Here is a 62065-nt window from a genome sequence, read left to right on the forward strand (position 1 = left end):
TATACACACACACACACACACACACACACATATATACACATATATATATATATATATATATATATATATATATATATATATACACACACACATATATATATATATATATATATATATTTACATGAGACCTGTTGCCACACAAACTCCCTCTCTCAGCTCTCCCTCTTCTTCTCCATTTTTCCAATTCTCACTCGCTGACATTTTTAATATCCCTCCATCACTCACTCCATTTCAGCTTCATTCCTTTTAGTGTCTCCACTCCCTCTTTATAGCAATTTTCCTTTATAGCTTCTGAATGCCATTGACCCCTCTTGACCTCCGAAGAGCTCTTTTGATTTTGTGCAGTGATATTATTGACCAATGAGCTGGGGGAATTACAGCATCTATAAAACCATTCCAAACTCAAGTGGACATTCACATGCTTTGAAAAATGTTATAATGGTAGCAATAGAGGCTCATTGACAAGGCAACAAATTACTAACACACACCTGGCCTTAAGCAAATCACATAATCCAGTGGCACTGGAGGAGAGGAGAGCAGGGATAACTGTATTACTGTAACACTTCATTAAGGTAACATCAGAGTGCATGTTTTTTTTTTACTTTTTCTTAAAATAAGACAGTTTCAGTAACTACAGAAATTATTTTTTATATATACATACCGCCAATCCATCATGTTAATTAGTGTGTCATTTTCTGTCCAGCACAGATAAATAAAAAAAAAATAATAATAATATATATATGTATATATTATATATGTATAGCAATAAATGTATTTTACATAAATATGTAAGATTTTATATATTTAATTCATTTAAAGTCATCCTGTGGGCCCCCTAGAATTTTTCTGAGGCCCCCTAGTTAGCCCTGGCCCCCAATTGAAAACCATTGTTATATAAATGCTTAAATCTATATCTGGTTTATAACACACTGCTCTGGGTTCTGTTATATCTTTATATTTATAGAAAAAAATCTATTGACTGCTATACATCTAAATTTATCAGCACAACTGTATGAATAAAGCATAACATCTATAACTGATTAATTTACACCTACGGAGGGCTAAGATGTCTATAGGTTAGGAGGCTAACTTTTAAAAAATGCCAGACTAGGCAATTAGCATTCTTCTGGCTCCAGTGTGGATGCGGTTTAAGAGTCAGAGAGCCAATAGAAGAAATGTGGTGGAGATCTATGCAGCTGGAGGTTACAGTGTCTCAGTGAGAGCTGAAGGAAATGGACTCATTTAGAAGAAACTTTGTGTGCTGTAAAACCACTGGGCCTTGAGAACATTCAACCTCCCAATATGGGGGGCCACACACACACAACAACAGATGTATTTTCACATGAATGTTAGCCACACTCCAAACATCTCTCACACACAGGAATTACTAAAAGCAACTAAATCCCAACTAAATATTTCAACTTTGTTGTTAATGGAGGCTAAAGTGTTCTGCCTGTAAACAGTGGTTTGTCTTTCCAGCAAAACAGATATTCATAGTGGTCGAAATGTAATTACGGCTAGGGTTGCTAAAAGCAATTGTCTGATGTTAAAAGTGACATTATATGAAGAGATACCTATGTGGAAATCCTTACACAACCGCTCAGGACCACAATTCTCTGATTTAGCATTGGTTACTTAGAATATATATCTTTTCCAATTACAAGCTACAAATGTTGTCATATATTATGGAGTCTTTATTTGTATACACAGACTAACCCAGTCCTCACACACACACACACACACACACACACACACACACACACACACACACACACACACACAGTTAAGTCAAGTCAGGTTTGTGGATCATTTAGAATTGAATTGAGAATGTGTTTTTAATTTCAGTTTGAATTGAGGACAGGATGTAGACTATAAAGCAGCTGAAATTAAATTAACTGTAATTCGAAGACATATACTTCATTTACCAGAATGCATTAACTAGGTTTTTTTTTTTTTTCAGTAAACTGCAGTAAATTCAGCTTCCTGTAAATTTCTATTTAAATTCAATTTTAACTTCCTGTACAGAATTGTCCTGTACTGCATTTTCAAGCTACAAAGTGCAAACAGATCTCCACAAAGCCTGTTATGTCTCTCATTCTGTCTATGTCCTTCATTCTTCCTCCCATACATGGACAGGAATACACATTAAATACTCTAATGCGCTCGCGCTAGGGGTGTAACGGTACGTGTATTCGTACCGGACCGTTTCGGTACAGGGCTTTCGGTATGGTGCACGTGTGTACCGAATGCAATATTTTGTATGCGGAACATAAGTACATTTTCATGTTTCCAAACAAACATATTAAGTGGCGTAAGCTGATTATAAGGCCGGTGACACACTGGGTGCGTGGCGTGAGCGTGTCGTTTCTGCTGCATGTCAGTTGTGTGACGGCTGCTTCGCGTTTTCTGTGTCTTTACACAACAGAATCGTGCCTGACACGGCGCTGGCGCGCTGCTGCTACTGTAGGTGACATAGAGGGAGACCGCCGACAGACCAGGATCTTGTCTTCACGACAACAATATCTATACTTCATGTTGAGCATAAATATAAAGCCTGCTGATAAAGGACACCGTCAACAGTATTGACGGCAAAACAGACTATGTGTGACAGGTGCAATATGCCAGTGTGTCACCGGCCTAAGGTTTTCAAAAGGCATCACGCGAGTGTGAACATCACTACAACTAGGAAAAAAACGATTGTAGTTCCCGTCGGCATTTAAACAGACCTTTGCTCTTAATTACGATCGGTCCAACGCAATAAACAATTTTTTTTAAAATATGAGCAGGCCTACAAGCAGTGATTGGTAATGCTGCACTGTAATCATAGTTATTTATTTATATTTTTCATTATATTTTATTATATGATATTGGTTTGAGACTGAGAGTATTTTATTTGATGTAGAACTTTGCAGCAGTATTTTATTTCTTATTCTTTATTTTATATATATATATATATATATATATATATATATATATATATATATATATATATATATATATATATATATATATATTATTAAAAAGTAAACAAATTGTTAAAAAAAAGTTTATAGTAATAAACAACCTGCAGTTTAATGTTTGCATTTATTTCCCTTACTGTACCGAAAATGAACAGAACCGTGACTTTAAAACCGAGGTATGTACCGAACCGTGATTTTTGCGTACCGTTACACCCCTAGCTCGTGCACACACACACACACACATCACAGTCTATATTTGGTTCCGTCTTTAGTTCCGCTTGAGGTAGTGAAGGTCTTTCAAGCAGGCTGGTGGATTAAATGACCCTTTTCAGTCCCAGTAGGAGGTAAAGATGTCTAGCGAGCACACCTTATGTGGAAAAACTTCATTCAGTGCAAGAGTGTTTAGTTAAACACCTGGACTAAATTCAAATGACAAGGCTTTGGAAACTTGTCTAAATGAGCACTCTAGACTATAAAACTACATGCCATACTGCCAATTTAGGGTTGGGTACCAGTACCACTTAAATGCCTGAGCGATCAATTTAAATATTTGTCCTGGTTCTCTGAAATGGACGAAGCATGGGTATCACTAGGCTATTTTTAGCTGGACTATAGCGATTAGCTCCATAAACTGTACACAAATTTGTGATCGCCTCAGAGTCAATCCCCTTTAAATTTAATATAAATGGAAAATGGCGGCAGACTTAGTCTCCTCCCCGTCTAACGATCATTACCTTCATTAAGTATGAAAACAGGAAACCAATGCCAAACCCTGGATGTTTTGGGGCAACTGTATATCAACGTGCAAAGAATTTATCATCTGACACCATCAATCTGCTACAGAGCTCTTCAACTCCAGTCCTGCAGGATCATTGTCCTGGTGAGTTTAGATCCAACCCTAACCAAACACACCCCAAACAAAGTTAATCAAGATGTTTAGTATTACTTGTACATTACAGACAGGTGGTTTAAATTGCTGCAGGGCACTGGTCTTCAAGAACTGAAGCTGACATTTTTAGTAAGCAAAGGGTCGTGGACTGACCTTAAAACACCCTGGATCAGGGCTCAGCAACTCTGGCCTTCAAAATCCACTTTCCTGCAGAACTTTAAATCAAACCTAATCAAACACACCTGACAAAGCTAATCATGTCTTCAGGATTATTAGAAAGCTATAGACTGGAAAGTTTGATCAGGTTTGGAGGTGAACTATGCACAAAAGTGAATCTCAAGGGGTCAGAGTAGTCTCAGCCTCAGACATCATGCCCATTGACCATTGGCTGAATGTCTGATGCATATGGCACACAAAATTAGAAAGACTTCAGGAGTTTTGAAGTCATAATCTGATTGGCGAATTCTACAGGATTTCTGGGTGATTTAGTGTTCTGTAATGTTGCGCCTGGAAACAAAGATGCTGTGATGCCAATCTCCCTCATGGAAGAATAAACCTGTTGTGTTTACAACTATAACAATGAGCGCTTATCAGGATCAACAAAATGCTGGATTTTGTATGTGAAATATATAAAGTTTGTGGCATTAACTCTAAGTCCAAGAGTTTTACACACTGGTCTGTTATTGTTGGGACATTTCCACGCCCCTAAACATGACATAGCACAAAACGAAACAATATTAGTTGCTTTACCTATCAGTCATATGGACTCTTGAGTGGTCCTTGGCCATTCAAAGCGGCCATGGTTCACAGACCTTCTGCCGTCTGGCAACATGAGACTAGGCCCAGAGTTGCCAAGCCCTGCCATGTATGGATGGCCAGTCCATCACAGAGATGACACACACTTGTGCATTCATATTCATTCACACACCTACAGGCAAATAACCTGTGGCCTTAACCTCAACATTTTCCAATTCACCTATCCTGTCTGTATTTGGATTATGGAGGAAAACGGGAAGCACATGCAAACTCCACACAGAAAGGCCTCCTGGGAAAGTATTTGCTGTGATTTGAAAGTAAGACACCCACTGAACCACCATGCTGCCCCCCATCATATAACAAACCAAGCCAAACCCTGCTCAGCTTCCGAGATCTTGGTTAGATTCAAAGCTCATATCTTTCAAGCAAAATATTCTCTCTTTTCTACCTAGACTATTCACAGACCTTAACATTCAACCTTAGCCACCACACTTTCCATCCACTTTTCAAACTTCTATGTTGCACACCTCTCTCATGCTTTGCCTCCCTTTTACCCATCTCCTTAACCTTTACATTAAATCACACCTCTCAAAACAGGCCTGAAGGATACTACCTGCCCCATTGGCTCCAATTCAAGTGTCACAGTAGGCTTGAATGAGTGCCAGGCACTTGATATGATTGTGGGGCCTTGTTTATGGATGGACACCACCTGAAAGCAGGGTTTGGTATTGGAAAGGTCAATTCAAACAGACTCTGGATAACCAATTGCAGCCACTGAACCTCACTGACTGACTATCATGGAAAGAAATCTTTATCAATACACATTTCTCAGCAATAGACCTCAGTTTCCGAAGAACCCAGGCTATATTTACTGTTTAGATGCAGTGGAGCCAACAAGGCCTGGAAACACAGAAAACAGCACATTTGACCAAATGTTTGAACATTGTCTGATGCTTTACCACATAGTAGGCTTGATGGGAGTGACTGGATTCATATTATGTAGCAAAATGGTCCGGAATTTACTGAGGAGCTTGTATAACAGAGGAATTTTGACTCAGTTTTTGGTCAACAGTGTAGTAAAGAGTGAAGTTTTCACATAGCATTCTAGTGCCATATGTCCACAAGAATGTAAAAACTGTAGATATTTCTATGGCTGCAGGGCAAAGCACATGTTCCCTCAGGCAGTGAAATCATGCATTATTGCACAACACTCTATAGTATTAATGTTGGAAGTGACATCAGACTGTTGAGACCATCAGAAACAGATGATCAAAATGGAACAGTAGGATCTCAATGGGAGCGGTGGCGTTCTGAGATGATTCAGAACCTAAACTACACTATTAAGTTAACACATTTCTTACAATTCCCAAACACAGAGCTACTGATGAACATATGGACACCACTTGCTTCACCACAGAAAAACAAAGGGAGATGAAGAGCTAGAGCGCGTTCTTCTTACACATAGATTTATGACAGCTGTGAAGAAGACAGTAAAGCATTCTCTGTCTTTCATCCTCCATATCCCCCTGTAACCTGGGGTCTTTCGACCTCCACCCCGAATCCTGACTTTTGCCATCACACAACCATGTCTAAACTCTGAAGCCTGCCATATGGAGTGTCTGGAACAAATACGGCCTCTCTGACTCAGAGAGTAAGTGAGAGAGAAAAGAAAAAGAAGCTAGAGGGAGAGATTGGAGACCAATGTGTAGACTTAAATTGTCAATTAAATGACAGACCAGTAAAGTATAATAATAAATTCATGTGACTTAGCCTATGTCTTCTTCTGAAGCATTCAAGGACTTTGTGTAAGGATCCAAACCAAAAATCTAAGCCATTATGCCTGATTTATGAATAATAAATCATTCTAAGTCAGGTCTCACAATGATTCAATTCATCTGGTTAAAACCAGTCTAAATGTTTTGTTTCCAATCAAGACAATATAATTCTCTGTTCAGTTTATTTAGTGATCACAGAAAACTGGAGGGGGAGACTATAGTGAATAAATTACCATTCACCCTGTTGCTCACAAGTTGTTATATGGCATCAGAAGATTTCCAGGTGATTAATACTGTTTACAAAAATATGATGAGGAAAAAAAGCAACCATGCAAGATATTAGCAATGCGCTAACAATGTTTTATCAAAGCACTGAGCTACTTGAGCTGAAAGAACTGAATTAATGTAATCAAGCCGCTTTGCTAACAGGTAATTAACTCATTCAAACACATATACATGAGAGACTAATAAGCTATATCCACAAAGTAAATGTATTATAGCAACTTAAATCTCCAGACTGACTTAACCTCAAGACATTTTCTGTAAAAAACTATGACTAAAACACTTTGTAAAAGCACTGATAATGGGACATGGCTTTCTTATGAATCACAAGGAATGAGGCAAACAAACATAGAGCTGCGTATGAGAGCAGCGAGGTTTGGAGAAGGACCGGACTCTTGTGTTTGCGTGAGTGAGATGACAATGAGATGAGAAGCAGATGTTTGTAGACGCAAGTTGGGGAAACGTGGCGCCCATAGCCACCAGACTTCAAAAATCGCACTCTGACGTACAGAATATCCTGCAGACAACATCATAAAGCCGTTGGATGATTTTCTCCTCTGTTGATGAGTGCAGCTGTTAACAGTGACAAATGCCGTAAAGGTCAAGTTCACAATTAAAGTTCCAAGTCCGTTGTTTACTGGAAACGATTCTGATCATGAACTTTCAAGATCAGGGTCTGCAATGCATCTAAATGTTCAAGCAAATATTTTACTTGTGTGGTCTTAAGCTTTTGCAACCATTGTCATATATTATGATAATCTATTTAATAGCATGAGATCCAATAATGTGATTCTGAGCCTCGCCCAAGAGACTGAGGCACCACACTGATGGCACTACCACAATATCAAGTAAAATAAACCAATTTATCTGAACTGAAATCTGAACCTGACCTTTAATTTCTACTAACTAACTTTGAGAAGCTACTAAACAAGACTGGAAAGGTTTAGCAGTGTTTAATAGTATTACGCACACCCAAAGTGCCAATCAACCCTCATTTCAGTTGAATGAGTTCATTTTGGACAAAATATTACAAAGTTGAAATCAAAATGCAATATCATCAGGACTGAGAATAGAATTGAGATTGCTTTCAAAATTCAAACTCAATTCCTGAATTTGAATTAAATGTAAATGGAGGTAGCACAATGAAACCAATGTTATTAACATTAATTAAAACTAAAACTTACTTGGGTAATTGAAATATAAATATATTAGATGAAAAACAGCCTTTAAGTAGTTTAAGTACTACAATGAATAAAAATAAAAGCAAAATAAAAATATTAAAAAAATAATAAAAGTGACAGAAGCACATAAATTTACATTTTATTAAAAATATTCAAGTAAAGGATCATTCAAACGAATAATAAAAACAATAATAGTATATTAAAACTACTAAAATAGCACTGCTAGGAGCTACCATTTAAATTGAATTTAAGGAAGTAAATTTAAAATTAATTGAAATTCAAAGGTGTTAATTATTCAGAAATAACCACTGAATGCTGCAACTGACAGTCAGGATCAAGTATTTAAGACAAATAATCACAAAAATCAACCAAAAAAGTATCCATTTGGCATCTGCAGTGGCTATTTTCTACTTCCTATATAATTTGGGATGCACTCTTCCCAGTATTAACACTGATAGCATTACTCATACTTCACTAGTAGTACTCATTTAAATGCTTGTAGTATTTAGGATGTATAATTGAATTAGGATTCGGTCAGTGATTTACACCTTTGTGCACATCTGGTAATTGGTCAACAAACTTCAGAGTTGAATAGTGAACAATGCCGGATGACTCAGCAATTTTCATTGCTTTGTGAACAATACCATTTGCAGCAATCTGTAATGGATCTGCACTACACATGAACACACACACTCATAAGCTTTCAAATATTCACCAGGAATGATGGGATGGTTTTGGTCTAGTGGGACTACAGTTCTTGTAAACTGAAACTATTGTATCCAGCAAATCTTCCTTGCTGAAAATGGTTTGACAGAGAATTTAGCTGTTCTGCAGCTATTTCCGTTCAAAATGCCATGTGTTTGATTTATTCATGTCGAAATCCAGCCAGAACAATGAGATCAACTTTGGCCAGCTTGAACCATACAGAGAAAGAGAGAGAAATGGAGATTAATCTGTAAAACATCAGTGAGTCACTTGCTGAATTTCAGATTGATAGCTCTTCACTGAACCATTACATCAGTTGGATGGTGTTGTATAGAGACAACAGGGATTCACAGGAAACAAAACATGCATTGGCTCTGACAGTGTCCTAACTAGACATGACAAGATAACATGACGTGTGCTAAAAGCTCTCATATAATTTTTCCCCTAACCAACAACAGAACAATGCTTGCATGCTAAAACCTTTACATATTTGGCAGTTCATTTTGAGAAAGTAAACACATTAAGACACAATCTGATGCCAGTGTGGGAGAGTGAGCTTGTAAATCACAGGTTTTAGCTTTATCTAAGTGAGAAACTAAACCTAATCAGACATTTTAGATAAAAAGTGCACAGAAAATTACTTATAATAGATCCTAAGGGTATCAATCATCAGTCTTTTTGGCCAAAAGGCAATTTAAACACTTGGGGTAATGAATACAGTCTATATGTGGAAAGACTCTGTATATGACGAATTACCAGCAGTGTAATGATGAGAAGCAGTTATCTGTATTTACATAAGAGCACAATAAATCATGAGAATGGAAATTTTGTTATGAAGACAGAAAAGCTTTTAAATAATATAAATTAAATAATAAAAAAATAGAAAAGATTTGTTACAGGTTCACAATTTTTTTTTTTTTTTTTTTTTTTTTTTTTTATGTGAAAGAGAGTGTATGGTAATGAAAAATGTGACAGACAGATAAATCTGGGTGGTAACTTCACAAGAGATAATGTGAGAGAGAGGCCAGGAGAGCAATACAGCAGGTCTCAGAGGGCGAGAGTAAGAGCAAACAAGGAGTGATAGAATAACAGCAGATGAGGAAGGAGGAAAGATCGTAATGTGACTGTCAGTGAGGAGTTCAGATCATCTGACCTGCAATACCATCAACATGTGTTCATTCTGATAAATCCAGAACTCTGTTTTCTGTGGAAACTTCTCATGCTAATGCGTAGATCGTCCACACAGCAGTCACTCGCCAATCTGTCTTACATGTTCATATTCTGAAATTCATAATGTAAATTAAATAAACATTTTTTAATTAAATTATTGAATTGCAATTACATACTTTAAGTCATTTAAGTAATTACATTTAAATTAAATGTTCATTTAAATAAGAGGACACATCAGTAGGACACACATAAATAAGACAAACGGATAAATACATCAATTAAAATACACTACTAATAATGTATTACATTAGTAAATTATTGATCTGATGTATAATTACTAAATAAATTTGTGAAAATTAAACTATAATTGCCCTATTAGTTAGTTTGTCTATATAATTATTTATTTATTTATATTTAATTAATTTATATGTTTCTTTTGTGCAGTGTATATAATTTTCAAATTTACTCAATGTAAAATAAATTTCAATTTAATATTAAAATACATTTTCATCACATTGAAATTAATTGTAATATATATATATATATATATATATATATATATATATATATATATATATATATAATCTATACATAAATACATACGCACACACACACACACACATACATACATATATATATATATATATATATATATATATATATATATATATATTTATTTATTTATTTATTTATTTATTTACAATTGTGGTTATTGTCACACAATGTTACCTATTTTAATCACTCACACTCAAAACTCACAATATTCACAAGAGGGGAAAAAAGGAATTATTATTATTATGAATAATAAAAAATTATGTATTTGTTTATTTTACAAATGTGCTTGATAAATATATATGTACTGTATACTATACATTAATCTTTTACATTGTTTATTTTTAGGTGAACTATCCCTTTAACTCTCCAAAGCTCTGAAAGAGAAGCCTGTGAGCAGTAACATTTTACTTTAGGTCTAACTCTAAACTAAGCCTAAAGTCTGGATGGATGATAGGAATAATCTTTAACAAGGATGTTAATCCAGGAGCAAAATTAAGGTAAGCATCAGGATTTAATGTTATGATACATTCAAGACACGAGACACGACAAACAACATCAGTGCTGGATGTTGCTAAAGCTAACAATCAATGAATCCACACACAACCTTCTCTGCAACTGGAATAGATGTAAGTTAAGCATCCTACGTATGTACTCATTGCAACATGAAATAATGTCTCATTACTGTTCAGTTTATTTTAGCTGTTTTTCATATTTGAGCCTTGAAAGCCATAAGTAAAAATGAGTCTAAACTGAGCCAAGCACATATGGTTTGTTTTAGCCTGGAACTTTTTTTTTTTTTTATATTTCGGAGTTTGTTTATATGTTGCCTTACATTTTTCCCGGTGCTCAGCTGTTTTTCAATATTTCTTCAGCTTTGTTTGTTGCAAAATGTCAGTCAGGAGATGTTGCTTCCTTGTGGGGAATGACATGACTTTTATCCAGCTGGTCAGAGTCCTCATTCATGCTACATTAGTGGTAATTGTGAGGAGGTTCAAATTTATCTCTTTACTGTGTCGGTTACTGTCATGGACAGAACAAGTCCCAGTTTCCAGTAATGAGATGAAGCACGTTGGGAATCTGTGAATAATGATGGTGTAAGGATGGTGTGTTTCAATTTAACACACATAGCCTACACACTGGCGGACACCTGTGTCCTGTCTCATGTAGTCAGAATCACACAGAAATGATCTGGAACACATCATCGGCGCACGATTAGGGAGGTTTTCTCTCCCATTTGCATTTTGCCTGAAACAGCATATTTTAATGTCAAAAGAGACAGATGGTCTGTTTGGGTATGTAGATGTCACTAGTTAAATTACATCAAGGTGAGGTCATACATAATCGTTTGCCAGATATGTACATTTTGAAATCTTGTGTCCCTGTTCACTATGAGATTCAGAAAATGTATTAAAATTGTATTTGGTCGTTATTGAAAAGCTATTTTATTTTTATTTATTTTTTATGCAAAATGCGAGATTCGCAGAGTTTTTAGGTCATGTTTTCTCCCTTTTTTTCCAAGCCATGACTAACTGCAATTATGATTATGATTATTATTTTTTATATTATTTAAAAAAGGTGCTATGAGCAATAAATTCAGTTACGTACAGCTGAAAAATGATAAGTTTTGAGATGTAAAAAAAAAAAAAAAAAAGCAAAATATTATTGTGATTATGAAATTATAAAATTGCAATTATCAAAATAAAGTCAGAATTGTAACACCGGGTACCTTGCTTCACAACACCTGCCTGTTATTTTTCAAGTAACCCTGAACACCTTGATTATCTGGTTCAGTTGTGTTTGATTAGGGTTATAGCTGAATGGTAGCTCTCCATGAGCAGGGCTGCCTTCCCCTGTCATAAGATATTCCGGGTGCTCTGATGAACAGACTGACATTTAAATCAGATGAACATTCCTATCCATTCTTATAATTTCTGTGTGTTTTCAAACAGAGAAGGACTTCAGCTGAGAGGTTCTTTCCCTATATTGGCCTCAGGTATGTAAGAGCGTCTTTCAGCTTGCTGTATCCATCTGATGATCAGATAAACCCCAGACCCAAATAGATCAGGCAGAACAGGAAAACCTGCCTTCAAAGCCTCCGACTGTTCTCCTCATGTGGAGACAGAACCATGGGAGACATGAAAACACAACAACTGCAACTAATTGAACTCAGTTTACATTTATTGGAGGAGAACTAACGTCACTGTTATGCCATTGGAAAAAAAACATCCAGAGAGTTATAGTCAATCTTGTCATCTCTAATGGTGTGGTGTAAACAGCGAGACCACTAAAAGCCAGTCGATCGAAGACTGTCATCAAACTGAAGTCGGTTTTGGGTTTAAATATGTATCGTTGATTTGCCATACTTGTCAAGTATAAATTGAAGGTATATTAAAACCTGTCTTTCAGAATCTAAGGATACGTCTGTTTTTTTGAGAAGGAAAATATGATCCCAGCTCTCCCATATTTCTTTGTGGTTTTTTCAGACTCCAGCATTTAGACCTCCAGTGTCTGCTCTTGCATAGTAATGACCCATGTGCAGATGTTCTACAGCAATATGCAATATGTTCTACCGAACACCCCCCACCCACCCTCAAGTCCAACCACCACACATCTGTTCTTCAGAAACAGTAGTCAAAATACAGCCTAAACGTGCAGTCACATTAACAAATTTTGAATCACTGTATGAATCGTATGAAAAGTATGAATCACTAATTACACAGAAGTTGGCTTTCTGTCGGTCAGCGCTGCAAATTATTTTGACCAACTTGACAAAACTTCCAACTGTGTGGATTCCTATTGAAATGATTGGAGTTCACCCTTGCATTTTGCCAAGCAATAGTAGCCGTGCCCGTGACTGCATTTTATGAAGCAGTTCACACCCAAGGCATTTTTGCATTTAAAAACATTAGACAGAGGGAAGTGGAATGAAAAAAGAACGGTCCAGAGCGGCATTATTTGAACACTATAAACTTATTTTACATTTATTTTTTATAATTCATGTTGTGTAAGATACTACAAAAGACTCAAGATGCCGTGTGCAACAGATAAACACATCCATCTAGTGGGTATTACATAGAAAAACGATGGAAAAGCAGGACAGTGGAATACAATAATAATATAACACGACCAAACTTAGAGATAAAGGATCCAATTTCAGATGCCCCTCGCGGATGACTGTCCTGGTCCTTTCTCGTCATTCACTGTCGTCGCTCCTCTTTTGTATCCTTCCGATCTCCTCCGTGGGACGCGAGACCGGTGAATGGAGCAGGTGTCGCTCATTTCCCAATCACTTCACTGGCCTCGCTCCGTTTCCATGGCTCTCGGCCCCACCCCACTTGTCACAGCCTTATTCAAGTGATTTAACATTTTTAGTTTTTCACTAACCATGCATAACACTTTTTTTTTCTCAAAAACACAATCATGTACATACATGCTGCTCACATATTATTATAGCCCAGTTTGTGCTGATTACAGTGAGATTAGACTTTAGACATTTAGATGTTTATAAGAAACTGAAAAAAGCACAAATGTCAGGGCTTGACAAAACTTCTCCAGGCCCCAAAAATACCCTTAGACCTCAGAGGGTTAAATGGAATAGGGTCTAACATACCTGTTGTTGGTTTAGATGATTTAACAAGTTTATACAACTCTTCCTATCCTATAGTAAAGAATGAGTGGAACTGTTTCACAGGCGATCAATAGCACGCTATCTGATGCAATACTGTTAATCTGTGATGTGTGTCAAACACTGATAACTCATTCTTTCACCATAAATAACCCTTTCATCTCTTTTGGATGGACTGAGGCTTGTCACACTTTTTACTTTTGATTTTTTTCACTTTTTGAATGTTTTACAGGGCAGGTTTATTTCTGAAAGTTAGTTTCTGTATATATGCATACCTTAAAATCATGGTTATATATATAAAACTGTTGTCTTAAAAATCAGCTCAAGCTTTGTTAAAACGTGCCTTTTTTTACACTTAACACTTGTCTGAATGTGTAGTCTCTGTATACCATCACTTTTGACACTTGCATTCAACTTTGGGATTTGTGATTGGTTGAGCATATGTTGTCCACCTCCCTTTCTCTCTTCCTTTCCTCTTTGTGATTATTTCTTTGCATTTCTAGGTGGATTCAGGAATGTGCTTCATTTCCCTAAAGGAAGTGGAGAGCGGAGCCCAGCCCTGTCACCCCTCCTCACAGTGGGCCAAAGAGTGAAAAGACCCTCTAAGCCCCTGGACGTCCTTCCTGCTGTGCCCAGCCTCGACACGGCCTGATTCCCATCCACAGCTCATCTGTGGGTCACAGTGCTCTCCTTGTACCTGGAGTAAATCTTTAAGTATACAGTACATGTGGCCGTATGCCTGAGAACTCATAAACCTCCCTGAACAAACCAATAAAGTCATGAACTCAAGCAAAGAAAGCGGATGCCATTTCGGATTTTATCTGCTAAGCATTGTGGCTGATTTTATGACGTCTGCATGAGTGTTTGTCTGTGTCTGAATGTTGGGGATGTTGTTGTATTGAGGCTAAATGTAAAAACAGGTTGATTTCCAGGTCATAGGTGATCATACACTGATGGCTTGCAAGTGTACAGCTTGAAAATCCCCAGGAGAAACCCATTCACTTAGTGTAAAGTAGTATATCTATCTATCTATTGGATAATCAAATAAATTATATTAATATTTACATAATAAAATAATGAATTGCTGCCTTTGACTAAAGAATTAGTCTTGATTATTTGCACTGATTTAAGCTCAATTAACAAAAACATGACCTATTCATGCATTTGAAGACTTAGTGTCCTCATTTGTAAGTCGCTTTGGATAAAAGCGTCTGCTAAATGACTAAATGTAATGCAATATGAAGAGTGTTCAGATTAGCTGCGGTGTGCATGACGGGCATGGTAATCATCTGCAGGAGAATTGTGGCAAGTTGATTGCTTTCAGCATTTAGTATAATCTGCATTATACAAACGCATGCACATACAAATTAAGGTTAATGTAGGTGAAAAGATCCAACCTGATGATCGTTTAAGAGGCAGGACTAGTTTTGGTGTCTTACTCTAGATGTCAGTCCAAAACCACAGCCATGCCGAGGCTCACGGCAGTAAGAGTAACTTCACTGATTTTCTTCAAAACTGGCATCAGTCCTGTCTATAGGCCTCCCCAACTCTCATCCCACAGCCAAACATGACCACAGAACCAAAACTGCTTTCTAAATGCCTTCGCCGCGATCCATCAGACCTCATAAACCTGGCCTGAACCCAACCCACTGATGTAACGTACCCAAAATTCAATGCACCAGCCTTTCCTGCAATCATTTACCCTTATTAAACTGTTCAATTTGATTGGTCAGCTGCATTTCACAGTAATTTGTAGAGATGTTTCAGCCATACGCTGATGTTTCAAGGCTAAATGGTGGAGAATATGACACCACGCCACCATCAACCGTAGAAATTGTGACCCACACACAGCCAAAATATGAAGTCACAGTTTTACTCATAGGAAAACAAGAGGACCTAGTCCTCATTGAAAAATTGTGATGGTATTAAAATGTATTATTCCATTCAAGACAATTCATTTTGCAGCTTCTTCAAACTTTTTTATGACGGGTACTTAAGTAACACGTAAAATGCCACATAATGTTCTATTTGCAGTTTACTCATCTAACACTAGGACAATTTCACATTTACGGTAACACAGTGTACCCATAATAACAAACATACATTAAAACACTTAACACACAAGATTGGTGTCAATAGTTTTTTTTTTTTTTTTTTTTTAATTTTACAAAAATGTATATTTTAAATAAATTCAGCACAACTTTTAACATTGAAAATAATATATGTTTCTTTAGCAGCAAATCATCGTATTAGAATGATTTCTGAAGGATCATGTGACACTGAAGACTGGAGTAATGGTGCTAAAAATTCAGGTTTAATTTGCATTTTAAAATAGAAATCCTACATACCATGCAAAACGGCACATACAATTCATATGTTTGAAATTTTCTCACATCTTTACTCATTGAACACAATTTCAATTTCAATCAATAATAACAAACTTTTATTAAGAAACCAGACACTTTTTTGTTGTTTATAATGAGCTTTTATTTAAAAGCACATGTATTAGATCAAAGTACATTTAGCAGAAAATAAAACAAAAAAACATTTTGCTATTATTTCTTTTGTACAAAATGAGACCATACAAAAATACTAATAGTGAGTTTGATACAATTGTATGTGTTTTATTCAACGCTTATTAAAAACACAAATCTAAAATACTTTAGTTACCTAAATACAAAAATCTGTCAATCAATGCTCATAAAAGCAGCACTTTGTAAATGACACAGGTCATGACACATTGCTTTTTAGATTCATAGTGGATATATCTAAACATGTTTAGAAATAATATTTTACATAGTTAATTTTAGTGATCTATACATTATTTATATACTTCTGAGAGAGAAATAAAACGGTTTGTTGAAATGATAGGACGGACTATACAATGGGAGGGATGTGCAACACATTTAGAGCTTGAGTTGTGTTGTATGGATGTGTTCTCTGTAATAGTCAGGCATACTGTACAGTTATTAGTGGGGACAGTAGACATCATCACGGTAGGAAAAGGCAATTGGAAAAAGAAAAAACAAAAAAAGTCCACAGTTTTCTTAAGTTTCTTCACATGTTATTGGTCCACTGCATCAGGGCCGAGTGCGGAAACACACTTACAAACACACACAAACGGGACACAGCTTCCTGCCGAGGGACCCCACATCCCTTTTCGGGGCAGTTTGACTGGTGCAAGGACAGACATTGGGCACAGGTGGCATTCTGGGTAAAAACACACAACTAGAGTTGAGTGATTATGCAGTGGGACGGGAAAGAGGTCAAACCAGCCAGCGGAAGAAGCTCGTTCCCGGTTCCCCAAAAAATAAAAAATAGGCCAGTGCGGTCAGTGGGAGTCAATCCCGGTAACCATGGTGACGAGACACACAAACACTCCTCGACGTCTAACCCTGCCCCCTGCATTCGCTCTGACCAATCAGAAGATAGCCAGATGGCACGGCTCAGCCACGCCCCCATAATTCGGGCAGGGATGGGCGTTGGCCATCGTGAAATCATTATCTAAAATAAAAATCTATTTATCGAAGAAAAAAAGTTGTGTAAACCCACCCACCCGCTATTTAAAACCCTTTAAAATGCATTCTCCAAAAGTTAGGCCACTGTTCAGGTAGCTAAGATCAGCTTTGATGGCTCTTCTGGGTAAATATAATCTTGTCTACAGACCTTCTTCAAGCTTCTCAAAGCTACACTTTTCAGATAGCGAGTGGTGACGTTTAATGAACTTTGATATAGTGCTATAAGTTATTCTTATATCGTTTATATATCTGTGCTGATTACATCGCAGGTAAAACTAATCATTCCTATTAATAAGGAATTTGTTGATCTATAAAAGGCCATAGAGACAAGAGAAAGAGATGGCCGGAAGGAGAAAAGCGCTGGTCACGTGACCAGCCTCACATTCACTTTCTTCTTCCTTTCGTTGGTGTTCATTAATGCATTCTGTGTATTACTTTCGTCAATGGAGCGGAATTCATTCTCAAAAAAATTCTAAGTGAGAAATCGCTTTTTTGTTAGCTGTTTGTCTGATTGGCCTTTCGAATCGGGCTCTAGGATAGTGAGGTCATTATAATGAGAGTCAATAGGATTGTCTCTGTCCTGTCCCTACATTCTACTGTCAGATGAGAGAGAGGAGACGTCAGCTAGGCCGAAGCTCCTCTGTCACAGGTGGCTGTTCTGGTTTCTTCAGGGGATTGTGAAGGATGGGGAGATTGCAAACGGATCCTCCCGTTCCCCGCTTCTACACCATGTTGTGATGGTTGTTCCTCTCTATGATGTCAGAAGAGGGGAGGAGCTCTTTCTTGATTGGCGAGGGAGGTGGAGTGGCAGTCTTGGCTTTAGGTTTGAAGAGATCCGATACATAAAAGGCCTACAAGAAGAAAGGGGAAAAAATTAGCTTACTTCACAACCAAACTCTTTCCAGGATGTAAATCAAGGATAGGATTGACTGATTCATACTTCAGGAGAAATTCAAGAGCTAATGGCATTCAAGGAAATTAAGTTTTCTTCAAGTTGTCTTAAAATTGTATTTATTCATTAAGTTTTATTTAGAAAGAATGTATTAAATTCATATTAATATCACTATTCAAAAGATTGTGGTTGGTAAGATTTGTTAATCTTTTTGAAAGAAGTCTGTTATGCACACCAAGGCTGTATTTATTTGATTAAAAAATACAGGGGGAAAAAGTAATGAATAAAACAGTAATATTAAAAACCATAACCGTTTTCAGTTAAAACATTTTTTATATATATTACTTAACATTTTAAGGAAGGCATTTTTTAAAACAAATGTAAAAGTTTTTACTGTCACTTTTGATTAATTTAATGACTTTGGCAAAAAAAAATAAATAAATAAAAAAAAATAAAAAGTAGTGTATATTAAAATACTAAGAAATATATTATTTATATCAATTATTTTATTTAGAAATTAACATTTTAATAGATAATAGTAATGCTCTATAAGACCTTTAAACTTAAACTATTTTTATTATATATATATATAATATATATATATATATATATATATATATATATATATATATATATACACACACACACACACATACACACACACACACACACACACACACACACACACACACACACACAGTTATTATTATTATTTTTAATTTAATTTTTATTTATTTAACTCAATTTCTAATTGCAACTCTAGACCCCATTTGGTACCTAAATTCAAACTGAATTAAAATTCAAGAATTGAATTGGAATTTAAAAAAATAATTAATTCAGTTCAATTCAGTAGTGGAAATCCTGTATGATCCTGTAATGAAAACTGTAAAAACTTCCTTAAAATGCACAAACAGGGTTTGAACAACTGCGAAAGTCACAAGTCTAAAAAAGCATCATTAATAAAAACCAATATTTTTTTTTTTTACTTTCCCCCTATTATGGTTATTCAGATACATATTCAGAAGCATTGTTGCATGTTAAATGTCAAATGATATAAAGGCTGGTAATCCATCGCCGGTGACATACGGATGTGTATGAGGTCACACACTGATAAGAGCGGCCAACTTACAACACACATGCCTTAAAAAAGCATTGAGTCAGTAGTTAAGATAAAGAGGAAACCCCTCAGTTATTTTGTTTCTGTCTTGACTGAGGGACTAAAGTCATTAGTAATGATCTCATTTGGCGTGGGAAGAACTTTTTTTTATCAAGGAAAGATGCCCGTCAACCCTCTCTTTACATCCTAATGACATCACGGGCAAAAAAGGGAAACTGAGGGAGGAGATGAGAGGAAGTGTGCCCTTGGCATAAGACAAGCCTTGCACCCAACGGATTTACAAAGAGCTGAAAATATACAAGTCTAATTCACAGGCATTTCATGCTAAAGAAGGGATGCTTTCACTGTAATGTGGGAAGAAGAGAGGCCTATGGGATATTTAGCCGTCTACACACCATGAATGTTACTGAAGCATGTAGAACAGCTGAGCTGGACAGCGGCATGGAATCACCGATTCCAGAAAGCCTGCCAATGTTTAAACACACACTATTTATGAGTGTGTGAAGAGTATGGGGCTAGTGTGTGACAGGAAAAGAGGTCAGTGTTTGGGGTAGCTAACAGCTAAATTGTCCTGACATGTTTCAGGAGCTGCTGTCAGCCGGAACGGCATACTGCCCTTGGGCAATGCCAAGGGAGAAGAAAAAGCACACACAGGCTTACACACAGAGTTAAAAAAAGAGGGTTTTCCTATTTGATTATGCGAGTGACAGGCTTGAGCAATTAAGATGTGACTATCAACAGGTTCGTGTGTGTGGAAAGAGATAGAAATTGAACAGAAAGCCTCGGAGAGGCCATCAGGGTTTTGGAATCATCTTTCCAGCAGCTGTCTCTTGCATATCCTTTCAGTGAAGGACGTTGTGCTCACATACAAAGAGAGCTTTATCCAAAGGTTACAGTGGATGAGTTCATCTTATAGGGCCTCCTGCGACCGTCTTCTGGCCATATGAGTGAAAGTACGCCAGAAAGATCATGACATTTCCAGAGTGACCTTTACATTGCGCTGCAATGACATCAGGAAACTGGATCTAGAACCTTCAATTATGAAGGATTTCATTATAAGACCAAGTTTGCCACTTGACAAGGCCAACCGATTTATTGGTTTATAATTTAAATACTTTAAAACATTTGCTTACAAAATGCTATTGTGCTTTATTTATTTATTTTTTTTAAATAAATGTCACTTGGTTTGATATTTTTTATACAAATAATGCATATTTGTATATGTAATGCTTCTAAATAAAGTGTAACTTTTTAAGAGAAAAAAAATGCAAGTTTTGTTACTATGTATGGTGAGAAACTGTTAAAGAGATTAACATCACTTTATATGTAATTTTACAAATGTATGGTTTCTGCAAGTAAAAACTGAATTACGGTATAATTTGCATTATTATAATCGATTATTCCCTTGAAATTGTAATTGCGATTATGAATTAAGATTATCACCGTTTATATTGAATGATGTTTATAACATTGTTTAATACAACTGCATGCCATATTTTTATATGAAAATAAACAAGCTGAAAACACTAATAAACTCTGAAAACTTTTAGTGCTTTTCTGTAGTATTAAACCTCAAATATCAACTATACATAAGATTGGTTTCCTCTTTAAATTATTTTTTTAAAAAGTACAAATATGAATGGAATTATAATGTTATACTAAAATTAAAATAATGGGAAAAACCCTTAAGATAACATGTAGAAACAAATGCATCTTAAGCACATAGAATAACATAAGTGGACTCTTGAATAATTGACACTTTCAACAATTATGTAAATTGTGGCATCCATAATTGTAATCGATAATTAAAAACAATTAAATGACACTCTCAGAGTGATGCATAACATATTACTTTATTTTACATAAAAGTTTTTTCACATTTTGAATATAATGTATGTATATTAGGGTGTTTGGTGGCTTTTACCGCCTGTTTTATCGTTTTTTTTTTTAGTGTACATAAGTGTCTAGATATTTTGAATCCACTGTATGTGACTTAGACTAATGCAATTTATTCATAGAATATACACATTCAACGCTATATTTTCAGAAAATTCACTCAATATTTGATTGTAAGACAAGATAATGGGCAAACCTCTCCATATTTGCAATTTGTGTGTAATTATGTGCTATCACATATACCATCAACTGCAGGCATGCATTCAGCCATATTGTCCAGCACTACTCAAGAATCATCTTGTACAATAGGCTTTTTGATGCACTACAACATCTGACCTGTAATCACAGGCTGCCAATGAACCTGTGTCACGGGGTGAGTGTTTCCTGTGCTACGGCCCTCTGTCTGAAAGTGTTCTTCTACAGCAAACCCACTCCATTGTGTACGAATGCTCAGTCAGCACTAGGAAGCTGTTTTGCGTGTTTGTCTAAGCCTGTGTGTGTGTGTGTTGACCTTATTGTGGTTCCACTAACTGGGAGAAGAATTAAGATGCACCTTTAGGGTCTGTTACTGCTGCATATTCCATTCTAATGTACAATTATTGATTCAAAAAAAAAAAAAAACATTTTCCATGATCATTCTACACCATTTCTCAGACAGTTACATTTAAAGCGAGACTGAAAAATATATTGTGTTTTTGCTACTGTACCTTTAAGAAATCTACTATATGTAAATGACTCACTTATGATTGGCCATGTTAAAGTACTCATGGATGTGATGGGACACCCATTGTTAGACTGGAGAGAGAACTTTGTGTTTCTGACCAAAATTAAACAAGATCAAATTGTGTTTTCTAAGACACATTCTCTTTAAACTGTAACATATGTGAAAATACCAAGGTGTCAAGTTGCCTAATTTACTATTTTAGCCTCCATCTCTGTATTATATTTTATTAAAGTGGTTTGAGATCATCTCATGGCAAACACACTGCTTCACTAACTGCTCCACCCAGCACTGTCTCATACACATTCCCTTAATCAGACAAGAAATGACAAGACTCAAAAAGATAATCATAATGTGTAAATATTTTTGTATCCCAAAGTTGGAAGGGCACACTATCTCGATCTAAACTAATCTGAGATGAACCTCACTTCTGCCACTGACACAGCTTTTTAATGACGGCTTTATAGACTTGGGATTCAGCAGGTTCATAGACGACATGTCTGGGTGTGTGCACATGTGTGGTCTTCCATTGGTTTGGGTGCGCCTGATCCTAAAAGTGCCAAACACAGCACATGATTATGTGTGAGAGTGTCTTGCTTATGTTATGCGAGTGACTTCAATTGTAGTTTCAGGCCCTGAGCCACATCTGCATGATAATTGTGGAGCCCAAGTTGTGTTTTGGCTGCTTCGCTCTCCAGCGTAACATTAGTGAAGTTTAATAACACCATTAAAATTTCCATTCTTCTTACACACAACCACACTATTTTCGGTTTAAGATGGCCTCCATAGCTACATGGAGAGTGCTTTGGCAGCCAATGGAAAAAAAAAAGAAAAAAAAAAAAGAGTCAAACTCTGGCCTGACATATGGGAAGGAGTGATAGGATATCGGGACAACCATCTTGCCACCCAAGCCAGATCAGAAGCACTTTGCTGCGTGGCGTTATCGCAGGAGGAACTGGAGTCCTGAATATTGAACATGACCCTTTGTGCTCTTGAGTAATGGTGGGATACTGTTAACCAGGAATTGACAGAGAAAGAGAGAGTGGGAAGAGGAAAAAGCTGTTTGAGAGCAGGCATCCAGCTGTTTCCCACCTTGTCTAGTCCTGCAGGAAACACCTCTGCAACAGAGCCTTACAAGCAGCCAACCTCTCACACTCTATCTATGTCAGCACCTTAGAAAGTGGGCTGTGTTTGATGAGATGAACACCACTCTCCAACAGGAAGGATCGGAGGATGTGGCCACAGTCAACAGTCCAGAAAAGACAAAGAAGGAAAATGCGGTTTCTGAAGCCTGAATCTGAGGGGTTTCTTTTAGACATTTAGACATCAGAATTTAAACATAAGCCAGGCTGCCTGATTTCAGCAATCATAATGTTGTAGTGAATCTTACCAAAATTTCTGATACAAACCAGGCCTGTGTATAAGGAATTGAACGTAAGACTTCAGGAGCCTCCTTTTGAGATTGAACGAAACTGAAGGCCTAGTTAACATTGTGCTGCTCGATGTTTTAATTTTTCCTTGCATGATGCATAAGCAGACTGACATTAATTGCTGTTCTGAGATCAGTTCTCTGTGTGCATCGCAGTCTAACTGCACCATGTGAACTGATCTTCTTTAATATGGAACATGCAGTAAGCCTGTAATCGGCTTTTGCAATATGGCCAAAACTCACCAAGACCTGTAACTTTCCACGGTTTCTTTGAAGCCCGCCAGTTGGACACCAACCCAGAGCATTTACATCCTTTAAACATCTTTAAACACAACCCCCTTAAGCAGAAATCAGCACCTACAGCCAAGTTTAGAAGAATTGCTGAACCTCCAAACCATGAACATGGCGACATAACTTTTCTTTTAAAAGACGTGTACCTTGCATTAACTCTATAAGTTCCATCTGAGCTTTGGTCATTAGAGATACTTTAATTGGACCTCTAAAGCGTTCACAGATGGGGAGCGGAACAGATTCCAAATGTAGGCTCGTTAAAAACAAGTACATGGGTGCCTTGATCTGTAGTGAAAACAATATCATTTCTGCTCTCTCTTTTTGTACTTATCTGCTATTTTCTGGTTTTTAACGCTGGGGGGGGGGGGACTTCTCCAGGTTTCATAGACTACTTCCTACACCTTGAACCTGAGGGGCTCAAAGACAATCAAGACCATCAGAAATGGATTGACTGTTTCACTAAAAATGTCCTTCTTTAATAAGGTTATTAAAGGGTTGGCGAAAACCTAAACTGCTCTTGGAAAAACTGAAATGCCAATAAATAGGTACAACTGAACCACACAGCAAATTCAAGGGCTGAAGATTAAATATTTTAGAGGTTCATGATACCAGTAGAGAGATGTTGGGCGAACCATAAAAAGTGTGGCACTGTCACAGCTAATTAGACTGAAGAAAGACACTGCCAGGACATTCTGGGAATTGTAAAGATGAGAAACAACTCAATATCCCAATTTCAACACTAACAATTTAGATTGCTGTTGGAATTAAGATGGGGTAATATCTGGGGGAAGAGGTCTTGGTCTCTTGCTTCCCCCACCATATGGGCCTAAAATCATTGCACCGTCCCCTTACAATGCAACAGATAAATCTCTGTTTTGTTTTTCTGACATTTCTCCCAAAGAGAAAATGCTTTCCCTCTTTGTATGCTCTGCTCCCCTCGACTCAATTTTCCCAAACGCAATCCAACTCAGTAAGCTTTGCTTACAGCAGGGAAAGTCTGGCACCAACAAAAGTGACATGTGCCACAATTATGAAGTGTAAAATGAATATGCTCTGCATTAACAGGAAACAGGTTATGATGCTTCACTCACACTGATGGATGAGCAATTTTGTGGATAGGAGTTAAATAGAGAGGGTGGGGTTTGGAGAACATTGTGGTCTAGTTCAAGATATTCAGATCCCTTTCCGATCTTAAATTCTGTCTTCACTTCATTCAAAAGACACCAGATAAAGTCTGTTCTTAATGGTTCTTTTAACAAGTTATCAGAAAAATCTACCTTTAATTTAAACATACTCGAGGACTATTACTAACTATACAGACAGAAAAAGAAAGCTTTTCATGTTTATAAGTGAAGGGTGGGAAATGGGAAAACATATGCTATATGGTCAGACTTGTTGGGTTGGTAATTGCCAGCATATTTATGAAAGGAATGTTTAATTTGTTCTGGTGTTTACACTGTGTAAAAATGTTTGTTAACCAATATTAAAAAATAAAATAAAATCCAGATGTTGTGATGACAACCAGATCAAGGCCAATGGTTATTATTAAGTGTTGTAAAGTACAAAATTTCCAGATTGGTTTGCATTCCAACCAACAAAACAAATTCAAGATTAAACACAACAGCCTCTTGTCTTCTTAGAGACTTATCATTATTTAAAAAGCCAGAAATGGATTGAAATACAAAGATGTACTCACTATGCAGTAGGCCACCAGGGCTCCTTGGACAAAACCAGCTAAAACATCAGTCGGGTGGTGCTTGTGATCAGAAACGCGTGATAACCCGGTGTAGAAGGCCATCATTAGCAAGGTGAACTGCAGGAGTGGCCTCAGCAGACGGGCTCCTCGCCACGTGAACCGAGACTGCAGGTAGAACTAAAGAAACAGAGATGGAAAGCAATTTAAACAATCTTATACAATTTATACAACTTATGGTTTTATTACATAACAGCTGATACAAGGAAGGTGGAGAAAAAAACATGGGAGGTGGAGCAGAGTGAAAAACCGAGAACCTAAAGAAGCACTGAACACCTAAATCCAAAGACCCCTTTTAGAGTTAGCTTTCTGGGAACAGGAAGACTCATTTGGATAAGAAAACAAATGATTTAGGGTTACAAAGTCTAGTGGAGGATGGGGTCAGGAGGACAAACTCTTGTTGACGCTCTGGCGGCCCATCAGTCCTGAAACCCTTCAAACTGGGTTCAGTCAAGGAGCCTGTACTCATCACCCTCCCTTAATCATCCATCACCAAACGAGAAGGAAAACTTCCATTACGTTCAAAACCACAGCAGACAACAGAAAAAACTCTGAACACACCCTAATACACACAGACAATAACTGATAAACACTGATGCACACACTCAAGATGATTTGTTAGACAAAACAAACAAAAGCAATTTTGGGCTTTGAGCTCCTAAGTGAAGGTGTGTACAAGGTCATGTCTGCTTTCCTGAACAGCTCTCTCCTCACGCCGAAGGCATTGTGTGTGTAGAGAGGAAGGAATCCCTCCCTGAGGATGTTTGGGAGTTGGAGTTTCCTTGCTGGATAAGGTTCTCAGATGATGTGAGGATGGGTGTGCCTGCACAAGTAGACTTGACATCTTTTTGAGAAATTAAATTCTGATAAATGACTGGAGTTCTCTATGGTCAGGTGATGCCATTTGGATTTCAACATATGGCCTGCTGTCTTATGATTTCAATTTATATTGTGGCCCAAAGCAGGAAGTCCTTAAAAATACACTGAAACTAATCTTTCAGCCAATTTTGCCTGAATCAGCAATCGTTTATTCCTCTCACACAAGGTATTTGGGTTTACAGCTGGCTAAAGGGAAGAGCCAGATGTCACAGATGACTGACTGAAATGGAGACAATTGCTTGATTATATAGCTAAAGTTCATCTGAGGCAAAAGATAAATACATAAATTCATACTTGTGTTAATTTCAGTCCAGCTCAGCCACAGTGTTGGCAGTGAAGAGAGATTTTCTAACCAAGCATCTGTAGCTATTTCAACCACACTGGCATTCCTATGCCTAAAAAAGTTCCTGAGGAGAACTTACAAACAAACGTGTCAATAATATCTTTGATCATGCCATGTGAATGCAATGTAATGCTCGACAACCGCAGATCTGTGGCTTGTGGAGATAGAGGTTTGTCTGTCATGACTGCAAACTAAATTACAAAAATTGAACCGATAAATTGGAATTGTTAAAATGTAGAACTGCATGAGTAATCCTTGAGGTTTTCCTTTCCTTTTTTTGTTGATGTTCTTGTTTTGTTATTGCCTTTGTTATCAAGATTTTTCTCTCACGTCACACATGAAAAACTGAGAAAAAAATAATTGTATGTTTACTGTTCGACTTATTTATAAAGGTTTCCAGAAGAAAATAGCAGATTGGTTCTCCAAAATTAAAGAACTGAGCCTTAGAGCCAACAGCTACATTCTCATGCTCGATTTGTCACCAACAGTGAATGTTGTGCAATGAAGCACAATGAGAGGAATGTTATTGTCACTTGACTTTAAAAATCAACAAGTGGACACAACACAAACAAGACAAACAGGGCCTCTGGATAACATCTGGCATAAACTCATTTACAAACGTATATGTTGGACTGTAAGAGGTCATGGAAGGGTGACGTCCGACACACAGGGAGTTCTGCTGACGCTCATCTCTTTAGCTGTAAGCCAGTATGTCTGAGTCTGGAAATGTAGAGATGAGCTCTGTGACTTCTCCAAACTCTAGAAGTGGCTCTGTTCCCCAGGGTGAGAGCGGGGTCCTCTCCACACGTAGGCAACCAAGAGCTGATAAGAACAGCAGAGCCAGAGAACCCTCAGGGCTCAGATACTGTCCATCAAATCTGCCTCTTAGCTTCTTGCTATCAGAGCTCAGATAAGCCAGACGTGCTGCAGACGTTGTGGGGTTTATATGGCTCTCTCATCTCTGTGTTTTTGTGAGTTGGTTGTGGAAGGAATGGCAGACGTTGTGGTCTTAAGATTCTCCAGCGACAAACCGAACTCAAAACACATACACACGCTGTGTGCCCACATGAGAAGTAGCACACTCTTGTGCAGATAACATGCTCCATCCTGCTGACAGTCTCCATCCAGTCCCTCCCTGCAGGCGATCTAGGTGGCACCATAAGAGCTGATATTGAGGTCTCAAATGGGACAATGGAAAATATCCTGGCAGGCTATTAAAGGATTAGTTTTCAAAAACTGTACTAGTTATTCTAGTCATACTAGTCATGTACTAGTCATTCTTTTCACAAGTTTCAAAAAAGGATTTAAATGTCCCACAATGGAGTCCTGAAAGTGGTTTGTATGCCTTGTGCATTATTTTTCTAGTCTTCTGAAGTTATATGATGCATGTAATATAAATGATATGCATCATATACCGTATTTTCCGGACTATAAGTCGCACTTTTTTTCATAGTTTGGCTGGTCCGGCGAATTATAGTCAGGTGCGACTTATTTATCAAAATTAATTTGACATGAACCAAGAGAAATGAACCAAGAGAAAACATTTCCGTCTCCAGCCACGAGAGGGCGCTCTATGCTGCTCAGTGCTCCTGTAGCCTACAATGAGCAGCATAGAGCGCCCTCTCGCGGCTGGAGACGGTAATGTTTTCTCTTGTTTCTAAATAAATGCGACTTATAGTCCAGTGCGATTTATATTGGTTTTTTTCCTCATCATGACGTAATTTTGGACTGATGCGACTTATACTCAGGTGCGACTTATAGTCCGAAAAATACGGTAAATTGAAACTGTCCATCAAATAAAGCATAGCAGTCAAATAAAACAAATTTTATTTCAATCTGTTTCTTACACAAATCTATTGAATTACTTTAGAAGACTCGGAACATATTATCTAACTCATACAGACTCCATTTGATACTTTTTACCTGCTTTTGCATCCTTTTTAAGATTGAAAGATTCAGCCCTATTGTAATGAAAGTTCATTGTAATTGCATAAAAAAAGAGTGACCAGTGCCGTCATCAAGCTTTATCCTTGGGTTCTGTAAACGAAAGTCATAAGGGTTTGGAACAATATGAATAAACCATTCCTTTAAGCCCAACAACTGACTTCTTCAGGTCATATAAGCAGCCACAAAATGGCATGTTCAGTCCAACTTGGGGTGGGAAACAGAAAAAGCAAGAGAGATGTGGTATAATAAATCATATGAGCTTAACCAAATAGGTAAGTGTGAGGAAAACTTGAGAAAAGACAGGTTTTTAATGGCACTGTGCATGGTTTTGTTTGTCATCCTGAAGTGTATTTGCACTTGAATCTTGCCAGTTCTGCCAGAAAACAGTCAAACTTCACAGCTAGAACCTTTTCTATTCTGACCTCAGGTCCAAAAATATTACTGTAAAGCCAATGCAGCCTCACCACATTTCAATGACCACAATGTACAGAGAAATAAGCTTGAAAACAGTAGGTAGATTTGACTGTGAGTGGTTTGTGCTTGTTTCTACTCTGCTCATGGTCTCATGTCATTCACCAACTGTTCTCTGGTCACTACAACTAACTAGAGCATAATGCGTCAACATGCGGTCTGAGAGGTGCAGTGATGCCGCAGCCAAACCAGAACTAACTGGACTAAGGAGGGTGGATTTGCTGCCCACAAAATACTCACATACACTTGCTATCCAGAACACATTGATATGGTGTTCCAACTCAGTGAGCACATGAGGTTGACCAGCTGCTCTAGAGTTAAGCTGCATGGATATTGTGGTTCACTAAGACCCTTAAATAATAAATTTAACCGCATAAATTTATAGTATAGCAGTCAATCTAGGGGACAGAACTCAACTTATTATATTCAAGTATCCTAACCTGACTATGATCTCAATATTAGACCATGATCTAATCAATATCTTATAATTTAGAATATATACAGTACAGACCAAAAGTTTGGACACATCTCTCATTCAAAGAGTTTTCTTTATTTTCATGAATATGAAAATTGTAGTCACACTGAAGGCATCAAGGGCTATTTGACCAAGAAGGAGAGTGATGGGGTGCTGCGCCAGATGACCTGGCCTCCACAGTCACCGGACCTGAACCCAATCGAGATGGTTTAGGGGTGAGCTGGACCGCAGAGTGAAGGCAAAAGGGCCAACAAGTGCTAAGCATCTCTCGGGGAACTCCTTCAAGACTGTTGGAAGACCATTTCAGGTGACTACCTCTTGAAGCTCATCAAGAGAATGCCAAGAGTGTGCAAAGCAGTAATCAAAGCAGAAGGTGGCTACTTTGAAGAACCTAGAATATGACATATTTTCAGTTATTTCACACTTTTTTGTTATGTATATAATTCCATATATAATTCCACATGTGTTAATTCATAGTTTTGATGCCTTCAGTGTGAATCTACAATTTTCATAGTCATGAAAATAAAGAAAACTCTTTGAATGAGAAGGTGTGTCCAAACTTTTGGTCTGTACTGTAATATATATATATATATATATATATATATATATATATATATATATATATATAGGTTGTGCTGCTTAATATTTTTGTGATGTATTTTTTCAGGATTCTTTGCTGATGAATATTAGCTGTTTAAACAACAGAATTTACAAAATAATAATATAATAATGTTTAAAATAATAAAATTGTATTTATTTATTAAATAACATTATTAAATAGACATTTTGTGTAACATTATAAATGACTAAATAAATGTTTTTTTCTTTTTGCATTTTTCACACACATCACTTATAGTTATTGTTGAAAACAATGATCTAACAATCAAAAAGAGGAGTCAAAGTTTTAAAACTAACATTGATCCACTGCACTGGTGAAAGTTTTACTATTTGTTTTTAATTTGGCAGAGTGCCTTAAAAATACAAACCTTAAAAAAAATTTAATTTCTATGTAACCACTATGTTTTTTTTAACAAGGAACACTGAGAGAAAAAAAGCTAAATGAATTTATTAATGCATGTCAGAACAAGTGTGGGTTCTGTTTTGAGTTACTGTGCCAGAATGATTATTGGCGAGAAACAAGACTGTCTAGTTTTGAACTAGGGTCACATTTGTGCAAATAAAAGGTGATCACAAGATTTGTGTGAGCTCTTATTATGACTTCTGTGTCTGACTTATGAAGCATGACAGCTAGACTGAGATAATTACAGGGAGCAAGTCTGGGAAGGGTAACACTCCAGTCAATAAGACTGTATAACTTGATTGTCTACTCAAAGAGCACTTTACTCCACTAGTTTTTCCTGTTCTTCAGATTTTTTTCAGGTCTGTTATTCTGTTTAGCATGCTTTGTGTTTTGATATCTCAGAGCGTTCTCTTTTGGCCTCTCATTTTTAACTCTGAAGGTCAAAAGCAGATGGTAAAATAATTTTAGCGACTCACCCAGTATCTTAACATAATAGTCTATTCACATGTTCACATTTTATAATGGAGTTTGACTACACTTTGGCTTCGGCTGTGACAAATCTGACCAGAGTTTCTGATAACATCTGAACAATTTGCCCCCCAGAGACATTCAGAGGCAAATCCAGGCTTTCAAATCAAGATGATAATTCAGACCCAAAATCGCAAAGTGATTGCATGCTGAAAATCTGTTTTAAAGATATATAGATGGTTTTCCTGAAGAGCTCAGCTTTTTGGGATCATGTTTTTCTGTATGCTTGCTGTTCTACGTGAATAATGATGTGTAATATTGTCTGACATCTCTCTTGCTTTGTGGCTAATCACTATGGTTTAAAATACTGTGGGTCTATGTGTAAAAACGGATTGTTTTAGTCACAAAACACTTAACAGAAACTGCCAGGGGTCTTGTTCTTAATGTACTGTTTCCTTTTGTCTAGGACGAGTTCAGGTCAGGCCCAGCTGTCAAAGTTTTGAGAGCATTAGAACCAAATCTGCGTGAGTTTGAACAGGTTTGTGGCCTTGAACACACACAAACCTGCATATTCTCTACCACCGTCCTAATTTTCTCAAATAATATCTCAAAACACTGAGAATGAACATCTGGCCTTCTCCATTAGCAGAGCGGCTCAATCTCCTGCCATCTGAAAGAGTGAAAGGTGGAGGAGCCCATGGAGATGCTGATGATTTAGATGCAGAAAGAAAGGATTAGAATATTAGAATAAGAGAAGGGAGGAGTGGAGGGCCTTGCGTATGAAAGAGGAAAAAGTTTGAAGCCTTTGAAAGAGGCTTTACATATACAGTGAGAGACTCCTGGAGGCTGAGCGAAATCTGTCTTAGTGTCTATATAAAGCTATTGTATATTGGGGATTCTGCATAATTGGTGTATAAAAGAGTGTGTGACCCATTCAAAAGAGAATAGAAATAAAGCATAAGGAATTAGAGGTAGAATGAAAGACAACTTCAGACAGAAGGGAAGTCTACAAAGCTGTACAAATAAAAACAGGTGGAGTGTGTCCATTCCACAGATGAACAAGGGAAATAAGTTACCCACATTTCAGAGACCCACAGATGAGGGTTAAAGGGTGTTAGAGTTTCCCTGTTTCATACTAAACATAATAGCCGTTTAGTAAATTAACAGAACTGTGGCAGTGTGAGAGCACCACACAGTGTATGTACTTACAGCTAGATACAGCATGGTGTACATCGAAAATGAAGCATGTCCAGAAAAGAAGGATTTCCTGTAGAGAGAAAAAAAGAAAAAACATTTTTGTGTAACATTCAATCAACCATGTGTTTTATTAATAAATATATAAAAACATTCAATTTATTTATTTGTTAAGTTTCTATGAAAAATAAATAAATAATATGTATTAAAAATATTAAACGACCTTTTTTTTTTGAATGTTTTTGAAAGTCTTTAATGCTCACCAAGGCTGCATTTTTTTATACAAAACACAGTAAAAACAGTAATATTGTGAAAAATTATATATAAACAGGTGCTGGTAATATAATTAGAATATCATCAAAAAGTTGATTTATTTCACTTATTCCATTCAAAAAGTGAAACTTGTATATTATATTCATTCATTACACATAGACTGATATATTTCAAATGTTTATGTCTTTTAATTTTGATGTTTATAACTGACAACTAAGGAAAATCTCAAATTCAGTATCTCAGAAAATTAGAATATAACTTAAGACCAATACAAAGAAAGGATTTTTAGAAATCTTGGCCAACTAAAAAGTATGAAAATGAAAACTATGAGCATGTACAGCACTCAATACTTCGTTGGCGCTCCTTTTGCCTGAATTACTGCAGCAATGCAGCGTGGCATGGAGTCGATCAGTCTGTGGCACTGCTCAGGTGTTATGAGAGCCCAGGTTGCTCTGATAGTGGCCTTCAGCTCTTCTGCACTCTTGGGTCTGGCATATCGCATCTTCCTCTTCACAATACCCCATAGATTTTCTATGGGGTTAAGGTCAGGCGAGTTTGCTGACCAATTAAGAACAGGGATACCATGGTCCTTAAACCAGGTACTGGTAGCTTTGGCACTGTGTGCAGATGCCAAGTCCTGTTGGAAAAGGAAATCTGCATCTCCATAAAGTTGGTCAGCAGCAGGAAGCATAAAGTGCTCTAAAACTTCCTGGTATACAGCTGTGTTGACCTTGGACCTCAGAAAACACAGTGGACCAACACCAGCAGATGACATGGCACCGCAAACCATCACTGACTGTGGAAACTTTACACTGGACCTCAAGCAACGTGGATTGTGTGCCTCTCCTCTCTCCCTCCAGACTCTGGGACCCTGATATCCAAAGCAAATGCAAAATTTACTCTCATCAGAGAACAAAACTTTGGACCACTCAGCAGCAGTCCAGTCGAGACGCTTCTGACTCTGTCTGTTGTTCAATAGTGGATTGACAAGGAATGCGACAGCTGAAAGCCATGTCTTGCATATGTCTCTGCGTAGTGGTTCTTGAAGCACTGACTCCAACTGCAGTACACTCTTTGTGAATCTCCCCCACATTATTGAATGGGTTTGTTTCACAATCCTCTCCAGGGTGCGGTTATCCCTATTGCTTGTACACTTTTTTTCTACCACATCTTTTCCTTCCCTTCGCCTCTCTGTTAATGTGCTTGGACACAGAGCTCTTTGAACAGCCAGCCTGTTTTGCAATGACCTTTTGTGTCTTGCCCTCCTTGTGCAAGGTGTCAATGGTCGTCTTTTGGACAACTGTCAAGTAGTCTTCCCCATGATTGTGTAGCCTACACAACTAGACTGAGAGACCATTTAAAGGCCTTTGCAGGTGTTTTGAGTTAATTAGCTGATTAGAGTGTGGCACCGGGTGTCTTCAATATTGAACCTTTTCACAATATTCTAATTTTCTGAGATACTGAATTTGGGATTTTCCTTAGTTGTCAGTTATAAACATCAAAATTAAAAGAAATAAACATTTGAAATATATCAGTATGTGTGTAATGAATGAATATAATATACAAGTTTCACTTTTTAAATGGAATTAGTGAAATAAATAAAATTTTTGATGATATTCTAATTATATGACCAGCACCTGTATACACACAGGTGATTCTCAGTGAATTAGAATGTCCTGAATAAGTTCATTTTGTTTCAGTAATTCAACTCAAAATGTGAAACTCGGGTATTAAATAAATTCAATGCACACAGACTGAATACATTTTTTTCACAATTAGAGTTGAATTACTGAAATAAATGATTTTTTTTCACGACATTCTAATTCATTAAGAAGCACCTGTGTGTGTGTGTGTGTGTGTGTGTGTGTGTGTGTGTGTATACATGTTTTTAAATGTGATTTATTCCTATGATGGCAAAGCTGAATTTTCAGCATCATTACTCCTACTTCAGTGTCACATGATCCTTCAGAAATCATTGTAATGCGCTGATTTGCTCCTCAGGTATATTTCTTATTATTATCGATGTTGAAAACATTTATTATCCCACCTGCATTTGAGTGTTGAATATCTCACCTGGCTTCTTGTACTTTGCTGGGATCTCCACGACATGTGTATTGAGTAATATATCCCAGTGAACAGTTGATAGTAGAGTAGTCAGGATCACAAACATGTAGGAAATGCGGCCTCATCCGTCCAACTGACACCTTGGCAATGTCTGTGAATGATTGGCTGACAGCGCAGCCGAAGATAAACACGCCCACTTGTCTGTAAAGGGCGGAGACATATGGATTTCCCACAAATGACTTGGAGCCCTGGTTCAGGTAATGGATCCTGGAGCATTCACCAATCACAATCTAGAGGACGGTTAATTTACAATGAAAACAAAAATTACTGATAGCTGAGATAAATAATACATACAGGCTCTGTTCCAAAACCTAGCGAAAATCACGCAAAAAAACTATTCAAATGCAAAAAGATGGTAAATGAGCCTAGATGTTGATTATAAATAAAAATGTCATCAGTACTGAAAAGTATCAATACATTTGTTCCGTGTAATTAAAAATATTTATTTTTCACGCTGTTAGCTTAGCAACATGCTAACAAACACTTCTGAAATCAACTCGAACCATTTTGTGTGATGCTCAGAGCTGCTGCCTACACAGTGTTCCAAATCGCTTATCGAGTTCAGTGATAGTTAGGGCACCTGTGTAGGCAGCTGCCTTTATAGGTAATAGAAAGCAAGACAGCTCACTAGGCTTTGGAACAGAGCTGAATGTCATTAAGATCATAAAGTGATGGTGAATTCATAAAGTTGTACCACAAACATTAACGTGTCGTGTGTAATATCACAAGATTTCAGTGGTCAGGTCATGGGCATGCAGGGTGGAGTTAGACAGACGAACATGCAAATTAAGTATCAGTTAGGAAAGCGCATTAATCCAAAAAAGCAAAAAGAAATGAGTGTAAGAAATGAGGGAATGAGAAAATGAGTAACTTGAGTTATGAATGAGCATGGCCTGCCCATTGCTGGTGATATTTTAATGATATGGAACATATTATGTTTCTAATGGTTATGGCTTTCATATGAGCAGCTAGAGCATGGGATTTTAAAACGGGCCTCTGCGCCATTTGCAACCAGTAGGACGTAAATTTGAGCAAAGAGGCATGGGTTATGAAGTACATAAACCATGCCTTAACGAGATATTTACTATCTCTTGTTCTCTTTTTTCGCTCTCTCTTTACACTGCAGAGGAACGCAGTCATGGTGGTAGTGAAGATTGGGTCTCCTTTTCCCTGAGGCCTAACCAAACTAGGACTGGAGACACTGGTAATTAACTATATATATATATATATGCACAAGCAGACCCTGTTTTAATCAGGAGAACTGCTGAATCTACTCCAGACAGTGAGGCATGCATGTCTCCATATGGGATCTCCATGGAGTCATGGCTTGGTGTCATGCCAGCCTACAGGGGCTTTTACTTGCAAGACCACTTCCCTCGTCTCCACCACTTTATTCCACAAGGGGTTTGCCTTGCATGTTGAATATTTGTTTTCAGATATTGTTTTGGAATTTTATAAGAGCTAAAAGAAGGTTTAATGTTGCATTCTTTCTTCTTTTTCATTGAACATGTGTCCTCCAGGTGACTGGGTTCATTTGTAAGAGGTTAACCCTTTGGCAGCTGTCACAAAAGCTGTGAATGTTGACTAATTTAACACCTCAGCAGCTGTGGGGCGGTTCAATCTCTTATCCAGAATTATCTGCATTCAAATTGAATTTTGTGAGAATTTGCTCTTAACAAAAAAAAAAAAAAAATCTGTTTCACAAACTCTTGTCAAGATATCCTGCTAATTTCTTTCTTTCTTTCATATATTTATTTAAAAAAAAAATACTTGGGGGTAAAATATAAGAAACTATAAATATTAAATAAGATAAATATGTAGGTTTAAGAAAATCATATATATATATATATATATAATTTATTTAGCATTTTAATCTTTTCATGACAATTAAGAATATTTTTCTTTAAAGAACAACACTTAATAACATATCACGTGAAGGATTTGATTTTAATTTGAACTGAGCTGAACTGATTAATTAATTTTACATTTAAAGTAAACATATTTTAAATGTACTACATGACAATTTCATCATTTTTAATTTCTACTTACAAATATATTTAGATACATGACATGACATAAAATTTTAGTTTACCATAAATGCTTGTCAGCATTTTACATTACATTCAGTTTGCACTTATATCTATTCTATAAAAAAATATATTATTTCCATAAGCACTCTTTTTAAAAGTCTACTAAAGTTTATTTCTCTTTAACAAGGTTTCTATCATTATATTACGGATTTATAAAATTTTACACAGTAACTCATCATTGCTGTTTTTGAGAATTACTTTATTAAAAAAGTAAAAACAAAAAAAGAGCAATATATCACAGAATACGTTGCAGACCAAAGAAGACAGAAGAAGATACAGACAGAAAGAAGAAGAGAGACAGCGATAGCCCTGACCATGATAAATCTCTTGATGTTGAGTTGTTCAAATATTTTAAATAAAAAGATGGGATGGAGAGACTGGTCAATAGATTTAAAAAGGATTATGGGTAGAATTCTATTCTTCAAGTCACCATTTATTTCTACAGTTATTTTACTAACCAGTTATTCTACTTATGGGCTGATAGGGGGTGAGGGATGATGATGGGATGTTTATATGAATTAGTGGTATATTTATTGGAATATATATATATATATATATATATATATATATATATATATATATATATATATATATATATATATATAAGAGATGAACTTACAGAGAGGATGGCAATTAGAATGCCAGTGGCACAGAGCACGGCATCACTTATGGTGTCCCCGTTTTTATACGGGTACTGGATGGACTGGTCACTGCAGTAAAACCCGCGATGGTACGCCTTGATTGTGCTAGTTTCAATTATCAGGAAAGGCAGGCCAGCTATATCGAAACACACACACACACACACAAAAACAAAGAGAGAGAGTGGGGGGTGGGGGGGTGGGTTTGAAAGAGAGAGATTTCAGGTCAGTCACAGAAAGACACATACAGGTAGCGGCACGGCACAGCACAGCACAGCACACGGCAGCCGAGGATTATGGGAAATACCAGGCAGGGGAGGGGGGGTCTGACATGGTAGCTCGCCTTCTGAGAGAAGTGAACGGCCACACATTGCTAATGTTTAGTTGGCACAATGCACTAGCAGTTATACTATATAAAGCCTTAAACTAAAATAACTCTCTCAAAAGACTTGATTCTCCATGCAGTTGCCCCACTCGCCTGGCCCCATGTCCCCTGTCTGAGGCCCCTCTGTGGGGCACTTACGCTGGCAATGGGCAGGAGGAGGCCCACGGCTGTGAGCACAGAAGAAGGCACAGTGCTGTTTTTATAGGCGTAGCGGATACTGTCGTCTGCACAGTAGAACCCACGCTGGTACGGCTGCACTGTCGATTTATGCAACACCATCGAGGGCAGCATAACTACGCAAAAACACAAACACAGACCCCGTAGGGTGTGTCATGATACACACTTACCTGAGATGACAGGGATGATTCACATGACTTCTGTTCAAAAAGCGTATTATAAAGTAAAAAATGCACTGCAAAATCAGCATTTTTTTTCTCCTTATTTAAAGCAAAAATATTAATAAGATGCTTAAAAAGAAAAAAGAAATGCCAGTGGAGTTGGAAAAATAAACTTCATTCAAGATATATTCTTTGAATACAAGTTATATACACTATGTATATACTATACAAAATAGTAAACTAATCTTGTTTTAAGGATTTTTTCCTTATTTTAAACATTTTATAAGAAAAAAAAAAAAAAACTAATGCAGTGCACAAAGCCAGGAACAAAGTGCAAAGCTGAGCAAATGGCATTAAATATTGAATCAATCAATTAATTAATTTGAATTCATAGGGAATTAATTAATTTAAAAAGTTTTCTAATCTTCCAAACTAAGCACTAGCTCAAAGTGCTGCTACTACAAGAGCTGAGTCCACAAAACCTCAAGGAGTGCACTTAATGTGCTGTGAATCCAATACACAAAGTAACAGTTTGCACGTTTGCAAATTAAGTCATTTGCGCAAAGCGGCACAATAACAAGAGAAGCTTCTCTTCCCTTTTGTATGGGTTCAGGGCTATTGTCAATGCAAAGTAGCTTAGTGCTAAAGACAATGCAGCTTAATGGCATTAAGCAAAGCTTTTCGGCAAACGATACTGTATGGAGAGCTTCAGAGAATTAATTCAATACATATAAGACTTCAAAATCAACAATAAACTCTTCAACGTCCTTCATTACTTGTTTTATACTATAGTTATACTGGGTAATTCAAACTCATTTGTAAAAAGTTATTGTTAGGTTTTAATAAAAACAAGCGTGATACGTGCCTTTTCAGTGACACGTTTGAAAATTCTGGATCTTTATGATTTATTGTGATTTAGTGAAGTCCTGTTCCAAAACCTAGTGAGCTGCACCCTAACAATAAGAGACTTTTGAGTCACATTTGATTACAATAGAGTATTGTGTAAGCATATTACTAAGCTAACTGCAATACTATACACGTAAACATACAAAACATGCAAATAATGGTTTAGAATTAACACATTTACCATGAATTAGATATATTTATAATAACCATTTCTTTAGATTTATTCACCATTTTGATTTATTTCAGGAATACATTCCGAGACTGCATTGTTTAAAAAATAAAATAAAGGCCAAAAGATGCTGGAAGCCTATGTCTATGATGCTATGTAGGCAGCTCACTAAGGTTTGGAACAGAGTAGGTATGCGGACATTTCGGAGACAGAATATGTGGAGTTTTCAGGTTCATTTGTGGTTTTGCTCAAACATTTTCATAGCAGTTTGGTTCATGTCTTTCTGCTTCATGAGAGAAGAATGATGGAGACACTTCTTGTGGCTAAAAGCAAAGCCTCTATGACTTATGTTGTGGAGGGTTTCCCTTGGTACAGAAATGGACAACAAAATACATGCACACTATTTGGCATGGGTCTAAACCAGTGTATTTGTTCAGTAAGGAAAGGGATAGATGCCAGGCTGGGACCTCAGCCCAAAATGGCTGACTCATTAAAATATCACACGTCCTGCAAAACACACGTCAGCTGTCATCATCAAGCCAACGGAGGGAAAAAAAAATACATATTTTCAAATCAAAGCAAACTAAACATCAGACTCAAAGTTGTGGTGGGAGCTTTGAAAAGTTCCCCCTGAAGGATTGTAAAATGTGTTTATAGCAAGAAAAACAAAGCTTAGCTTACGCCGACCACCCAAATGTCTGGAACGGTGTTTGGAGCGAAAGACAGAAGGGGCGTTCGGGCTTTCTGTGGTTGGAGAGAGAGGAGACTGCAGCCGTGGTGATTGATCCTTTCTAACACACAAATATATACATACAATAAACCAAGCCTTTAAGATGTAAGATCATACCAGCACTGGGAACCTGAACATTGTGAAAAACAAATACCCTCAGCCCTCTTTGTTACTTTTCGTCAGTAAAATCTACTTATTTCTCAACCTCCAAAAAGTTCATGACGACTTTCTTAAGCTCAGAGAGAAATAATATTCAAACATTCAAAGGAATATCATGTTGTATTTTTTAGACATAAGGTCTTGTACAACATAAGCCACTTCATCTAGATGCTGTCAAACACCACTGTCTTTCTTCTCTCTCTCTCTCTCCTATTAGACAGATGGGCATTACTGGAATTAAGGAAGTAGACACTTTCTACACCTGCAAAAATATAGGACTTTGGGTGCTTGAGTTGGAGACGCTTAAAGAAACTTGACTTAGCTAATTCAACCTCAGAGTATGAGACTGGGAGGAGGGAATACATGAACCTAGGGTACATATGTGGAAACACATGCAGACATGGACGCACATTCCTCTTTGGCACTGCTAGTGATGTTTTCAGATCTGCTTTGACCACAAGGTCAAACACACTTAGAGTGTCTGGAAAAAGCCAAGTCCTAGCGATCATATTTCATTATATGTTCAAGTACAACACAGACCATATACATTTGTGTTAGAGTGTGTATGTATCTGCACAAGTATAAAGTCAAATGGTGAACAAGTTTGTTTGACAAGTAAGGGGAAAATGACCCCCTACTGATCCTCAAAGCTTGAATACAATGCATCTTTAGTGGAAAAGAAGACACAAATACTTATTTATAAAATGTTCTTTTGTAGTAAGGGGGTTAAATGTGTTGTATGGGGCATACTTTTGAGGTCACCATAGTATAAACGTAGCACAACTGAAAGCCACAAAACCTAAGTAGTTCTTAAATGAGTGTATGTGCATGTAGACCTCCACATTACTTCCATGCGTTTGTGAAAAGCCTTCTGTCTGCGGCCAATGATGTTGGCTGAGAGCCTGTGTCATGCCAGCATGCCATTGTTCTGCCACCATGAAAGAGGATTAATATGCTGAGACTCTCCTCAGTCTTCTCTAGCCCTGTTTCTCACTCTTCAGCAAAAAGGACAATATTCAAGACACAGTTTAAAAAGCAGCTTCACTAAAAAAAAAAAAAAAAAAGCCTAGCAGTTAGTGTTGAGCCATGATGCTTATGTGATTATATGAACTTGTTTCTGAAGTGCTTCAGGCTAAACTCTGAAAATCTTTAAAAGGATTATTAACACCACTAACAAACTAAGGCTGGCACAAGATCAGATGTAATTTATTGTTTTATATCTACTATAACTCTCTCTACTTCCTGGTAGAATAGTAACTATGTGTCTCAGTAACTATGAAAGACTAAAAGAAAGAAAGAAGGAAACACTAGCCCGATGTCTGTGCAAAGTTAATTAATTCAGGCTGATTCACACTGAACCCAAGGCCGCAGCTAAAGAGTGTTGAGTAGTGACAACAGACACAAAGAGGAGCTGTCCAAGTTAAACAGCTTTTATTTGATCCTCGTGTCAAGAGAGCCATGTGAAAAATATTAAAAGCTTAACTGATGTCAAACAGACCATTGTCCTTGACAATAGTTTGTCATATAAAGGTTAAAGAAAATCAGTTCAAAGTGGCTCTGGCTCTGGGTTCACTGCGTATGAACTCGCAATTCGGTCTCTGACTTAACACTCAATATAAGCTTAATGAAAAATAATGGGGCCAAAATCTATTGGGACCTCAAGCGCCACACACTCATCAGACACTCAAAAAAACAATTATAAGTGGGTGGCAGAGTGGTGCATTGTGGGGGAGATTTTTCTATTTGCGTTATCAGATGTGGGCATGCAGCTTTTCAGCTTAGAAGGGGAACGGCTAGACGCCAGGCAGTCACTACGGGCAACCACTGGGCCGGCTCTTCACAGCCACAGTTCCTGATAGTCCAGAACGGAAATCAGTTGTATAAATCAATGTTTATATAAGAAATGGGACGAATCTTATCGGATACTATCAACTATTGGTGGCTGGTTATGCAGGCATGAAGCCTGGAGGAAAAATATGTTTGTGTGTCTGCTGCAAGATTACATTGACAGATCTTATGTGCAGTTGAGTAAATGTGTGAGAGATTGTGGCATAATGATGACAGCTTTGATTGACTTTGACTTGTCATGTTGTCCCACTGGGTCGCATCCCCTAGAAAAAGCCACTAATGCAGTCTTACAGAATCACAGTGTTGCTGGGTCGGGCTGGTTGGGATGTTCAAACAATTTTCTAATAGCACAAAACCTTAAAAGACTATTTGGTATAAGTAGACTCCTATTTGTTAGGTATCTGTTTGAACTCCTAAACCATTAGGACATAAGGAAAACTGCAGTCAAAAATATCTGACCTTTCCTTCAAAGCTTCTAAAAGCGTCTTGCGCTAAAGGAAGTATTGGTATTGACTGTGTGCTTGGGTGAAAGCAAACTGCATTGTGAAGCAGAAGCTCTGAATGACTATTAAAGTCCGATCTGTCATTGTTGGGACAAAGATGCATTGCTGAATGGGAATGAATAAGGAAGAAAGCTTTGTGAAGAGATACATGCAGGAATGACCTTCTCCTGGCAGGGGCCGTCTGCCCCAGAACAATGACTGCACTGAGAAGACAGCACATTGTGCATAAGCATAAACACCATGAAACACACATCTACAAATTAAAGTCTAAGGTGCCATTAAACACTAAAAGCAGAACCAAGTTATTGAAGTATGCATTAAGTACAGATTTAAAAATATGGCAGGAGAAATATACAAAGACTCTCTGAAATAGAAACCACAATTACCACAACACATATTCCCGCCATGAATCTAGATAACGTGGCCCCTGCCTGAGTCTTGCATATCAAGTCTTCCTGTAGCTAGTATGCAAATACAACATAATAAGTGTCACAAATCAGAAACCCACTTAAGGGCCGATAAGGGAAAGGAATAGTTCTATACGGTAAAATATAAGAAGGAAGTGTTTTTAGATAATGTGTACAGGAAGTTGATCTGTAAATGCCTACTGCTGGCGATTCATTTCAGTCATAGGTAGCATCTTGTGCCAGAACTAAGCTGTCAAGATTTGGCTGGTTAACATTATTAGCCAACTCAACTGCCTTTGAGATGAATAGGAATGTTAAGAGATATCTTTCTCCAGGTAGTATACACCTCCTTGGCCAGAACTTTGTTCTTTTGTTCAGCACCTCAGGTACTGGTGAATATGTTGGTCACGCACACATGAGCATGCATTTCCTGCAACCTGAGTCCCAGTTGGAAACAATGAGTCTGGGGTGAACTCGATTCATAAATCTGATAAGAGGAAAGACCTTTCCAACCCTTTTCAATCCACAATGGCAGCAATAAGGACTACACCTTGAGGAAACAATGCACACACATGACAGCGTGTAAAAATAGAATCATTTTAGAAACAAGCATGTCCTCTGAGTCAACTTAGAGGTGATGTGAGGGTTTGTTGTTTAGTTTTGAGCTCAACTGATGGCTCTATCATCTGTGATCTGCAAAGGGCTTGTGGCCAGAGCCTTCACACAATACAAGATCCTGTGGAGGATGCAGAGTGAGAAAGAACGGGCATGGTAACCCCTGTGGGAATCTGTTGATAATGAGTGGCTCACTGCCAGCTCTCATGGGACTCTCACTGGCTGAAAGACTGAAGCCGAACACAAAAGAGAAAGCCACCCCTATTGGGAACAAGGGAAATGTAAGAGGAGGGCTTCATTAATTATTGGGAGGAAGGTAAATGGAGGGAGGGAAACAGGCAGAGATGAGGTGAGGGTGGCCATTGAAATCTAATGTAACACCACAACAGGAAGCATACTGTATATTTAGAACAAAGTGTGTGTTGACCAAGGTCTATAATTACTGGAGAAAGCCATCCCAGCATTCCCATTAATCTCAACACCAATTGCTCAGCTGGCACAGGACCCGTAAGAAGTCCTTGATTTGAAATTTGCTCACTGGCACTCAGCTCTGGATGTAATTGTTTATGACCCAATCACCATGTGACTAATGACTTTGTAGTGGCCAAAAATGATGTCATGGCAATCCTGATTGGCTGATGTCACCACAAGACCATGCACAGGCCCAAAACCTTCACTAGTGATTATTCTAAGTTATGCCATTAAGTAATTATAAGTTATGCCATTGTGGTGCTCCTTCAAGTCTATGTTTTCAAAAATGTGCACTGAGGCGCAAAGCAAGAAATGGGACACTTACGGCCTTGTGGACTTCACATGCATTCCAAGAAATGCAAGTCCTAGTATATCCTGATCCTTGCTAACCAGTCAGACATTGACCCCTTGGTGACGACATGCCATTTATTAAAAGGTTCTGTACTTGCTCACTGGAATGTGAATGCCTAGTGTTGGATTCTTCAGAAGTCAGAGGTGCATTTCAAACTTGATTGACATTTCCGAAACACAAACACACACAACCATACTGGCTCCCAGATAAATAATCCAAAACAAAAAACAAACACCTAGACTAAACATTAAACCTCACACAAAAGTACACACAGAGAGATTAACGTTCTCGGTCACCTCTGACCTATGCACCCTGACCTCTGGAACGTGTGGTCTTAGTAGCACCCTGCATGTTTCCTCTCTTCCTTCTGCTGCCATTGTGGTAAAGCACCGACCTACACACTAAAGCCATACCCATGACCCATCACTTACAGATATCAATGTCAGAAAGAGTCTATTTCAGAGATAACACAGTCCAATACAGATCAATGTGGGTCAACCTAGATCTACTAACCCTATTTCCCTCTGACCTACCCAGTTAACTAATCAATACTTGTGTCTCTCAGTTTGACTACATGGAAGTACCACCACAGTCCATGCACTCTCCACCAGGCCACTTTTTTTGCGCTTCATTTATTTCGTTCTCCAAAAGCATAATGCTGCTGCAAAGTGACAAATTGCAAAAGTAACAAAACTGCAGCTAATCGAAATATATTTGATGTTTAACATTTAGATTTATGGAGCAGGATTTTGGACCAAAGCGATTGGTCCGAACCTTGGTCAGAGGCACCAAGCGCAACCTGACAAAATTAGAAACTGGCAAATTATTCTCCACTTGTCGCTGGAGCACTTATCTTTTGTAGTATCTTGCCTGGACAGGACACAGTGTGAAATGTGGAAGAAACAGACTTGTGAATGTTTGTTTGGTTTGTGACCGAAACTTCATTGTGTTTTTAAGTACTGTATGTGAGAGAGGGACCCCTGCTGTCACTGTTCTCTGCTCTCTCACACACACCAGTGTTGCTCTATTAGCTTTGTCTATGCAAGCTGCTGAGGTCAGCAAAGCTGTGCACATTGGCAATCCTACTTTTCTCACTCTCTCAATGCATTAGATAGGCTCTGGGGCTGGGGCCCAGCTCAAAACATGTGCTTATGCACAGCAATTTTAACTCATGGAAATCGACGCCAGGGTCATGCCTTTTCACGCGACATCTGATTGGGCAGCCTTGCAAGGGGGCTGATAACACAAAGTGCAAATGACGAGTCATGTCCTAAATCACCCCCACCATAACCTTACATAGTACACTATTTGAAGAGATACCCTTTTGTAGTGGTGTCCATAATGGATACTGTTGAGTGCACTCACTCAATCCCCTAATACACCACAATAATGAGTGTACAAACGAAGTACACTCAACAGCTAGGTAATAACCAATGTGAGGGTCATGCCAAATTAATTCCTGGAGGTATCTGCAGCCCTTCTGGGCCACTCAGTTTCTGAATTTGCTCACTTCTTTTCCTTTACTCTTTCAAGTGGACTATATAAGTGATTTAATGTAGGACATAGGGAATTAATAGGTGATGATTCTGGATACAGCATAGGGCTGTGTTTCAGTAGATATACATACGTTTCTTTACTTTCAGGTGAACACATATAAAAAAATTATGGGGCAGCTTCAACCTTGCATTTCTCTGCACTTGTCATTAAGAAAAGTCTACCTGTATTGTGCAAGCGGTTGTGGGTAATACAGTTGAAAAAGAAAATGCACTTAAAAAAGAAAAGTACATAATCCAGGCCACTTTAGCTTACTTGCATCAACATACAGGGTACTACACTGCGACCAAAATGGTCACATATGCGACCTTTTTTATTAATTTTTTTTTTATATTTTATTTATGCAGATTTTTTACATGCATAATACAAACAATACAAAAATAAACGAACACAAACAGCCAGCAATCGCACATAATATAAAAAGGAAAAGGTATACATATACGTGTCCATTCACTGACCAGATGCCCTAAAACGTCCACCGATTAAGTCAAGGAAGCCTGTACCTGAGGGGAGTGAGGGACTCAGTGAGGATAAAAAATAAATAGAATAAAAAAATATATATAAAAAAGAATAAATTAGGTCCCAGTTTGTGGGCTCTTCTTCCTGATGTAATCTATGAAAGGGCCCCAGATCTTCTTGAATTTATCTAGAGAGTTAGACATAGAAAACCGTATTTCTTCAAGGTATAAACAGGAAACCATATCATTAAGCCACCACTTGAAACAAGGAGGGGAAGCTGATTTCCACTCCTTTAGGATAACTCGTTTTGCGATGGTCATACCAAACATGAGGGCTTGTTGTAAAGCAGAAGGAAGAGCCAAAGAATCGTTGGAGCAGCCCAATATCACTAAGAGACAGTCAGGAGCCAGTTGTCTATTATAAACAGCACTGTACAAACTGAAAATGTCAACCCAGAATCTAATGAGCTTAGAGCAGGACCAGAAAAGATGCCCAAGAGTTCCCTCCGCTGATTTGCATTTATCACAAGTTGGGGAAACAGCAGGAAAAAATTTATTCAGTCTAGTCTTGGAATAGTGCAACCTATGAACTACTTTAAACTGGATAAGCTGAAGTCGAGCATTAATAGAGCATGATTTTATCCTGTTTAAACCTATCGCCCATAACTCATCAGATATAGCTTTGCCAGTGTCCTTGATCCACGCCTCTTTAATATGGAGAGATGGGGTTGCCACAACGAAGAGATTAACCAACCGAGAGACCAAATGTTTGGAGGTGGGAGGGGTGGTCATTATATCAAAAAAGTCATGTTGCATGGGGGTCGCATTTAGAGGAGAAGAAGTATGCTTGACACAATTCCTAATTTGTAGATAACGAAAAAATTGATTAGTAGAGAGTTTAAATTTAGCCTGGAGTTGGGCAAAAGAAGCAAAGTGATTATCAATGTAGAGATCTCTGATAGTAGTTATACCTTTATTTGACCACTGCATAAAACCAGCATCCATCATACCAGGCTTGAAACAGGGGTTCTGACATATGGGGGCATGAATTGACTTTTCGGGGAGGTTCAGAATTACCTTGATTTGCTTTAAAATTTTTATAGAGTTGCAGAGTAAGAAATTATTCCATAACGATTTAATTTTAATATCAGGTTTTGAGAATAAAATGGCTGACAAGGAGGCACCAGTAAGTGACACAGCATTACTAAGCTCAATCTCAGGCCATCTAGGGCCGGGACCGCACACCTCTGACCCCACAGCCATGGAGTGATTCCAGAAAACCCATGCTCTGGCGTTACAGGCCCAGTAGTAATGCCGAAAGACAGGCAAGCCTAAACCACCCTCCTCCGTGGACTTCTGTAAGTGGGCCTTTGAAATACGGGCAGGCTTGGAGGCCCAGACGAAGGGCATGATAATAGAGTCTAACGTCTTGAAAAAGGAAGAAGTGAGGAAGATGGGCACATTCTGAAATAAATAAGTACATTTTGGGAGCACAACCATTTTAACAATGTTGACACGGCCAATCAATGAGAGGGGGAGAAGTTTCCACTTATCTATCATACACTTAAGCCTGCCAATCAGATCCATATAATTAAGTTTAAAGAGAAGTTTTGGATTTCTGGGGATGTTAATCCCCAGGTAAGAAAAATGTTCATGGGATACTCTAAAGGGCAGATTATGAAGAAAAATGGAATCAAGACCATTAGATAAAGGCATAAGAACAGATTTCTCCCAGTTTATAGTAAATCCAGAGAGTCGTCCAAAGCCATCTATCAGATTAAGAAGGGGTGAAAGGGATGTTTTTACATCTGAAAGGGTCAGAATTATATCATCTGCGTATAGACCAATGGTGCACTCGGATGTGCCGCACCTTATGCCGGAAATTTGGGGGTTGACTCTAATGGCAATGGCCAGCGGCTCAAGAGCTAAAGCAAAGAGCATTGGAGAGAGACAGCAGCCCTGCCTGGTGCCACGGTGTAATGGGAACGGTGGAGATCTTTCATGGTTGGTTAGAACAGAAGATTGGGGAGCAGCATAAAGCATTTTTAATAAATTCATAAATTTCGACCCAAATCCAAATTTGTCAAGTGCAGCGAACATATATTTCCATTCCACCTGATCAAAGGCCTGCTGGGCATCAAGAGAGATCACAGCAGAGTGGGGCAGTTTAGTTGAATACATTAAAGTCGGGGGAAGTCGTGGCCTGGTGGTTAGAGAATCGGACTCCCAATCGAAGGGTTGTGGGTTCGAGTCCTGGGCCGGCAGGAATTGTGGGTGGGGGGAGTGCATGTACAGTTCTCTCACCACCCTCAATACCACGACTGAGGTGCCCTTGAGCAAGGCACCGAACCCCCAACTGCTCCCCGGGCGCCGCAGCATAAATGGCTGCCCACTGCTCCGGGTGTGTGTTCACAGTGTGTGTGTGTGTTCACTGCTCTGTGTGTGTGCACTTCGGATGGGTTAAATGCAGAGCACAAATTCTGAGTATGGGTCACCATACTTGGCCGAATGTCACTTCACTTCACTTCACTTCACTTAAATTAAGCAAACACCTTGTGTTTGAAAAGGAAAATCTATCACATATGCGACCTTTTGAAATGACATTGCGACCCAAATTTTTTTGAGGTCGCAAATGTATCACTGATTATTTTTGTACCTACCTTATGTTTTAGGCAATATGCTATGAATTACTATGAGCATTTATTAAAACAGAAATGTGTATTTTAAAAATACGGTTTTATAACGTGCTTTGAGCATTCAACACATCAAGTTTGCTTCAGCCCCGCGATGCGGTAAAGCTCAACTGAGTAGCTGGTTACCCGCGCGCTGTGTTCGGTGCACACGAGAGAGCCGCGTCTCATGGACAGCAACACTGAACCGAGCTCTCCTTCAGGACGTTCGCGTCCTCCTGCACCTGAACGAACAACTACGAATCGCAGTTTAAATAAACAGAAAAAAAGAGCGAAAAGCGAAAAGAGCTCAAATCAGCACCGCGGTGTTCTGGTGTTCAGGGCGCCAGTAGAGACGCGTCTCAAAGTCTTCTTGCTTTTGTACCGACAAATACATACTAAATATGTCAAAATACCCTTCTTGGAAAGTGTGTTCGAAAAGTCTGTGGTTATGTCTTAAGTGAAAGTAAAGAGTTGAAAAGAAATCGGATGTGTATCATTATAATGGATGCATTGTCTCTTGAAAGTGACCGCACCTAATTTACTAGCTCTGCTGTCAGTGTCTTTAATGTATGAAAATGAAAGTAAATCACTCACTGCTCTTGACTGGATTACTTTGTAGTTTTAACAAGAATCTATACACAGTCAAACCAAAAATCTAATTTAATTCATTATATTTTTTACTAGTGGGTGCAGGACACTAGTTCATTTATGTAAGTGAGTATATTAAAATACAGCGAACTGTGAAATATTATACCCCAAAATTCTTCATACTGTAGACTACCAGTGAAATTGATAAAAAAAAAAAAAAAAAATTAGGGACTTGACCATTTCTTGCTTAAGTGTTTCTTTCATTGCTTAGTAACTGTTCAACAAAGTATTGGTAGTTGTGTAAATGTTTGAAGTTTTGGTTGATTGGTTGATTCCATTACATATCTTTCTATCCAAGTTATCTGACATTATCAAGATGAATTTGTTCTGACACAGTTTAACTCTAGAGTTCTTGTCATATTTTATTACCAATTTCTAAACTTTAACAAATAAACTGTGATAATGTGAGAAATGTTGAAGGTGTCTAAATACATTTTGGTTTGACTGTGTATTTTATTTTACAGAGAAGACTATGCAGTGCTATTTTAAATTAGTTTCTGGGCACCTACAAACTTAAAAAAAAAAGTAAACTGTGTAAATACCACAAATAAATAAATAGAATGGACATACAGTACAAATTAAACAATTTCAAACAGGGCCCACTGTACAACCTGCACCAGGGCCCCTCTAATCCCAGCTACAAGACGGAGCAATGCACTGTGTGTACTGTAAGAAATAGAACAAGGCATGTGGTTTAAAAGATGGCAAGTAAAATAAAAAGCACATCTGTATGCAATACAGTTTCATTATTATCCAGAGCGGCTTACTATAAAAAATGTGTGCGACCAAATCATGTTTTGAGCCAGTAACTGAAAAAGTTAGTCGCACAAGTGCCACCAGTGGAAAACGTTAGTGTAGTTCCCTGACATACTGACTAGTGCTGGGCGGTTTGACCAAAAATGTATATACCATTTTTTTTTTCAAAATTATACCGGTTTTCCGGTTTATGGCGGCTTTTTTTTTCATGCATAATCAGGTGTACAATGCATTTTCTGCTGGTTGATATTCCAAGACGTGCTTGCGGCTAAGGTGCTAGAGCAATTTGCTCGTGTTGCCGCCTTTGGCGACAATTTTAGCCCGACAGCACTTGCATAAAATGGATATTATATATGCATAATCTGCCTGCAGTGCATATGCAGTCCGCAGCATGGACTCATTGTATAATAAAAATATTTAAAATTAAAACACCACAGACAGAAACAGTCTCGTGCATTTTACATTTAAATCTTTATCACAAGCAATCCCACGGGTCTTAATGAACTTTGTTTTTCTGCTTCCATAAAAGTGAACATATATATTGTTTTCCTTGTTTATCTAAAAGTGCTCTTTTTCTTGTTTTAAACCTAGCCAAAAACCCATGTGACTGCGTTTACATGTCAATCCATGTTCATTTTTCCCGCCAACAATGCGCTTTCACTTTAAGTAGGCACCTGCAGCACAGCAAAAATAGACTCAGTACGTTAACAATCGCTGCACTGCTGCAGGCTACACACCGCTCCTTGACGCCTGGTGCAGCAGACTGACTGTGTGAAACAGACGTTATAACGTAACACCAGAGACAGCACTGCTGTGTGTGTACCCTCACCACGCCTCGCAGTCGCTGCTTAGAAGTACAACATTGTAAAGGGTCCGTCTGAAACAGTGTCGCGCGGCCGCGGCGCAGCATAACGTTCGTTCCGAACGCTGAGTAATTAAATACACCGGTATGGCGGTATATTCAAAATTAACATCGTAACGAAAATATACACCGGTTTTCGGTATGAACCGGTTTACCGCCCAGCACTAATACTGACACAGTAATTCTTATCTTGTATGCTTTTTAAGATGAACAGCAACAATACAAAAGCCCTCCAAGTCCCACACATGTCAAAAGTGTTTACTAGAGTAGAATCCTTAACAGAGCATTGAGTCAAGCTGTCTGTTTAACAAACATTCCCAAATGAGACATTTATTAAAATATAAATAAATATATAAACAGATCACCCATCAAGAGTAAAATCACAGCGGAGAGGGCATAATGGAAATGTGTCGAAGCTGCTCTGTTATTTAACCTTTTCGATCTTATTGTCTCCCACAAACTAGAGGAGACCAGCAAACAATTAATTTAACTAGCGGTAACAGGAGACTAGAGGACACATAAATAAGTGTTCCCATGTTTGTTTAAAATGCAAAAATAGGCCTAACATGTCAAAATAAAAGATCCCACTAAAAAAAGCAGCAAAGGTACCAAAAAGTAACTGTGCCATCTGTGTCACATTCTTCTTTAGATTTACTTTGCTTTTAGGTGAGGAAATGTACAACTGCACAACTGCTTGCCAGTTTCCCTAGGTTAAAGGTCAAACCCAGCCTTTTTCTTCTCACAGTAAAGTGTGATAAAACAAACGAACCCTGACTATCTCTCTACCTCTTTTTTTCCATTTCTTTAACAAGGCCAATAAAACATAATAAACACTTGTAGCTCAGGAGGAGTGTCATCTTTGGACTGGCCTATCCCTTTTCTCTTCATCAATCCTTTCATCCCCTCGGCCCACTTCACAGACCCTAAAGTAAGTAGTGTGTCGTGATTCTGGAGGTGTGTGCATTTATGGGTTAACCTAGGCCACCACAGCGTGCTGTGAGCATCTTCATTGGGGTAGAGCCCAGGAACTGCTCCCATCTCCCACCCTGCCCTGGAGCTCAAGAGAAAGACCACACACTTAACACTTCAACCAAAGCATCTGAAAATAGCAATCTACACTCTACCAGAGGGTGAGAGCTGCGTTTATGCTTTTGGTGTGGTGTGTGAAGGAATGAGATCATGGAAATGTCACTGTCTAAATGTGTTTATTATGGTATAGTCTATGAGTATATGTGTATTGTCATGTTTGTATAAGCTACACTTCAAATTGTCTGTATATACTCAAAGAGTTTAACTCACAGAGAAAGGAAATTATGGGGAGAAGAGGGGGGATGGGACAGGGAAATGTTGCGAGCCAGACTCAAGCTTACATTTCCCATATGAGTTCCACAGCTGAATGTTATAACTATGCCACAGCCCCGGCATCATTGTCAGAATCATTAAATAAATGAACTTAATTTTAACAACATTTAACCAAACTGCAATTTCAAACAAACAAACAAAGAATATATAAATGGTTCACAAATAAATAGAATTACTCAAATCTTAAAAATGGAACAAGTATCTATTGCTGAGGGTAAAAATGTAAATACAGTACGTACAGAAATCAACCAAAGCTGTAATTCACGAGACAATTTCTACTCTAAAGGGGTGACAAGCTGAAACCAACAACTACATTTGAACTACTTAATTAATTTGAGAAATATCCATCATATTAGAATATTACCCTTGGTAACACAAGACTTATTAGCAAATGAATGCCCGAGGGTGACTGCTCTTTAGAGGCCAGCTAGGCTTGCACTCAGGAATCCTGAGCACCCTGGACTTAATCCACATGACCTAGAAAAAGTGAAAGAGCGCTTGTCGTGTGAAGGCTGCAGAGGTCACCCTTGGCCCTTCGGTGCTAGAAGAGACTTCAACAGATGCCCACATTGGATTTGAAGAAATCCCATTGAAGAAAACACATGCACATACTCCAGAAAAATTCCAACACCCTGGAATTATAATCAAGCTGAGTGAACTGAGGATGATTGTTCCTTAGTGAGCGTTGCAGCTGATGCATCCCACAGACTCATACGCACACAATGTCTCATTTGCTGAAACAATAGCTGACAGGATACAATAAAGACTAGCGAGAGGAAATAGGCTACAATTACAATAAAAATAACTAAACTAATCATTTGTGTATTTACCTCGTAGAAACCAGCAGGAGCGCCTCATGCTTGCTTCCACTCTGTGGAAGATCTTACGCTATTGTTCCGAGCACAAACAGAGAGCCGTAAACTGACAGAGATATGCAGCCGCAGATCACAGAAAACAGCATCCAAACTAGGAGGAATTTAGAGACCGTAACAAACCCAAAGAGTGCATTATCACGAGTATGCACTCCAAGAGACCTTCTGGATGTGATAAAGCTGTACCCAACACTCTAACCACACGCACACAGTCTAAACAGCCAGTTGATGGTCACTCGTGCTCATGTCTGCCTTTCTAATTGCTACCTTCGGCAGCCCACTTCGTCGTATAAACTCTATAAGCATATAATTAAACCAAATGGCAGCGACCTCAGAAACCAGCCTCTCTTACATGCACAAACTTAGACGTGCACAAACACCCTTGCAGGTCCCTTCACAAACTGTCAAACACGTTATATTGCACATGTGCACTTAGACATACACAAATACCGAGCGTGGGTATTACGTTTTGACTGCGTCATTACTAGCAGTGACTATCTGAGGCTCTTAACGTCACTTTCCAAAGATCTGGGGCAGCTTCTGATTCAGAGGAATGACTTCTGAAATCCTGTTTTATGTTTCATGGAACCCAGCTTGATTTAAATTTTAGAATTTCTATTGTCATTCTTTGATATAAAGTTGCAGGAAAAAGCCACAGAGGACTGATCTGCAGAAAGGTTGTCTGCAATAAGTTTTTTACTAAAATGTCAACTTTCTATCCAGCTCTAATCTTGCAGCTTAATGCTACAAGCTCCCATTGTAACAAATCTGTTAAACCATGGTGCTCTTTCCGACAAGTGTATTATAAACATTATATTACAGTAAAATTGCTACATAATATATCATTTTATATGACTTTATTTTATATCTGTCCACGAACCCCTGGTTTTGGAAATGTTGCAACAGCAAAAGTTAATGGAGCATTACTACAAGAGGACTTCATCTGTCCCTCTGACTGATAGCTTTCCTGTACACCATGTGGCAGCTTTAGATGGTCTCCTGCAATTACACCCTGTGAATGAGAGAAAGATGGAAGGTTTGGAGAGGGGGGGATTGCATTTCATTGCACAGCTTGCCACACCTAGGGCAAAGAGTCGTAGCAAGGGAGGGAAAACAGGAGAGTGGCCTAGCGAGACTACCTTTTCCTCTTCCCTCCCTTTCCTGCATTTGCCCCTGCATACAGACTGACCGAAAATTATACCAGATGTCACTTCAAGAGTGAAAGCCGCCCTCAGTCTGCAATGAAGAATTTGAGAAATTCTGAAAAATATTTATAGAGGTGGACCAGACCTTCTCAGCTTCAGAGGTGGAGGTTAATGTAGTCAGATATAAATGAGAGAAACTCCCAAAGGGTTCTCTGGCACTCCATAACTCTAAAATCGCCCTCCTGGAATGTCACGGATAAAGGAGAAGTTAAAAGCACCTAAAACGACCAGAAATCACGAGACCGAAACCTTTTCCTTCACTTTGATCTCCTCAAAAGGTTACATGGCTAATTCTGAACGACTGAGGGCCAAAGTTGTTCACGCAGTGTCAACAATAGTGATATCTTGCAGCATTTAAGTTCTTGTTTCCATTTCCATAAGTTCTCGTTTCCATTCCAGCAAGTAAACGAGAAAACTCTTTTAGAATTGATGTCTCCCGTGAGAGGTACCAGGAAGCAGCTTGGCCAAACCTTTCAGACTGGCAAACTGGATTGATTGTCACTGGTAAGTCAAGTATGCTTGACATCTGTGGGATATGAACAAAGAGCACATGAACAAGCATTTCCACCAATCGCTAACCTAGCAGAAAGCATCCATGCCACGTGATGCATATTATACATATATTTTTAATAATTGAATTTTTACAATTTAATATACTTAATGTTCTATATTAAATTGTAATAATAATAATAATAATAATACATAAATAGTATTATTTGTTAAATTATATATTATAAAATGTAAATAAAATAACATTTTCAATTAATTAAAATTAATAAAAAAATATATATACATATATAATGTATAATAAAATATTATACATATGCATATATAAAATTGTATATGTATATATATATGTATATATATATGTATATATATATATATATATATATATAATTTTATATATGCATATGTATATACATACATATATATATATATATATATATATATATATATATATATATATATATATATATATATATATATATATACACAGTACAGACCAAAAGTTTGGAAACATTACTATTTTTAATGTTTTTGAAAGAAGTTTCTAATGCTCATCAAGCCTGCATTTTTTTGATCAAAAATACAGAAAAAAATGTAATATTGTGATATATTATTACAATTTAAAATAATTGTTTTTAAATTTATTATACTTTAAATTATAATTTATTTCTGTGATGCAAATCTGAATTTTTAGGATCATTATCACATGATCCTTTAGAAATCATTCTAATATGATGATTCATTATCAAAGTTGGAAACAGACCTGCTTAATATTTTTTCAGAACATGTGATACTTTTTTAGGATACTTTGATGAATAAAAAGTAAAAAAAAAAAAAAAAAGCTATGTTTTTAAAATGGCTGGAGTAATGATGCTGAAAATTCAGCTTTGCATCACAGGAATAAATTATTTTTTTAAAGTATATTCAAATAGAAAACTATTATTTTAAGTTGTAATAATATTTCACAATATTACTGTTTTTTCTGTATCTTTGATCAAATAAATGCAGGCTTGATAAACAGAAGAAACTTCTTTCAAAAAAATTAAAAATAGTAATGTTTCCAAACTTTTGGTCTGTACTGCATATATATTGAATCTTATGGTCAACATATTTAGGTTTTATTTCACACAAAAAAATAAAATAAAATAGAGATCATATATATAATTTTTTTTTTTTTCGGATTTTGGGAGAAAGAAAACCTGAATATGTTCTTTACGCTCACTCACTAAGAGAATGTTAACTTCAATCACAACCATTTATACAAGCAAACCACTGACATCTGGAACAGTTAGTGTGGATGAGAGGAAGAGTCTGGGTGGCTGTTTGTGTCTGTATGTAAACTATTTCAGCTATCAGTGGCATGGGCAAGAATGTGTGCGACCCACCACCCAAGTGGGGAAGTCGTGGCCTGGTGGTTAGAGAATCGGACTCCCAATCGAAGGGTTGTGGGTTCGAGTCCCGGGCCGGCAGGAATTGTGGGTGGGGGGAGTGCATGTACAGTTCTCTCACCACCCTCAATACCACGACTGAGGTGCCCTTGAGCAAGGCACCGAACCCCCAACTGCTCCCCGGGCGCCACAGCATAAAAAATGGCTGCCCACTGCTCCGGGTGTGTGTTCACAGTGTGTGTGTGTGTGTGTTCACTGCTCTGTGTGTGTGCACTTCGGATGGGTTAAATGCAGAGCACAAATTCTGAGTATGGGTCACCATACTTGGCTGAATGTCACTTCACTTCACTTCAAGACACCCTCGGGGGGAGGGACACACAGAGACACGCCCACTTTACGTTGCTATAACTACTGTATGCTAATGAGCTGAGCTGCAGCCTCTCAGCTTCATCTCAACAGGAGGTAACGCAAAACATACTACAAGCTCTCTGGCTGCTTTCTTAGTCTTCATTAACATTCATAATGCATGAGACGCACTACGTAAACAATGCCCACAGTGATAAACTACTAATGAGCAGGAACAAAAGCATCACCCGTCTCAGTGTGGATGTACTGCATGTGTAAACACTAATGATTGAAGCGGATTTAACTTTAATAAAAGAGACAAGTGAGAATAGAAGAGGTTATCAGCTCCGTATCTGATGAGGGAGACGGTGAGAGTGCGAGAGAGAAATCCAAGGAGAGGGAAAAATGGTGATAACATACTAATCTACAGATCTTCACAACAGATTGAGCTTCAAGTGTCTGATCACTGAATGGGCCGCAGCTTCAGCGCTAACAAAGACTATTCATGAAGAGACATTCTTCAGGCATCCTTTTCAAATCCCCCTCCAAATGAGTCTACCCCCCCCCCCCAAGACCACCAAAAATTTCTCATATTAGACATGACAAAGAACATGTTTGTATATGCCTTCCTTTTAAAGCAAATAACTTGAATTTTCCTGCACTCTTAAGATTAAAGGTTCCAAAAAGAACCATTTTTTGAACGCTTCAATATTCTAAAGAACCTTTTTCCCATCATAAAGAACCAGTGTGCAATGGAAAGTTTCAATGCAAGTTAAAAGGTTCTTCATGGAACCACTGATGCTAGTAAAGAAGCTTTATTTGTAAAAGTGTAGTGAACTTGTTACATATGGACATCATACATCTATATATAAACCACATATGAGAACATGTCTCAAACTGGTTGCATTTGAAAGAGACCATAAAAAAGGCACCGGAAGATCTGGGTGTTTGTTTCCATTTATGATACGGCAGAAAAAGGAAGTTATTAGTCACCAGATTCGCTGTAAACTTCTAATTTAGGACCACCATTTAAAGCGAAGCTATCAAACACCCTTGGATCTGCGATGTTCTTCCTCTCTCGGCTACAACTGCTCTAACATTTCATCTCTTTTGAAAGCCTGACAACTGTTTTGGATGCTGCAGAAGGTTCACAGGCATTTTAAAACGGTGGGCTCTTAATTGCTTACAAAAGCCTTGCCCTGCTTCTCTAAAGCGACACGTTTAAGCCGTTCTACTCTGCATTCCTGGGAACAAAAGCAGTGGGATTCATTCTGCCCCTAAAAGCGAAGAGAAAGTTGATATGATGCCGTGGCTGGAGTTAAATGAGGCATATGCCAGCTGGCGGGGGGTTGGAGGGTCTCTCCTAGAAGAATGTGTAAAGATGAGGGCTGAAGTTTGTTAATCCTTTCTTTCTGAAGGAGGAGGGTTCGAACTGACAGGCTTTGAGAAAAGATGAGAACCCGACGCTGTGAGGGTTTCCAGACATCTGAACCAAACGATACGAAGCAGATTCACCTAGTCATTAAATTCTGACTTGCTGTATACGGATTTCAGGTACAGTCTTTCTGAAGTTATCATGTCTTGCTCAAGGGCACAATTGTGTTTATCTATTGCTGGTCTGAACCTACAACCTTTAGGTTAACAAGTGCACTTCTTTAACTACTAGGCAACACTTTCATCAATGTCACGCTAAGCTGGTGACAGCATGTGAAAAACTCACAGGCATCCGTTTTAGAGAAAAAATAAAGAAAATGCACGCACCTGAGAGCAATTTACAGATATTACAGTATATCCTCTGTAGACATATGTCATAGACAAATAAACGAGCTCATAACAAACTCTACAGATCAGACTAATCAATTGCATACGGTCATGATGGTGTGCCTCTAAATCTGTTGGGTCGCAACTATAAAAAGCTGTGAACAAAGTCATGTTTACAAAACTTGTTTTGACTACAGATGATTCTGTTACATTTAAGTGATGGGTTAACCATAATAAGCATGTTCATATGCCACTTCAAAAGATGTCAATAGGACGCAAAGGGGCCACAATAACTCCCTCCTTCTTCTGATGAGTGAGAAGGCTTTCTTTAAAACAATCCAAATTATGTTTCTTACAAAAAAAAACAAAAAAAAAAACAAGTGGTTTACATCAACAACAGTGCCAACTTTGCAAAAAACTGGCTGTGATAAGAGCACTTAACGGTTATTCCTCTGTTTCACTAAGATAACAATGCAGACTTTTTTTTTTTTTTTTTTGCATTGTCATCTCAATAAATGGCATTTATTTACTTCAGCTTTCATGCTCTCCTTTAGATTAACAGTTCAACCAGTTTAACTTTAGTGTGGAACATTTATTCCACCTGGAATAAATACTATTTTTGTACTATTTTTATTGTTTACTTTTTTCTCTGCAATTTGACTAATAAATGATATATCACATATCAGAATAACAATAACAATTATTATAAAAGTGATTTATTTTTAATGTTATTTTATTATTATGTATATTGAGTTATATTTGAAATAATACATAAACAACTTTATAAATACCATTTAAAAAATCATCACTTTCACATTAGGGAGTGCTGAATCTGCTTATGATGCATTGATTTAAGACATAATGCAGGATTTTCATTTTTATTTTATTTTTTTACTGTTGCAAATTTGTGTGTGTTGGACACTCACCCAGAAGAAGGCAGAAGATGTCTAATGCTATTAAGAGTTTCCTCTTGCTGTTGTCTACGCCGTTGTTATTTAACGTGGATGTTCCTCCGTTTCTTGCTTCGGGTGCCATCGCCTTCTCATACATATAGTTTTGCATTTGAGAGTTCCTCCTGAAGTCTTTCTCCTAAAATCCCAGAGATTTACTACAGCGGTTCGTTTCAGTGGTCTTCTCAGCAAGAACGTGTCGTATAGAGTTTGAGGGAGTTAAAGTCCAGGCTTTAAAGTGGGAACACGTCCTGAAAAGTTAATGAAAACAATGAGTTGTCCTCGCAATCAAGTTCATTCAACTTTGCCCAGTGAAGCCGCAGTGTTCCGGAGCAGTCTTTCTGAATGACGAGTCGCGTTGGCTCGGTTAGTTTTGATCTACTTCTACGCTACTTGAAGGTTGAACTGGGAGCGGCGTTTTAAAACTAGGAGATGAACTCCGGTTTATGAATACTCTCTGGACTGGACTGGTCTCCACCTCCTTTCCTTCAGTACGCGCTCAGCCCCTTCTCCTGTCCTGAATGAATGAAGTCCTCAGCCCTCCAGGACACAGAGAGCTGCACTGCCCCCAGCAGTCGTGGCTCGTAACCGCAACTACACCGAGAGAATCATTTACCTGAAAGACACGTAAAGAGGGTTACAGGCAACAGAAAGGATGTGGGTTTTGATTTCCTCTGGTACATAATTTAATCCCTTGATATTCTATAGTTTATTCATAAATAGTGTAAGTAATGAAAAAATATCACAAGTATTCATAAAATACATTTCCTTTAAAATTGTTAATACTGTTAGTTTTTGTTAATCATAATAATAATAATAATAATAAATAATTTCTTGAAACTCTGTATAAATGTGCTTTTGTGGCGAATTTTCAGATTGTCCACAGTGCTGTCCTAAATTGATGGGTTTTAAGTTTATTAAACCATTTGTCTGTTATTATTTATTTATTTGGTGAGTGATCGAAAAACAAATTCAATTTAAAGGATGTGAAAATCTAAAAGACAGGGAAATGCGGCAAAAGAAGTGGTCATTAAAAATGTAGGCATGGTAGAAGTTCATCTTTTGGCATGGCAATTATCCCTCCCATAGAGATTAAATTAACATTTGACTAGCAACAGCACAATGAGGAGAATGTCCTACAATGGCTGTTTCAAAGTCCCCAATCCAATAGAGGATCTAGGCACTATATAAGATAACTGTGGTGTTCAAGAATCAATTTAACCTACAGGAAACCTAAAAAAAAAATAAATAAAAAAATAAATAAATACATAATGATGCTATTGCATAAAAGGTTTCTTTCTTTCTTTCTTTCTTTTAATGGATATATCCCACTGTAGTCACATGTATTTTCTAATATAACCCCCACCCCCAAATATAAAATCTTGGCTTGAGTAAGGATGCAGATAAATTGGATGCCACTGTAACGTCCCTCCACCTCAGCACTGATGAAGCACTTCCATCTAGAGGTGAAAAGCATGTAATACACTAATACAATTGAATAATACTAGACCAGTGGTTCCCAGACTCCAAGACCTGAAATAAGTGTGGTCAGACAAGGAGACGGGCAAAATGTGCAGTGTTGTGTAGTATATATCTAATATAATCGTGTACAGCCCATATAGCCTTTACACATACGTCAAGCTCTGACAATCCATGACTGTGCAAGTTAAAAAAAATAAATAAATTGTGGCAATGTATAACTTAAAATATATGTTGGAGGGCAATGGTTTACTGGGACAAATAGACTCAAATAAATCTAATGTTTATATAGTTTATAAGAATAATTTTGTCTGTTCAACACATTTAAATTCAACATGTTCACGTAGGCCTACTAATAACTATTAACTAATAAAATACAGTTAGAATTAATACTATTAGTACTTGCATCTAGAAAGAAGACTGACTTTGATTTTGCCTGATATTATAAAGGTTTGTGTAAATATATGACAACAAAATCTGATGTGAAATTGTATGATTTTTTTATTTTTATTTTAAATAACACTTCCTTGTCACCAGTAGTCTTGATTCTTTAAACGACACACATCTCTTTATATTTTTTCTAGCTTTATTATATTATTTTACTCTATGAAGTAATGTGTTATATGGTTAGAAATAGTCTTAAATGTCCACCAAATGTCACATAATGTCACAATGTTTATAAAATAAAGACAAAAATATAATAAAATGGTATATTGTAGTTATGTTATTATAAAATGGTTATTATAGTTAGGGTAATTATAATGAACTAAAACTACAATAAATGATTGTTTATAAATAAATATTTATTACAGTCAGTCGCCAAAGCAACATTATTCATTTTCATTTCATTTAACTTGATGAACTAAATTAACTAAAATTGAAATAAAATGAATGAAAACCATATATAAAAAAAATAATAATAAAC

The 62065-nt window shown here is 37.6% G+C and overlaps 1 protein-coding gene across 2 annotated transcripts; it reads right to left on the reverse strand.

Moving 5' to 3' along the window:
- Nucleotides 1–16958: 16958 nt before the first annotated feature.
- plpp3 (phospholipid phosphatase 3) lies at nt 16959–60169 on the reverse strand. Of its 2 annotated transcripts, none has more exons than XM_059498934.1 (6): nt 59638–60169; nt 37962–38116; nt 34660–34940; nt 32329–32386; nt 25459–25635; nt 16959–18267 (listed from the first exon to the last, which is right to left on the reverse strand). In XM_059498934.1, exons 1-6 carry the CDS (start codon nt 59771–59773, stop codon nt 18139–18141), a joined length of 936 nt encoding a protein of 311 aa, XP_059354917.1. In that variant the 5' UTR covers nt 59774–60169; the 3' UTR covers nt 16959–18138. The 2 variants fall into 2 exon arrangements, with proteins under 2 accessions (XP_059354917.1, XP_059354916.1); XM_059498933.1 differs by lacking the exon at nt 37962–38116 and adding an exon at nt 37420–37577 and having other exon boundaries at nt 59638–60163.
- Between the last annotated feature and the right edge of the window lie 1896 nt (nt 60170–62065).

This window comes from Carassius carassius, chromosome 18, assembly GCF_963082965.1.
Source record: "Carassius carassius chromosome 18, fCarCar2.1, whole genome shotgun sequence".
Taxonomy (NCBI): domain Eukaryota; kingdom Metazoa; phylum Chordata; class Actinopteri; order Cypriniformes; family Cyprinidae; genus Carassius; species Carassius carassius.

Coding starts and splice junctions, on each gene's coding strand:
- plpp3 (XM_059498933.1), bottom strand. CDS start 59,773: ATGCAAAACTATATGTATGAGAAGGCGATGGCACCCGAAGCAAGAAAC. Junction 34,941..37,419: donor TTCTAATTGCCATCCTCTCT/GTAAGTTCATCT, acceptor ACCGTCCTCTAG/ATTGTGATTGGTGAATGCTC. Junction 32,387..34,659: donor AGCAAAGTACAAGAAGCCAG/GTGAGATATTCA, acceptor TTCTCTCTACAG/GAAATCCTTCTTTTCTGGAC.